At 39.7% G+C, this 51,170-nt stretch overlaps 3 protein-coding genes across 3 annotated transcripts; 1 reads left to right on the forward strand and 2 right to left on the reverse strand.

Annotated features, from left to right (window-relative positions):
* Nucleotides 1-10,018: 10,018 nt before the first annotated feature.
* Nucleotides 10,019-17,958, reverse strand: rab5ab (RAB5A, member RAS oncogene family, b). Its single transcript, XM_026185000.1, has 6 exons — nucleotides 17,766-17,958; nucleotides 15,708-15,924; nucleotides 14,723-14,874; nucleotides 12,698-12,820; nucleotides 12,360-12,453; nucleotides 10,019-10,436 (listed from the first exon to the last, which is right to left on the reverse strand). Exons 2-6 carry the CDS (start codon nucleotides 15,871-15,873, stop codon nucleotides 10,321-10,323), a joined length of 651 nt encoding a protein of 216 aa, XP_026040785.1. The 5' UTR covers nucleotides 15,874-15,924; nucleotides 17,766-17,958; the 3' UTR covers nucleotides 10,019-10,320.
* A 117-nt stretch (nucleotides 17,959-18,075) lies between these two features.
* efhb (EF-hand domain family, member B) lies at nucleotides 18,076-28,306 on the forward strand. Its single transcript, XM_026184999.1, has 13 exons — nucleotides 18,076-18,485; nucleotides 18,608-18,667; nucleotides 18,918-19,061; nucleotides 21,261-21,438; nucleotides 21,944-22,054; nucleotides 22,171-22,300; nucleotides 22,428-22,505; nucleotides 22,628-22,695; nucleotides 22,800-22,954; nucleotides 23,281-23,488; nucleotides 23,635-23,847; nucleotides 24,167-24,348; nucleotides 27,545-28,306. Exons 1-13 carry the CDS (start codon nucleotides 18,423-18,425, stop codon nucleotides 27,689-27,691), a joined length of 1,737 nt encoding a protein of 578 aa, XP_026040784.1. The 5' UTR covers nucleotides 18,076-18,422; the 3' UTR covers nucleotides 27,692-28,306.
* Nucleotides 28,307-30,904: 2,598 nt separating this feature from the next.
* Nucleotides 30,905-36,191, reverse strand: LOC113032775 (m-AAA protease-interacting protein 1, mitochondrial). The gene is made up of 5 exons (XM_026185872.1): nucleotides 35,680-36,191; nucleotides 34,883-34,954; nucleotides 34,558-34,684; nucleotides 34,329-34,473; nucleotides 30,905-31,788 (listed from the first exon to the last, which is right to left on the reverse strand). Exons 1-5 carry the CDS (start codon nucleotides 36,058-36,060, stop codon nucleotides 31,704-31,706), a joined length of 810 nt encoding a protein of 269 aa, XP_026041657.1. The 5' UTR covers nucleotides 36,061-36,191; the 3' UTR covers nucleotides 30,905-31,703.
* Nucleotides 36,192-51,170: the final 14,979 nt, after the last annotated feature.

The raw sequence follows: 51,170 nt of genomic DNA on the forward strand, positions 1-51,170 counted from the left end.
CCCTTCATGAAATGGCAAAGGTTCAGACTTCAGAGACGTCTAAGGGTGGGCCTTGTGCTCTAAATGTTAGACACCAAATAAAAAGCTTATATAGAAGCCGTTTGGTGTGGGGATCGATCTGTTTTTAAACCAGCAAGTTTTTTTTTAATACCGCATCCATCCTTCTGATACAAGATCGCTTGGCTTTTTTGCCTGTTTTATGTGACACTTCTGTTTAAATTTAACTGGTGATGTTTAACTGAGGAAAGTTAAACATTAAGATATTGTGGAGCAAGGTTTGCACTGATTATTGATCTTTTTTTTATTAAATGCATTTCTCAGAAAAAATCATTTTGCTGCTTTCCATTTCAAAGTCTAAAAATTTAATTGGTGAACAACGTAAAATTAGATGTGCATTTTTTTGTTTTCTTTAAAGACAAATTTTCTTTGTTGACATAGTTTATTGCACTTGTGAATTAAACGTTTACACTCAAATTGAGTTTGATTTCCAGTACCCATCACTCAATAAATAAGAAGAAGCTGTTTTCCCTTTTACTGAATGGAGCAGTAGTTTCCATTTCTACCTTGGGAGCAGCGCCAAAGAATATGACGGGCCAGATTTCTATCATTCGCAATCAGTTCACATTCTTACAGATAGCACTAAAAACTAGTACGTCTGTTGGGCCAGTGGAGTTACAGAGTCTTTAATACATGTTGTTTAGGTTTGTGGCCAAGATTTTACTTCTTCTTTATTTTCTGCTTTGGAAATCTGCAGATGGTCACATCCTGCATGGTTCACAAAGTGATTTTTGCTGCCGGGTAACTGTGGAAAGGTTGACAGCTAAATTCAGTTTTAAAAACTCTGGCATTAATCGAATCAATTCAGAGATTACAAATGCTATTGATCAGAAACAGTATGCAGCTGGAGTATTTCTGGATCTCATGAAAGCATTCGACACAATCAATCATGACATATTAATTAATAAACTGGAACGGTACGGGATCAGGGGGGTTGTACTGCAATGGGTGAAAAATTATTTAAGTGACAGGAAACAATTTGTGAAGCTGGTTGTCCATTCCTCATCATGCTTGGACATTGCTTGTGGTGTTCCACAAGGCTCTGTACTGGGTCCAAAATTATTTATTATTTATATAAATTATATTTGTAAGGCATCTGATATATTAAAATTTGTATTATTTGCAGATGACACAAATATTTTTTGTTTTGGGGGGAATCTAAAGGAGCTGCTGGATACAATTACTTCAGAAATGTGCAAAATTTAAAAAATGGTTTAACAGGAACAAACTATCGCTAAATCTAAGTAAAACAAAAAATAATCTTATTTGGGAATTCCCTTAGAAATGCACAAGTGCAGATTCATTTAGATGGTGTGGAAATTGAAAGAGTACTTGAACATAAGTTTCTTGGTGTGATTATAGATGATAAATTAAACTGGAAGTCTCATATAAATCATATACATAACAAAATTTCAAGAAGTGTCTCAATCTTGAGTAAAGTAAAACACATTCTGGACCACAAATCACTCCACATTCTCTATTGTTCCCTGATTGCACCGTATTTGAATTACTGTGCAGAGGTTTGGGGCAATACTTACAAATGTTCGCTATCATCAATCTTTATATTACAAAAAAGGGCCATAAGGATAATCCATAAAACTGGTTACAGAGATCATACAAATCCACTATTCTTAAAATCAAAAATTCTAAAATTCACAGATCTGGTTCATTTTCTCACAGCACAAATTATATATAAAGCAATAAATAACCTGCTTCCTGACAATATTCTAAAAATGTTTTCTAAAAGGGAACGGGGATACAATTTGAGGGGGGAATTAAATTTAAAACATCCTCGTATCCGTACAACATTAAAAAGTTTTTGCATCTCTGTGTGTGGAGTGAAGCTGTGGAACAGACTAAGTAAAGATATGAAGCAATGTCCAAGCATGGCGCAGTTTAAAAAGCGGTTTAAGGATATGGTTTTTACAGGGTACAGGGAAAAGGTAGAGATTTGATAGGGTGTTCTTGTCTAATATTTTTATGTGTGTGCGGGTGCACGGGTATGTTGGTATGGGTATATATATATATATATTTGTAGGTTGTGTATCCTTGAGGTGTTAATGGGGTTATTGAAAATGTGTATATGTGCGTATGTGTATATACGTATGTATGGATAGATAGAAACATACATGTATATATATATTAAAAAAAAAATACACATGACATATAATGTAATTGCAAGGAGGTATTTCTGTAGTCTATTGATACTAGATAGTGGGAAAGGGGTGGGATTAAATAAGCTTGTGCTTCTTCCTGCTCCTTTTTGAACATGAAAGTTATTTGGAGTTGTGGTTGCTCATTTTCCTTTTGTTTTGCTTTGTTCATTTGTCTCTTTTAATTTTATTTTGTTGTACTTTTTCAACATGTTCAAAATAAAGATTCAATCAATCAATCAATCAATCAAAAACTTTGGCGTCTTTAGGCAAAAAGAAATGTACCTCACTGAAGCCAGAGAAGTGAGCATTATATCTGTAGATACAAAAACCAGTCCCGACATCACCTTCACGTTTCATCTGCTACAATATTGATAGTGGTTCGTTTAAAAAAGTTGTTTTTGAAGGACTGATTTGCATGAAAATGTAACGATAACAATTGACATTTGAGCTTGTTCTGGATCTGAATGCACAAGTTTTGGAAGACTTCTTTATCAATACATGATACAAAACTTGATATTTTCTATCATATCTTCACAAATATACATGAAATAAAAATAAGTTCTTGAGAAAACATCACAGGCTAATATGGACTGGATCCAGGGAATCAAGTCAGGCATGACGTGGAGTGATTTTTCAGTATTTAGACAGGAATGCAGATTCAAAAAAGAACTTCTATGAGAATCTACGAGTTCCACATTTTGGCTGTCGCCATCTCTGTGTTTACAAACCTGATGTGAGGCGCGAGACATGGCTCTAACTCAGAAGACATCCGATGATCACCATCAATCACAAAGTAGCTGTCCCCTAAACCCTGCTGTTCTTTAGGGGAACGCCATGCTTGAAACTAACGACTGACACGATGTACTCATCATGAAAGTAAGTACTGAGAGTGAGTATAGACTTCTATACAACTAGAATTCTTTTTGTAGTTCATCCTGCTGCCCGTTGGTAACTAAAAAGGAAAGAACGTGTGCTTCTCTTCAAGTAGCCAAAACTCTTTTTGTAAGTCTTTAATCGTGTTGTTTAGAGTGAGCCTCACGTGGCCATTTGAGGTACTGCAGTTTTCTCTGTTGGCTTCATTTTTCAGCCCTGGGGGTTGCTGCTCAGCTTTTGAGTGAAAACTGCTGGTTTTTTAGACTGAAAACTGAAACCAAAACAACCCTTTGGTTCACTGAAGATGTAACACACTAAAGGAAGGCCCTCTGCTATGACGTCCATTCCAAGCGAAGTGACAGTATTAGTTCTGGACCAGTTTTTCAAAACTTCCTCTCCTAAGAAAACCACCAGAGAGATTCTGGCCCACTTAAAAAGGCCTGTTCAAAGGGAGAGCTCAGAGAACCAGTAACAAGTCCGTGTTAATTCGGTCAGAGAGGGAGAAACTTCCTTCCATAGGATGATTCAAGTTATTTCCCTGGACATAAATAAAATTTCCAGAATCATCTGGTGGGCTTGATTGACAGTGGAAGGTCAGGAGTGAGAATCTCCCAGTGGAAAGATTGCAATCACAAACTGTGGTCAATATTCATTTTATGTTTGAACTTTTTATCAAAGGGCTCGGCTTTAACTTTCTGGATGAAGTGTATCGACAGCTTTTCCAGTGAAGCAGAATGTGACATGGTGACTCACATTCTGGCCCAACATTTGTTTGAAGATTTTCTGGCAAAGCTCGAGGCTTCACTGCGACAAGAGCAGAATGCCACTCATCTTTGTCGGTAATGGTGTTTTTAAACATGACAAGAAACAGAAAACGTCAATAATTTCTAATGATGAGAATAACACTCAAAGATTATTAGAAGGTTAAGCTTTAAAATATAAGAAGCTTTAAAATATATGTGTTGTAAAAAAAAGTAATTTCTTAAATTGTATTTATCCATATCGACAGTTTTGTTCAAGTGAATTTGTGCCAGTGGAAACTGCAATTTCACTACCAAGTCCCTTCAATAGCAGTTATACAGACATTGATCGAATAAACAATCAGACTTCATCAGCAGACGGAGTTCCTCCAGTTGTCATAGATTTATAGACAACCACTTTCCGTTGGCTGATGAGGATGCAAAATTAAAAAATCATTTTTGTTTTCTTTTTCTAAATCAATACTTGAGTTGAAGCATTTCAGTGAGGTAAATAAGGTTTAGTGCCGCGCACTGACTCTAGAAATGAAGAGAAAGCCCAAAAGAAGCAGAAAAAAAGAACATAATTTTGTTTTTTTACGGATGCAGTTTTCAACTTATAACAACTATGAAATGTATTCTTGAATAAAAATATTTCACCGCATAAACGGATTTATTGATAGATGTAGACAATACGCCTGTTGCATGACCAGTCCAGTTTGTTGTCCACCCACAGCCCGTGGTACTCGTACGTGTTGACCACCTCCACCTCCTCTTCCTCTATCTGAACTGGCAGTGGACCTGCTCTGAACCTCCCGAAGTCCACAACCAGTTCCTTGGTCTTTGAGGTGTTGAGTTGCAGGTGGTTGGTGTGACTCCATGTGACAAAGTTCCTCACCAGACTCCTGTACTCCTCTTCTTGATCATCCCAGATACACCCCATGATGGCTGTGTCGTCTGCAAACTTCTGAATATGGCATAATTCAGAGTTGTAGCAGAAGTCAGAGGTGTACAGGGTGAAGAGGGGACAGCACAGTTCCCTGTGGTGCTCCTGTGCTGCTGACCACAGCCTGACGTACTGTGGTCTGTCGGTGAGGTAGTTTGAGATCCAAGCGACCAGGCAGGGGTCCACCTGCATCCTGTTTAGTTTTTCCCGAAGCAGACAGGGCCGGATGGTATTAAAGGCACTTGAAAATTCAAGAAACAGGATCCTGACTGTGCCTTTTCCCTTGTCCAGGTGTGAGTGGGCTCTATGTAGGAGGTACAGGATGGCATCCTCCACTTGTCTGCCTGCATGTCTTTTTTGTATTTGGGATTCTAGTCTATTCTTTAAGTTCTACTTTTCCACGCTGTTGGACTCAATTCTGCTGCCAACACTATGGACAAGTCACTTTCTTGCCCATCTTCTGAAAGCCAATTGAAAGATGAACCACCTCTTACTTATCTTATACATTAGTTGAGTAAATAATTTACTACATGAAGTAAAATACATAACTAGTGTATAATTAGTATGCTAGAAATGACATAAGTAGTGTGAATCATTTGGTTTATCCACATTTTTAACATGAGTTCAGACAGAGCACATCATAACAGCTTGGCACTATTTTGTACTTATGTATTTATCTATTATTCTTTTCTTTTCTTTTAATATCTGTTGATGCAACTGATTGTACAGTAAAATATTTTTAAATGACAATTTGCTTAAAATTCCTTCAGACACCTTTGAGGATATGCAAAAATGTGGCTGTGCTTTGTTCTACCTCCTGCAGGAGTATCTTAAAATATACATTGTTTCAAATTTTACTACAATTGGAGAAACAGTGCTTCTGAGAACGTCTGACAGTTCAGTGGACTGACAAGACTTTATAGAAATACTGTGAGAAGCAAAAGCAAACTCTTTCTCCATGATGTTGTAGTGAAAGTTGAAATCTTTAAATGACTGACTTTGTACCAATAGGGAATGATTTGTAATTTTGTTTTCTTATCACAGCGCTGTCAAGTTGAGGAGCATCATCAAGTTCTCCAAGAGGTTTTTTGCCACTTTAGCCTCCAATTTAATTGGATATTTATCCCTGTATTATACAGCCTTACCACTCTTCTCTCTATCTGCCGCTCCGTGCCTCTGCAGTGTGTGGGCAGAACTCGATGAACAAGCTGTTAATAAGGTTTTAAGAACTGTAATTTGAGTCCTATCCAAACGTGATCAGGCTGAGAGTTCACATGACTCATCTATGTGGACTTTAAGGATAGAGATTGTTGAAGTGTCAGGATGTCATCGAGCAAGATGCTGAGAGAAGAGGCTGAAGATGGGAATATATACTGAAGCACGGGCCTGGAAGTGACAAGAAGTGAGCTCAAGTGAGAAAATTCGGTTGGATGGTGGTGCGAATGGATGGGTGTAGACCAAAACTCAAAGCTCAAGTGTGACAAATTGGAGGTGTGAAATTTAATATGTGTGTACAAAACAAGCTGTTGACCTCAGTAGACTACATTTGAACTCACCGGTCACTTTAGTAGGTGCACCTGTTCAACAGCTTAGTGACGCAGATATCTAATCAGCCAATCACATGGCAGTAATTCAATACCTTTAGGCCTGTAGACTTGCTCAAGTTTAACCTAGGCATCAGATGGGGGTAGAAATGTGATTTAAGGGACTTTTAGAGTGGCATAGTTTCTGGTGCCAGACGGCTCATCTGAGGATTTCAGAAAATGTTGATCTACTGGGATTTTCCCATGCATACCATCTCTAGGGTTTACAGAAAATGGCCCAAAAAGGAGAAAATATTCAGTGTGCGTTAGTTCTCTGGGTGAAAATATCTTGTGGATGTCAGAGGTCAGACATGGACTTCTTCAACTGATAGCAAGTAACCTAAGGTATGTACATTTGGATGGTAGGATCAGAATTTGGTGTAAATATTGGGGATGCTCGTGTTGGGGATATTTTCTTGGCACACTTGGAACCCCTTAGTACCAAAAGAGCATCATTTCACCTACGTGAGTATTGTTGCTGACCATGTCTATGCCTTTATGAACACAGTGGTGGCTCATATCGTCCAAACCTTGGTGCTTGAACATGACAGTGAGTTCACTGTACTCAAATGGTTTCCACATTCAGCAGATCTCAGTCTAATAAGAGTACCGTTAGGATGTGGTGGAACAGGGGTTCATGGATGTGCAGCTGACAAATCTGCAACAACTGTATGATGATCTCATGTCAAGAAGGACCAAAATCTCCGAAGAATGTTTCCAACACTTTGCTGAATCTATGCTATAAAGAATTAAGGCAAACGAAGAACCAGCATGGCATTAGCAAAGTGTAGCTAATGAATGGACTGATGAGTGCATGAGCCCTTTTTCTTGGTAATATTAACCATATAGTAAAAGCCACATACACATAACCAGTCACTTTAAAGCTTTTTAAAGATGCAGCATTCACACAGCAATGACGCATCAAAATGTATCACTTTATCATTTTGACTTGCAGCCTGAAGAAGCTGCAAGTCATTCTGCCGCTAGATTGAAATTGCAATTAAACTTAACTAAGATCAGTTTAATAATTTGTGATTTTAATGACTGAGACTTTGATGCTGACCTGTACTACAGAATATATAAACCAGGATATCTCAGCATTATTTATTTATTTATTTTACCTTTTCTATGTCAAGTGATTTGTGGGTCACTGCAAAGAAGGAAGATGCACAGCTAAATTCACAGGAATTTTTAACTTATATAGTAAACATTTATATCCACTATACGGAATAATAATTATTGCATATTTAGAATAATTATATGAGTAATATGTACAGTATACAAGTGACTTCATACAAGCAGGAGCTTACTCACTTGATCCTGGGAGGAGATGCAAATTCCTTGGAAGGTGTGTCGGGAAGGCCATCAGGACTCTGCCACCTCAAATATGTCACTGCTTGCTGTGCTGACCTTGTGAATGAGGGAACAGCTGAAAGTACTTTTTAGTATATATGGTGTCTATAAGAAAAAATATGAATGTTAGTGTCAGTAATGTTTATATAGGTGTATTTTTACACATGTGCATGTTGTACTACAAAAACCAAACAAAGCTGATGGCATATGCAAACAAGGAGCCAAATGCTTTGGCCACAGAGGTGTGGACTTTAAATGGTTTAGATAATGCAGAACACTGGTCAGGTCTTCTGGCACATCAGACATTTGTGTCTCCATAACATCCAGCATTCAGTATTTTAATTTCACAAAATTACCTGCAAAGTTGATATTCTACCCATCATTTTAATCTTGACAGCTTGTGTTTAGTTTATTTGGCATGCTAGAAAACAATTACCTGGTAATTATACGCAACCTTAACTAACTCTTCTACAATGGGAGGGGTGTAATGTCAGTTCTGTTTGACATCAAGCTAAGATAGGCCAAAGAGGTTATTGTGATTGGTCTGATTTGCCTGTTTATTAGGATTACACAGACCGTTATGAGTTATTAAGTATTTTATATAGATCCAGTCATTTTTGTTGAGATTCCTTATGACTCAATGTGACATGTGGCCAAATTGGACATTTTGCATCATATACTCACGAGGATATGGGCCTGACATGCAGTGTCCGACTGCTCCGCATATCACAACATGTTCAGAGCAAAAAGCTGTACAACAGACCTCTTTATTGGATTTATTAAGTTGTATTCAGACACTCAAAATGATCAGCCCATCACTAGTAATGCTGTTTTTACATCATTAAAATTCATTGAGCTGTAAGAGAGACCACCAGTTAGGTTAATTATGCTACTTCCTTATAGCCATAAGGTTAGCAAGTCCAATACAGTCCATCATATAAAATCGAAGGGCAGTCATCAATAATTAAAACATGATCAACACTGTGCAATGCAATAAAAGTTCCTTTCAAACACGACCATGGACCATTTCTGAGAAAAGTAACAAGACACCAGAGAGGGATTTTGTTAATAACACTACATATACCTAAAAAGACCACCACTGCTTAACATTTGACCAGTTTGTGACAAGGTCTAGAATGTAAATAAAAGAAGAAAAAAAATGCAGACCTATACTGAACTGTACAATTGTTCGGCATCTCTAGATAAATTTCCTGGTGAGCTTGCGAGCTCTGCAAGCTGTACTAAAGGAAGAAGACAACATTGCGACATTGCACCCTATAACAACATTAGAGTTTTTCGTTTTTTCCCCCCCACAGACTCGTGACATGGGGTGATAGTCCAATTTTCTGTTTGTATGCTGTCTGAATTTTTAAAACCACGCCCCTCCGTTCATCTACATTACCCAAACTGATGCAGGTTGACTACTGGCCTGAATGGAAACAGAGCAGGTTAGATAAGCTGAAAGTTTAAACATATCGCTAGTCATACATTCAAGTCTTTGCAAAACAGAATGTTCGGCACTCTTACGGTTTCCTGTTGATTTCTCTCTCTATGTCACTCCAAGTTTTTACTATGACACTGTGATGACAACATAAGAGCCTTCTTTAGGTCAAATTTTAGGTCAAACTCCACATTTTCGGCACCACGAAGGCTTGTTGTTGGGTATGATGTACAGAAATCTGACAAGCGTTGCTCTATGCATGGTTGCACATACTCAGGAGTCACATGTTTATAAAGACAGTTTCTTTTTTCCTTCTTCTTCTTCATGCTAGAATTTATTCAAACACCAAACAGTACCCAAATTTATTTTCCACAGTCTCCCCTAAATGAAGTCCTGGAGGGATGCATCTTCTTGTGTAACAGATGTGAAGAGGGAGGGAAGGGTTGTTGGTTTGCACGATAATCATTTCCTGGCACCACTGAGACACCCAAGTGGCTCACAACAAACAGTCTGAGAATCCAGGCACCTCAAGATGGGGACAATTTGTTTTTTTCCAAATAGTGAGCACAGAAAAAAAAAAAAAAAAAAAAAACCCAACCAAAAAGAAAAGATTAACACACGCACGCGCGCACACACACACACACACACACACACACACACACACACACACACACACACACACACACACACACACACACACACACACACACAGGCAACAAGAAGCCGACCCTGCCAAGTGGCAACACCTTCTCATCAGAAACTCATACAAAACATAATCACACGCTCACGGGTTTTTCGCTCGCTCATCTTTCTTAACCAGGGTTAGTCTTCCAAGTGAATATGAGATAAAAATGTGTTTTTCTTTTTTTGTCTTTTTTTTTTTCCTTTAGGCGTTGTAGTGATACATGCATCCATTATACTGATATACACTTCTTAAAAAAAGTTTAAAAAAAAAAAGAAAAAAGAGAGAGAACATCAAAAAAAAAAAAAAAAAGTATTAGAAATGCAGCTATACAGAGTCTTTTAGCTATTCCAGGGGAGTGAGGTTGAAGTCAGGTCTGACGTCAGAAAGCCAAGAAGCCCGATGTCCAGATGTTGTTCAGGTGAGAAGGAAGGGAGGAGCCAGAAGGAGGAGAGTGCATTTGTGTGGGGAGCATGAGCAGGAAGAGCTGGGTTAGTTAGCGCAGCATGGGCGGCTGGTGGGCTGAGCAGTCTCTGTCAGGTCCACTCCCCGGTTCCGTCCGGTGCTGGCTCCGGTCACTTGAGGCTCATTCTTGGGTAGTTTCTTTGCTGCAGTGAGAAAGACAGCGGATCAGTAATGCACCTACAGAAATTTTAGACAAGCAAAGACCACAACCTGACAGGTGATTACATCAAAAATTATTTGAAGAGTAACTTCAAATAAGCCCATTATTTTTGATACATTTTAGATAATACCTAATAATTTTTTCCAGTTGTAATTTTAGCTTTCAGAGATATATTCGAGATAAAATGTCTTTCATGTTCGAGTCGGTTTTGCAATAATGCTGTCACGACCTCCCTCTCTGTTTTTGCCCCTCCACAAAAGTCCAAATTTCCTTCCCAAAGCAGCGTGTCAGGGTGAAGAACCATTATGAGAAGTCGCTTTGAGATATTAATTAACTTACTAAGCAAATAATATGAGCCCTAAAATGTATTTTTGAAAACCCCTGAAAAGTATCTAGCACTGATTTCTGGCACAGCCTATATGTCTGTGTGAACAGTCACACCCCAACTGTTGCAACAATGCTAATGTCAGGGCAGGAATGCAGCTAACAGCTCTTACCAGCCATGCAGACATGACTGGTATTGTTTTTACTCTGTGAGTCATTGTCTCATCATGGCCACATGTGAAAACCACCTTTGTGCTAGTTCTTACAATAGGTCTCTAAGTACTTTGGCGGGTGTTAATTTGTCCAGGGATAGATTTTGTCAACACGATGTCATAACTTGCCATGACCTAGTCATGACACTTTAGAGGAGTGTGGCTAGGATCAAAATGAAGGTTTAGTCGGAAGATAGGTGTGGCCCCACACCTCAGTGGCGCTCTCACAGCCAAATGGTTTCCATTTTTTCCCCCTCCCTTTTATAAAGACTGATCCGCTTATAGTCTTCTCAAATACTTTCTGATAATATATTATTTTGCCTATTAAATGTTTAGAATTTCTCACACAGTGTGTGTCCATCATCAGTTAAAACATCTGGATGAAAAAGCAAAAAGCACTTCCACAGAACTGAGAGCAACTAATCAAGACCTTTCGCGATTTAAAAATAACTTGACAGCGCTCTCTGGTGGACAAACTGTGTACTGCCTCAGTGATTACACCTCAAACTGCATTTTACAGTGCCAGCTGGCACACCACATTCTGCAAGACATTCCACCGAGTAGACTAAATAAATACAAAACTCAACTAAATATAGTTAAGCTTTCAGAAGCTGCATCACAGTCCCGACTGCATCTCTCAAACTTCCTTCAGCAACATGAAAGCTTAGCCGCGCGTCAACTCTCTGAGACCAAAACTAGATTCAGATTACAATATCTGTTCAAATGCAACATTACTCGAGGTTGCTGACAAAGTTTCAACAATCGGGGATAAAGATGGACGACTGAGTGAGCACTATACAACATATAATTTCAGAACCTGATGGATTAACTGCTATGGACCTAGTTGCAAACATCCCGCGTTACAAGTATCCACCATTTATCTGTGAATACACGAGTCATTTAGCAGCTGCTAACAAACCACACAGTTCACTTTAAAACCCGCCGGTTCTTGCTAACACTCTGCAGCGGCTTTTTTTCACTGATCCAGCTCATTAATGACAGATGATCACCTGCATATAAATACTGCACACACTCATTTAATATTTGCCAGGTTTATGGATTGAAGCCAACCGACTGCCCAGTAGTGCATTCCGGTAGCCTAATATTACACAACCTGCACTCAAATGCACACTTGGATGAAGGCAGTAAGAGCCTCTTGTGCACTTTATCATACAAATGCACACCCTGAGATGAATCCTACAATATTATATTTACACAACACGACAGGTGCACAGCCACTATCATTTCCTGTTAGTAAGGATACTTCAGAGACATTTCAGTGTGCTTAAATACTACAGCTAGTGACTGGCTCTGAAGGTCACGAGCAGTATTTCACTTCATATTTGAAGTCCTGCGGCGGAGACACTTACCAATGGCCATGAAAATCTCATTCACATTCATAGAGGTCTTCGCTGATGTTTCCATGAAAAGCAAGCTGTTGTCATCTGCGTATGACTGTGCATCCTGTGAAGGTTACACCAAAATTATTAGTTTTTCATAGTTTGAACTGACAAAGCAAGGAAGCAGCAGAGAAAGCCAAGTAGGCATGTTCCAAGCAGAGGATGTTTTTCTCTCGGCAGATTATTAACGACAATTATTCCAAGAATTATTTACTGTTAGCTTCAACAAATCCTGCCACAAAGTCTACTTTATTTGAAGATGACTTTGCGGCTCTGCGCACATCTTGAAGTTAATTAAGAAGACAAACCTGGAAGTCCAGTGCTCTCTTGTTTGCGAGATCAGCCTTGTTCCCAGCCAGGGCTATTACGATATTTGGACTGGCTTGTCTCTGAAGCTCTTTAACCCAATTCTTTGCCCGTACAAATGACTCCTGGAAAACAGATCAGGGAGGGGTAAGTGGAGGGGCTCAATTAGTGAAAATAGCAATAAGGCCTGTGTGATGGACGATAACAGGGAGACTTTCCCATGATGTCCGATTTGTCTATCTTTTAAAAAAAGTTCCAGGGGACACAATCATTATAGTGATGCTTTTGATGAGATATTACAGTAAACATCACAGTGTGCAGAGGCTGTACTACAATGACTTATGCAGCACAATAAACAAATGTTGCATTCAGCCTGATCTCTTTAAAACAGGGATGTCCAACTCCAGGCCTCAAGGGCCAGTGTCCTGCAGGTTTTAGATGTCACCCTGGGTCAACACACCTGAATCAAATGATTAGTTCATTACCAGGCCTCTGAAGAACTTCAAGACATGTTGAGGAGGTCATTTAACCATTTAAATCAGCTGTGTTGGATCAAGGACACATCTAAAACCTGCAGGACACCGGCCCTCGAGGCCTGGAGTTCGACACCTGTGCTTTAAAAGATTACCACCTTTAATAATAATAAAGAAATGTCAAAGCGCTTTATAGCTTTCTGTGCTTGCTTTTATTAAAAGATAAGGGGAACGACTACTGACTTTGTCACTAAAGTAAAACCTACAGGAGAGAATAATGCTGACTTTAAACTCTGCTCTGTTCTATATTCGATTTGACTTGTATTAGCTTTTACACAAGAATGACTCACACCTATCCACATACATACAGTAGATGAAAGGAAAAATAATCTCTCTACATCCACATTTTAGTCATGCAGGCCAGGAAGCAATGCAACTTTCAGGTAATATGATATGTACGATAAAACTAGATTAGCTGCTCTCTTACTGGCAGCTGTTTCATTTATTTATCAGTTTGTTTAAAATGCTATCTATCGTGCTTTTCCCTTTTTCTCTCATTGGATATTGTTATGCTGGATCTCCACAGTACACACAAAAATCGACATCGACATTTGTGAAAGTAATCCCTGTGAGCCCAAATCTCAGACTTCAGGCTACTCTCTTTCAGCCACTCTGTTCTACTCTTGGCCCTGTATGTTGTCAGTATTAATCAGCCTTATGGTCACATCAGGCCCACAGCTCTGACTGAACACAAACTCCACCCACCTGCTGTTAGAACGTTTTGTTTACAAGGACTGAGAATTGTTTGAGATTCATTTTTTAATTTTCTTCCATATTTTTTGTTAGAATTCTTCCATTTTTAAGGTTAACGTTTTCCACCTAATGTCCAACTTTCTGTTTGAATTTGGTATTCTGCTTTTGCTTGGCTGTCACAGCACTTTGTAAACTCTGCATTTACAGGTGCTACACAACTTAAGTTCTTATTGTTAAAGGGCGGAGGAAGCAAGTTAAAAGAGCTCGTCTCAGCTGAGACTAGACAAGAGCTGAGAGGTTACACCCACTAATGTCCAGCAGAAGGTAAACAAGGAGGATCTGGAACTATGAATCACACAAAGCTACTCTGAGTTAAGAATAGGAGCATGAAGCTGGAAATTAGCATAATAGGTTCCCTCTAGGGCTGTTGAAGCAGACAAACATTGGAAACAGGACAAATCGTTAACCTGCACACTGTCTACATATTAAACAGAGAATAATATGTTCTCTTTGTCATGAAAATATGCTGACATATAACGCGTCCCTGACAATGCCCCCGGGAGACATCTAAGGTCTAAGCACTGTCTGCAAAACATTGTCTGTTGAGTGATGAGTCATTTCTTAATGTGTCAGGATACCAAAATAAGGTTCTGTTTTTAGCTTAACCACTGCTTAGAAATATTAAGGTGGAAAGCCCCACTACTTCCTCATCTTCGACAACAAAGTTGTTTGAGCTAGCAAAGGTAAATGAAAACAGGTGTGCCAACAGCTACACAGACATAAGCCTGGAATCTGACCAACCTCATTTGTAATATCATAGACCACGATGGCTGCCTGTGCACCCCTGTAGTACATGGGAGCCAGACTGTGGTAGCGCTCCTGACCGGCCGTGTCCCAGATCTCAAACTTGACTGTTGTGTCGTCCAAACATACCGTCTGAGTCAGGAAGGCAGCTGCAGGGGTACAAAGCAGACGGACCAGTGACAAGTGGGTCTTTAAATACTGAGCTACACAAATGTGTTTCAGTCAAGGTGACATGGCCCAATGTTGGAAACCAAAGGAATGACTTTGGGGATGACATTAAACATCCAAAATCAAAATGGGTGTGATTTGCTCAAAGGCACTTTTAAACCACATGTTAAACCTTAGTTTGAAAACTATGCTCTGTTTTAACTGAAATGAGAACTGTGAATAACACTTAAATGTTGTTTTTACCCAATCAGCTAATGCCAGCAGACCACTGACTGTAAAGGACTTTTTTTTTTTTAATCTTAACACACAGCCTTGGACACAGACTAGTAGTGGTGGAATGGCAGGATGATTGGATTATTTTCAGTAGTGAGTACAGTAAAGGTGTCACCTGGCGCTGAGGGTGAGATTATCAAGATAACCAAAACGCAGTAACCTAATGGACCAAAATATTTGCATAGCTGCTTGTTCTAATAAGGCATTTTTATATTGACAATTCCTCACATTCCCCCTTTTCCCAACTGAATCTCATACTGGCTACATGCTCTTTTGAGGAGTTCCAGTTTCCCCTGGTGATACTTTCTCTGTTTTACTCCAACACACCTTGATGATTCTATAGCCTTACTTCTTAAATGAACTTTAGGCTCTGGGACTATGACTCTTAGTACAGCTATCTGCATGTAGCCGTTATGTTATCTAGCATAACATTTAGTAAATATTCCATTATGTGGTTTACTGGAAGTCTCAGAGATGGCCTGTTCACAGAGCAAAAACAAACACGCCAACACTGACTTATGATGACGTAAGGATTACGTACCTCCAATTGTGCTCTCTTGGAATTCATGAAACTGACCCTTAACGAAACGAAGTACAAGGCTTGACTTTCCCACCGCGGACTCTCCTAAAAGCACGAGTTTGAACTGGCAAATCTTGTTGCCTGCGTTTGGCCCATTGGGTCGCGTGGCTCCACCTCTACTTGCCATGTCACACTGTCTGGTCTTGTCCCCGGGATGTGAAAAACTGTAGAAAAACACCTGAGCAGGAGAAAGAAAATAAAGCAAGGTGTCATTATAAAAGAAGATCTTATTAACTGATACAAAAATGAAAGATAATAAGAATTTATGTGGTAATTTTGCCTTTGCAAAACATTTAGTCCCTGCAAAAACCAAAGTGCCAGTTCAGGGTTTTTCCTGTATTTAATACACTTTGGGGAGAGGACAAAATCTCTGGAAGCCACCAAAGTAAAATAAAAACAAAAAAAGAAAAAGAAAAAGAAAAAGGGAAATGCATCCCCCTGGTTAAGTAATGTAACATGCTCATTTTATCAATACACAGACCAACTGTCAACCCTAAAAGGCAGATTGTGAACCAGGACAAACCCTGCAATTGATCAGTGTTTTAAATTATTCAGCTTTAGCCTTTGGTTAATGACCCACACCACTATTCCTAAATCTAAAAATACCGCTTTTAGAACTCTTCATAAAAAGCTCCTGGAAACTACTTTTTTAAATGCATAGAGATGCGTATAGAGCTGCGTATCAGGGCAATTGATATTTGATCTGTTAAATTTTATAATGTTGTTTTAACTATATTTCTTTTAAAATAAGAAGTCCAAATCCAAAGGCAAAATGCCACGGCTAATCCCGTAAACATGAATGGAAACTTACTCTAGTTTGGTACAAATTGACACATTACACATAATTTCAAATTACCGGACTCTCATTCAGCTACAAACATTAGTTGGATGTCCGCTATAGTAACAAGCAGCAATACCAGATTTTAAAAGAGAGAGAGAGAGAGAGAGAGAGAGAGAGAGAGAGAAAACTTTGCCTGACAGCATGTTCAAAGTTTCGGAAACTGATGTCATACATATATTTATACTTGTGCCTCTAACGTTATTACCCTGTACCAGTTCAACAACAATTACAAATGGCAAGTTCAACAACTGTTCTGGCAGTGAAAACCCCAACACTCACACACAAACAACGTGTGTGTGTGTGTGTGTGTGTGTGGCTTCAACTACGTGAGGCAGACAGAAAGAGGACACATGTCCACCAGTCTGGACACATGTGTGGGAAAAAGTATTTGGGTCAATTTAGTGGTTTTGTTGTTTGTCTTTCATGATTTTGTAGTCAAACAAACAACAGCCACAACAACAGATTACCTCTGTAACCTAGACATTAACCATTTCCACCATCAAACTAAACACAGAACATCGCTCCAAAAATAATTGCTGTCAACTTCGAGCGTCGAAATCGCGTTACGACACAGAGATCACCACAAATAACTTGTTGTGTTGTTGCCGAGTGGATCGTTTTAGTTGGTAGCAACTGCTAGCGTTAGCAACATAGCTAGCTCATAAGTTCAAAATGCCTAGTCCAAAACCCAATCTGCGTTTGTTATAAAGCATGATTTCGCTTGATTAACGCTGGCGTGAGTGCGGGTAGCAGCATACCAATCAAGCTTATACGCACTAAATATGACACTTACATAAGTTCTGAAAATGCTCAAACTCAGATGATGGAGATTTGGGTGTGTACAGCTAGTGACAGCTAGCTAACGTTAGCTCCGTGACGGTGAATTAGTGAAGTAGCTTATCAAGCAGCGTTTGAAAGAGAACTGCAACTGTTTGTGAGAGTAAAAGTGGATTAATGCTAATGTGTGGGTGATCTAAACGTGATGATACCTTCAGATTTATCAGCAGAACAACGTTAACTAGGCTAAGTTGTACGGCCCTTCCAGTGTCGGCTAGCTAATGTTAGCTAGCCAAATAATAGGTACTGGGCAGGCTAACGTTGTTCAGCTGCGGCCGCATCGGGAGGAGCCCTCCAGATAGCCTACAGCTAGTCAGCTAAAGCTAATATTAGCTACTTACCTATCAAAAACAGGAGCGTAGTTAATGGTAAAGGTATCTCCAGGACAGTATTTGCAGTACTTCAACGTATGTTCACAGTGTGTCGAGTATCCAACCAGCTGCTGAAACGTTAGATTTCATAAGGCTCAGCGATCTCGCTCTCCCACTTCTTTCAACTTCCCTTTTCGCATTGTACGAAGGATGATGACAGATCGTATGACTGGAATTCACAATCCGCCTGCGTATCAGGGTGGCCAACCAATCACACGCCAGGATTCATACCAAATTTATTGAAATATGTCTGTCTCCAAAATAACAAAAGAGAGTATTTACATTTTTTTTTTTTATCTTTAAGCTAGTGAGCTAAAAGCAGGGATTGCGGTTCAAGGTTAATGCCACTGACTCAAAGCAATAAATACATTAGACAATGTGTTTTATTTTGGACAAGTTAGTCATTCACATGGTCTCCCCATTGGTTATCACAATCTTTGATTCGCTTGAAAGGTATTTTAAACCAAACTAGAGTATTAAGTTGAATTGCTGAACTATGTTGCTAGGCAACGGTACTTAAACAGGTGCACAGCTCTGCGTCCGAGCACGACAGAAACCCGTTTGGCCTTAAAAACTTCCCATACCTAGTTAGAGACAAACTTTACAAAGGCTCTATCTAAATTCATTATGACTGACATTAACACGTCTAGCGAAGTGAAATGTACTGACAGAATCCGAAATATACCGAAAGTAAGTCTATTTTAAGATAGCTTATCCTGTGCTATCGTACTGCTATTGTATTGTTTTAGTAAAATAGACCTTTATTTCTCTAATATTAACCATAGTGAACTTTTTTTTTTTCTTTAATGCAGGCCGGGAAATTAATACCTCCAGGAGACAGTGTCAAAATCTGCTTACGAGAAGTGGAAAGAGTGAGTTCATTTTTATGTGTTTAGACATGGCATTCAGAGCATCCGGAAGTGGGGATAATTGTTGGAAAGTATAACTTCCAAGTGAAACCCCCCCCCCCGAAAAATCACTTGAAGCTCTTTGGACGTCTCTATCTATTATCTCAGTTTAAAACAGTTGTTTTACATCTGTTGGGATTATTAATCAGATTTATTTATTTTTTTAGACAAAATGTGTGAAATTGTGGGTTAACTCTTTCCCTGTAAATTTCAGCCCACGACTCCACCGGTGGTGAGGAAATTCCGCAATAGCAACCAGCCCGGACCAGGAACTATCCGAGTCCACACAGGGAAGGCAAATGACCCAGATGTTGGCAGCACTCTTGTTCATGGTGTCATCACCAAAGCACCCCTCACTGTGAGTATGAGCTTCCTGTGATTGTTAAAGGGACAACAGGGAAGGTTTTTAACTAAACTGAAATTTGATAGGTTGATATTTTGTTTAGATCATGACCAATGACTCATGTATTGCTCTGCTTGGTAGTGGATTTAAGGCTCATATAACTTAAATGGAATTGACACAATAAATGAAATGGCATTTATACAGTGCAGAAAATTAAATATAATATAGTATATAAAATTTTCTGGACACACTGTATATTTTTTATTCCATATATATGGAATTTATTTATTTTGTTTTGTTTATACTGCTGTACATCTTTGATGTATGGTAGTACTACAATTTCCTTCACTATTTTACAAAGTATGACTGTGCAATCACAATAAAAAGTTACACTTGAACTAGCACTTAAACTAGCACTTGCTACAAATAATATCCTGTATGTAACTGTGTACAACTGTACTGTTGTTTAAGTTGGACTTTGACTTTGACTTTAGTGACTTAAGTATGGAAGGAAGGAAGTCTCACCACCTTACAGTTGATAAAGTAGTAATAGATTTCATTTCAAGATTTGGAGGATGCTCATATGTGAATTTTTACCTTTTGTACATCAATTTATGATAAAAAAAAAATGTCAAAAACATTGGCAAAAGTTCAAACTATCCTGGATTAAAATACAGTGAGGCTCTCACTTATTCTGTTTTTGTTATCCCTGTTAAGTTTGTGTTCAAATGTGTATGATTTACTTTTGTTTGTACTCTTCATGATTTATGACAAGCTTTAGAGTGCAGATATCAGATATAAGGCTACTTTTGTGCACATTCAAAACACACACATACAGTATACAGGACTGCGCTGTGCACATTGAAGAGAATGGCAACCTCAACATTGAAGTTTACCGGAAGCCCACGCACACGGACCAGTACCTCCTCTTTGATTCCCATCACCCTCTGGAACACAAACTTGGGGTAATTAGGACCCTACACCACCGGGCAGAACATGTTCCCTCTAAGCCTGAAGGGAAAAAGAAGGAACACACACATGTAAAGGAAGCACTTAAAACATGCGGTTATCTTAATTGGGCGTTCTCTTTCGAGGATGCCAACGTTCACATTTTGGACAGAGAGGACAGATGGTTTGAAAGAGGAGTGAAAGAAGCCATTTACGTCCCCTGTGAGCGACCATCTTTGAACAGAGGCGGTGGTTTACGACACCAACTCTCTGCCATCTATAATCCAGTTTTGAGATCCCTTCCCAGACGCCTTAACGCCCACTCACATCCTGGGCCATCTGACCTCAGGAAATCACATGATAGGGTGGGGCCAGGTTTCACAATGAGCTCACCCGAAACCCTGGCTGATTGTGACCCACACCCGCTTTCACACCTTGGCTCATGTGATTAGGTAGAGGATCATCAGGGGTCCTTTGTCCCTCTTTGGGGGGAAACTCCCACTGGGTTTAAATCTGGGACTCTCCACCATTTGACCCTTAGAACTGAAGAAGCTTCTCGGATGAGAGGTGAAACGTCTTCAAGCAACTTAAAGAAGTCCAGACCCTTTTCTTTCCAAGCTCCTTTGACTACAATGACCTGGATGACTGAGAACCTTCACAGACACACATACAGTATCTGTGTTTTGGGATGCTCTTTTGGACTTGAGCACATATCAACTGAGATTGATAATGATCAACAAATTATAAGGGATGGAAAATATTAATGTAGGATTACTTAGGAAATGATCAACAACACTTGAAAAAGCACTGGCTCACTACTTACTGGCTTTGTCGTAGAATGAAAAAGCCTAATATTGGACCTTCTCTTCCATTTTCCTTCTTTTCTGACCTGCCTGTGTGCACATGGCATTAGAGGCAAAGCGGTGCAAGAGGATGTATTTGTACGTTTGTATGTTGGAAGTAAAAACGATCTACCCCTGTCAGACGCATTTATTGTACTGCTGTATTATAGTGGTTTCCCTAAGTAAGTCATTTGCTTTTTTCATGATTTTATGTTACCCCTCAAATTGAATTTTCCTAAGAAGCAGACATTGATGATGGTTTTTCTATTTGCTTTCTGGAGTTTTCTCTGTATTCACATCTGTTTTGTGATGTCACCGTGTTTGGAAGCTGGTGCACAATGTTGCTTTGAGTAGAAAATTTAAAGTATACAATGACACATTTAGAATACTGACTGACAATAATCGTTTTACATCATTCCTACAGAGTGAAAGCTTGCTAAATCCATCCCCAAAGACCTTGTTCCAGCAGAAGTTACAAGAACTAAGTGAATCTGTATATGCCTCAAATAAGAAGGCTCCTCTAGGCAGATCATGTGTCCAACGTTCTGAACTCCCCCCATTGTGTAATGAGAAAACTACATTTGGCATAAAAACAGTAAAAGGTATGTATAACATTAAATAAGTCAAAAGCTAATAAAACAACAAGAAAGTTGGTTTAACCTCCTAAGACCGAAACTCATGGCATGCATTTTTAATTTCTCTTTGCTATTTGAGCTATTTGGGACCTGATGAATGTAAAAACAAAGGATTACGTGATTTTCTTTTATTTTTTTACCTGAGTTTTGTTTCTAAGAAAAATGTGATCCACATATGAGGACATTCACTTTAAATTTTGATAGAACAGTGGCAGTATAATGTCCTTGTAAGTGGATATCGGGCTCTTGTAGGGCAAAATTTAGTATTTTGGTCTAGACAACCCAAAATGTGATGTCCACATATGTGGACACCAGGTCCCAGGAGGCTAAGTTTGTAATGGTTGTGTGCTGTCATTGAAACATTTTAAAACTTTTACATTTTTTGTTTTACATTCTAAGTTTTCTTATATTTATATATTTTTCTTATATTTCTTTATATATTTTCTGACTATCTCCCGTTCCTTTCATCAAGGTTTGGGTGTGCGTGAGATTATTAACCCTGCAAAAACAGCACAGGAGGTAGAGAGGGAAGCTGAGGTGGCACATGATGCTTACATCCGTAGCCGTAATGCCTATTTTGTTGGTAAGAATGAAGAAAATCATACTATTGATGCTGTCTTTACTCTTTCCACTAACGGTCTATTTCTGGAATTCATTTCATCATTTTCACCACAGTGTGATGATCTTACTTTATTCCAGGTGAACAAATTAATAGAAATTATGACAGGACTCGTTACAGTAAAGACAGCAGGTTTGGGATCCTCACACCTCATTTCAACGATGGCCGTAATCTTGGCAAAACTCTTCATTGGCTGGGTGAATCACAGAAGTAAGCACCGAAATAAAGTGGCCATGCAGCAAATTCTTTTGTTTTTCCTTAACACTGCATATCTGCTCCTTGTCCTTCTAATTTAAAAAGTGAAAGCCAACTCGAATTGTTCATATTTTTTTCTTAGGTTTTACAATCCAGCTGCTTGGAAGAGATCTGGGAACAGAGAGAAGATAGCACAACAAATGGGCAAAACCATCGTCAAGTACTTTTTTTTTTTTTTTTTTTTTTTTTTTTTTTTAAACTGTCTGTAATGAAACATATGAGACCTGTAATTATCTCACTAAGATTTTATTAAATTTTCCCATTTCTTTTCATGTTCTTCAGGAGAGAAAAAACGTTGCCTGTTCTGCCTGATCACACGTTTGGAATGGTCTTACCACCGGATGATTTTGGTAAATTTTGTATAAAAATGTTCTCCCGCCTTACATACGGGAATATTTGGTGTGTCCTTAGAAAAAGCTTTTTCAGTTGAAGACAACAAATACTTCCTTTGCAGGCATTGGAGAGCTGATCTACTCCACAGGTCCACGGCAGTACACGAGAGGCCCAGACAGACAGCGCAGCCTGGTGAATGCAGTGAGGCATCACCTCAAGAAGGTCAACTTTGAAAACTTCCCCTCCTTGCTAAAGGCATTCAGACATTATGACAAGGTATGAATAGACTCACAACAGGTTGCCAACTTGTGTTTGATAAGTCAAAGTGCTGGTAGTAAGGAAGTCAAGCTGTTGGTTTTAAGATAAAGCCAGTGATGTGTGACTCTGTGGTAAGATGATTTTCAAAGTAATAGAGCTTTAATTCTCATTTTGCAGACTTGTGTCACACTTCTAAACACATACCAAAGTCTGTATGGGTTCAAAGGGTTGTTATTTATGAAACTAGAAACCAGTACCAAATATTTTGCCCATTGCCTACAGATTCTACATGTTCAAAATGTGTTTATAGGGATTATGAATCTGTTTTTTATGTTAATTACCAGAAAGGAAAGGGGATGATTGACAAAGAGGACCTGCGTGCAGTGTGTCATCAGTTCCAGCTGAACGTCAGTGAGTCGGTCCTGGATGACCTGATGGACTACTGTGACACAGACAAGGACGGGTTTATCAACTTTCTGGAGTTTGCCAACTTTCTCAACTGGAAAGACAAAATGCCCATCAACATTCGAGAGCAGTGCATTATTGCAAATGGTAAGAAGAAGGCAATTTAATCTATCGGTTGATTTTATGCTTCATCACAGAACTAAAACTGCACTGATACCACCGACAATATGGAATGCCAAAAGACGACAGATTTAAGTATTTTTTACATTTTGGTCTGATTAATTTATCTGCAGAGCGTCAAACCAGCTCAGCTCCAGGTGACATAGAAAGAGTGACAGCACAGCTTTATGCCTGTCGGTTGGTTGATCTTGAGGACTTGCAGCCTGTTGAGCCAGGCAGCTCACTGAAAACTCTTAGAAGCCTTAGGCAGACAAGGGCAGCCCCAGACCACTTCAGAACTACCTCCTCCCTCATCGGGGCTGCAGGCGCTGGTCGTTTCCCATCAGGTAAGTCAGGAGACTTTAAGCTGACAAATATGTTTTGCACTATTAAAGCTGCTTCTCGCTTTGGACAAGATTAAGGAAGGAATATACCAGGAATCCACTGTCATTCACTTCTTCTTAAACACAGATCTTCCTCATGACACAGTTCAAATCACTGTCGTACCAACTCATCAAAACCAGCCATTTTTAATAAAATCAAATACATGAGATATTTTAGATTGTGCATATTTGAAAACATCCTTTTGTATTTTAGAAATGTTTTACGTAGTTTGCTTACTTTTTACTCCCTTCCCTGTACATCATCTGGTCTCTCTTTAAATAGATGGACGTACATACGGGATCCCATCTGTGCGCTCAGATCTTCCAGCTCCTCGCATTAAAAGAGTCAGTGACAAAAACAATTATGGCGATACATCCACAGCTGGAGATCTTCTACATCCATCAGTTCATGCCCTGCAAGGTGTTTATGAGGAACATTTCTTCTGTCCTCGCAGCAAGGAGGAGGTACAGCCTATAGATGAGACTGGGGTGGCACTGTCTATCTTTCAAATCTCACCATCTTTTATTATTTGTATGAAAAAGAACATTATTGTTATTATTATTTGCCAACAGAAACAATTTTACATTTTTTTTCTGACACAGAGGAAAAAAGTTATTACAGCATTGTGCTTTTGAAGTTAGGATAAGTGAGATAAGCGTTTAAAAAGTTATTACACTATAGGTCAGTTGATGCACAACAATGGGGTCTGTTCCATAAAATAAACACCACTGATGTGGGTAATCTCATTTACTGCATCAAAGTCTGGCCCATATAATGTATCTGCCTAAGAAAGGCTTATGTCTGAGTTTTTCTTTTTTCTTTGTTTTTTAAAGATCAATTCAGAATCTTTGCTGGCAGTAAGTCAAACTCATTTCTCATGGATGCTGAACTCTGACCTCTGCCAGGGCTGCCTTTTGTCACTGATTCTGTTCAGTTTTTATGGACAGTTTTTGCTGGAGAGATTTCATGTCTTGGCTGGCTTAGGAATGACTTGGTGTCCCCCCACAATGGTGGAAGAATTACATGCATAAATACGTCTAAATGTGAAATTACTGAAGGCAGGGCTCTAGAGTGCGACCAGCAACCAAATTTTTCAATTTCGTGTGTACATTTGAAAGTACAGGTGGATAGAGAGAGGTGAGTAGCTGGAATAAAGCGATATCAATTCATTAAATCTTGAATCGAGTTTTAAATATAAATGTATTTTGCGGCAGAATCTCAGGTTAAAGCTCACAAAACTATTTGAACAACCACCAAACAGTAAATGAGAGCAGGTAAACGGATTCCACACAAAGATGTAAACACAGAGCTTGGACCCGACGCATCAGAATCAGCTTTCTCTTTCTCGGCTTTCTCACCTGACAGCATGGACATGCCGTCGGGGCTGAAAGCCGACAGCTCGCTGATTCTGAAGCATCGGTCTGCTTTGTGTTTACGTCTTTTTTGTGCTAGATTCTGAGCTGCAGGTTTTGTCTCTCTCCAACCAAATTTACTGAACCAGCAGCAAAACAAGACCCAAACTATGCTTCACATTTAATAAATGTCGTCATGAATTCCCTCTTACCTTTGCTGTTTTGCTTTCACCACGATAAAAATCACGCTGTTGTTTTTAGTTTGTTTGTTTGTTGTTGTTTTTTTGGGGTTTTTTTTACTTAGGCTTTCTCATCAGAGGTCATTTAATTTCTGCTGTTCAATACTGAAGAAATTTAAACTTTTTAAAATTATGCAAAATATGCATAATTACTACTGCAGTATATTTTCAAGGTTATCTGCTAGAATCAGAATCAGAATCAGAATGGGGTTTATTGCCAAATGTTGAGCAGGTTTACAACATTAGGAAATTGCTGCGGTGCTTCAGTGCAAACACAGTGTCATAAATAGCACTTAAATAGACATGGAAAAAAATAAAAGTAGGGATAAGAATTAAAAGTGCTACGTGGGAAGATATGTGCATGAGATATACATGAGATATATACATGAGAATAAGAATTAAGAGTGCTACGTTGAAAGATATAGCCAGATATAGCCAGATATAGCCAGGCCAGGAAAATCTCCTTCATGTTTTTCTGTGTTTTACTTTGATACAAAGGCATCTGCTGCTGTGATGCTACACCTCTGATAAAGCCTCACATGTATCAGTACTGATAAATGATCAGAATTATAATATTTCTGACTGTCTGGGTAAAAATTAATCGAATCGAATCGGGACCTTGTAATTCGGAATCGAATGGATTATAGAAATCAGTGACGATGCCCAGCCTTAGTGAGTAGCCTAGGCCTGACAGAAGTGGATGTAGGTGTGGGTAATAAAAAAAGATGAAAAGAACTATTGATAACTTTTTTGTTAAGTTAAGGCCTGATCCGCCTGAAATTCATAGCCAGTGCTCTGACACGGAGCCATCAATCTCTGAACGCTGAAAAAGCACAGTGTATCCAGAAAACACATTATATGCTGCGATAAATGCACTGTCCAAGTGTCCCCTCTCCCCACTGCCTTTCAGTGACAGGCAGCAGCAAACAGGTCGTCAAAGGAGGCCAATGTGATGATTAAGTTTAACATTGTCTACAATATTGCCAAAGCATTTTAAGCACAAGCACTTTTTCAGTAACTTATCTTCCTTGTAGAACTGTGCTCCAAATAAAGAACTTTGTGTTGACAAGATTGTTAGTTAATCATTTGCAAATCAATATTGTCTGTATGGACAGAAAATTTCCCCCCCAAAAAGTGCGAAGTATAAAACTGCGGTGTTAAGCGGTGCAGTTGAAAAATTTGGGTGCTCTTAAATTTTGTGCTGGTGCGCCTAAGAAAAGTCGCACCAGCACAACCGTGGCAACAAGTTAGTCTAGAGCCCTGGAAGATGTAGAAATACAGTATAAAATGCAAATGAAATGGTGAAAGTAATCAGGAGTCCTTCCAGAGAGCTGAAAAATAAAGTCAGAACAGAAGTACCAGAAAGTGCAGTTCCTCTAAGACCACTTAAGGCTGGCTTCAGAAGTGTGTCAGCTCCTCTAGAATCTCATGTTTAAAGTAGAGCAGATATAAACCATTTTGGTGTCCACAGCTAATTTCCCGCTTTATTAGAACATTTTTAAAAATAACTAGTTTAAACTGTAAACGCCAAATGTAGGAATAATTAAGCGCATGGCTGCTCTGAGTGTCACGTAGGTGCCAAGACACTCTTCTAACCTCAATTAATTCAAGTTACTGAACAAGACTGTCCAAGAGGTCTCCACTCATGAGTTTTCAGTTAAATTGAAGCAAGAATTTTTTATGTTAGCACTAATTAACAATCTGTGGATGCAGCTTACTAAGTCAGGTTGGTAGCCTTAGCTAATAGCGTAGCCCCCCCTCACTCTTGTCCATTTACGAGCCATAACCAAAGATTCAACAAACAAAATACCAACCCCAATCCGTCAAAGTTACCGTCTATAGTCCAGTCCAGTCTTTTATACATATTATGGTCTTTCTGTTATCAGCCTGCCAGATTTAAAAATATTTTACCATAGAGAGTTGGGGGCTGCCAGACTCCATTTATGAAAGAATAACAGAGCGATGACAGTGATGAGTAAGAAATGGCAGACAACAGTGTGCCTGAGCAGCTTCACTGCTTGACTTCATTGCTTGAATCTTTCTTACTGTTACTGACATATTTCTTACAGATTGCAACAATCTTCAGGAATGCTGGTGTGAATATTTCGGAGGAGACGTTTGAGGAAGCCTGGGAACTCGCGTCAATGAAGCAACCGACCAGGGAGGTTTGTGTGGAGAATTTCCGCAACGTTCTCAGGGAAATAAAAGCAATGTAATACCGAAGGGTTTTTTTTTTTTTTTAACACTAACAATTTTCCTCATCCATAGAAGTTTGTCCTTCTCACAAAAATTTGTTTTAGTTTGTTAGGAAAGCTTTTTTTAAACCACCATTCTCATAATTCTCACAGCTTATTGTCAGCTAAAGTCTTTTTTAAGAGCAGGAAAGAACGCTGTTTGCATTTCCTCTGTCTTTGCAACAGGGGAACTTGCAGTGCATAGGCTGTTTAAATGATTTCAGAGTCAGCTATGAAAGATCTGCATTGATATGAAAATATTCCAAAGAGACTGAGTTAAATTTGAATCCTTTCTGTGCTGCTACAGTCTTCAACAAAACAAAAACTACTGCTGAGGAAAATTGCATCTTCTACACAATCGCGTGTTATATATTTTATGGATAAAGATCTACTTACCTGAATTAAAATTAAAATGTAAAAATATATAAAAAGGACGCAAGAAATGAAACTGTTTTTAAAAATCTTGACCTATTTTTTGGATTAAGGCTTTGTAGGTTGCTGCCTTTTATGTTATTTAATGAATTTGCTGGAAGCCACTTAACAGTTTCTGGCAGAACACCCATTCAAAAAGGAGGTTATGTGAAGAGACATACTGCACTTGCTGTGGTATTTTATTTTTTTCACTATATGGAATTATTTCTTGCGTCATTGAATTGGTCGTATGCAATGTTACGCTGAAGACCTGAGATGTTCTTTGAAGCTCTATTTTCATCACTGGGAACAGCAACAAACAACTTATCTCCTTTATGCATCAGAGCAGATTTTACAGCTATTAAGCACATTTTTTACTTTAGGCACTCTTGAGATTTCCTCAGAGAGCACACACAGGTGTACTTTTTCATACCAAACATCACAGATTTTTGGGTCCCATTCAAAACTTGTTTTGATCTATAGTTTGTTTATCTTGCCTGAATATCGTGTCTGTATCAGTATAACAAAAGTGCACACACACAAATGAATATCAGAGAAATTGTGATGCTGAGTGGCATAAACAGTTTTAATCAAAAATACTTCATTGTTCAATTAATTTGTTTTGATTTTTGTTTTAAAAACACTGATCATGTTTTGGGCTTCGTATGAAGTTGATGTCACCCATCATTAATAGGAACAGCACATTTGCCACGTCAGCATTTCAGTATTATGTCAAAAGTTTGTAGTGATGTTTCTATCCACTGATCAGAGTGTTCAGGTGCTTCAGTATTTCAGTCCCTGGACCCTTCATGTGCTGACGTGACTACTACATTGCAACTTGCTCCTAGTAGTTGCCAACCCTCTCAAATGGCAGCAGTATATGAATAAGTGAATGAAAATCAAGTTTAGTGTTTTTAGGCGTGCTTTGTTTGAGCAAACATTTTCTGTTTATTGGAAACAACATGCCATCCTTTGTTGGCATATAATAAGCTGCTGTGAAGCAGTGTTCAGTTATGATTAAAATTCAGCTGTCAGTAAATACTAAGTATGTTCTCTGAATCTTATCTCTTTTTTTCTGTCTAGAAGTAGTATTAACTTTGATTTCCACACATATTTATCCCGTAATTCTATTAATCAACCTTATAATGAGACTCTGACAGAGACAGCACAATGAATCTGAAGCGTCCTGGAGCTGGGACACATGCAAACATACAAATACACATTAAAGAAAGCATGAGGAATTGTTTGCAATCTGCTTCGCTAACCAGATTAATGAACTAGTTGGCGTCTAGCCTGGACTGATTCACACGTCAGAACATACAAAAAAACAATAAAATAACTAATAAAAACATTAGCTTTTGTATATTCACCACTTGTTTATGTTTTCTTGTTAATTTCCATTAAAGTGAGTGATGCACAGGCATGTTAAATTGTTTAATGTACTCTCACCATATCCATGAGCATATTGACACGTACTAAGCTAACCACACTCATTTAATCCCATTATGACTCGGTGAGATGCTTGACTGGAACTATAAAAAAAAATAAAAAATCCCCCCCCCCACGCAAACTTCCGCAGACCCCGCGTATTACCATGCAGGAAAATTAGACTAATCCTCAGCGTGTTTCATTATGCATGAATTAGCGGACGCTAATGACAGAATCCTCTCTGTTTGTCAGATATGTTGTCAACATTAATAATACTGCAGCAAGCTTTAACAGAATTGGATGACACGCAACATTCACGAGCCTGTCAAATGTGATGTCTTCGACAAGTGACACATTGCTGGCAGTGACTGTGGGCACAAACACAAGCTAAGGTGGAGAATTTTATGGCAGAATTAGTCATTCTTGCTTGGAGCAAAACGATACTATTATAACTATTTTCATTTTGTACAAGATTTGTGTTATGCTCTCTTTGGCCCATCAAGAACTGGCTTCAACTTTGTCGCTGGCAGCCATCTACTAGAACATATGTCCCTTTCTGCTTGCTACAGAAAGTGGATTTTCTTCCCTGATGCTTTTTTTTTTATCACTAACAGAATTCCGGTATTAGTTGAATACCAGAATACAGATCTAATATTAACAAAGTTTTCTCTTGGCCTTTATAATAGTCACTTGTGGGAAAAACTATTCTGCAGTGCTCCACAAAGTACCAAAGTACTCCACAAATTTGGCACTGCATGTCTGCACAAGTATTCAAAACCTACTTTAGCAACAATTTAACCACTAACAGGTGGGATTTCAATGTGTTGTTCTAGTTGCTGATGAAGCTGCAAGCAGAAATGAATAAAGAAAAAGAAATGCTAAACTGAACTGCAGTGTGAAACCTGAGCTATTAGCTCACATGGATTACTTTTACATACACTGACTTTATTATTTTAAACTTTGGCCACTCTAGCAGTATATATAAGGCAGGAAGTAAGGAGCATAAGCCCTTAGGTTTTCTTTAAGGCTTTTTAATGTGGGGATAAGAAACTGCAGAGGCAACCATTGGTGTAGAGCAGGGGTGTCAAACTCCAGTGCTTGAGGGCCGATGTCATGTCAAACTTGTAAATGTGTCCCTGCTGCAAAACACCTGAAAAAAGGTAGCAGGTCTTTAGCAAGACTCTGTAGAACTTGAATGCATGCTGAGGTGGCAGCTCCTAATGTAAGTGTAAAAATGTACTTTTATTGCACCATGCTCATTCACTCATGAGCTGCTGCAACATGAATCAAATGACTGAATTGCCACCTCAGCATGCAGTCAAGTTCTGTAGTCTTGCTAATGACCTACTAATTTTATTCAGGTGTGTTGCAGCAGGGAGACATTTACAAGTTTCATGACATCAGCCCTGGAGGACTGGAGTTTGACACCTCTGGTGTAGAACAAATGGAATCTGTTGGGTCCTGATTTTCATCAGGGAAAGGACAGAAATTGGTGATGCAGTTTATAGATAGAACATACTGGTACTCAGACACCAATCAGATCATTATTACTTCTTAGTTTCTAGAAAAAATACCTGTGTATCTCCATCATAATTTGTAGTTTCTTTTTCAGATTTAATAAAAATAACTTTTGGAACGTGACAAAAGATATCATGGTTACAGCTGTAATACAATGACAAATGACCAAACTCAATTTAATAAAGCATGTACTTGACAGGTCCCAAAAAAATAAGCATGTACATGAAGTTGGTCAATGATCCAGAAAATAACTTCAATCTGTTCATATACTGTTTTTGTCTTTGGAGTGTCTATTAAAGGGATAACATTTTCAATAAGAAAACACAAACGAGATAGTCAACAGACCATAAGAACAGTAATGGTGAAGCATATACAGAATCTCATTTAAAAATGCCTGACGGGGGTTGACAGGTGAATCAGAGAGACTGTACAGTACCACTACTTCTAGTCTGACATGTAAGGCTTTAGGGGCATCAAAGAAAAACCATCAAGTAGTACTCAGTGTCTGCACAGCTCCAGCACTCTGGGTCCCATTTAATGTGATCCAAATGGAAAATGATCAGTACAGTTTCTCACTTTGAAGGTTGCCTTCCATGCGAAAGCAAAAAATGACAAATCTGAGCAAAGCTGAGTCCGATTATTCAGCTAGTTTCCAGTGCCAGTGCCAAACAGTGGTAACAGTCCAGTCAGAAGAGGCTCCCCTCGTTAGCTCTCGGTGGAATCTGCGACGACACGAAGCAAAGATGGTTAAAAACTTCCCACACTGTTAATCATGCACATCCTAGATTAGTAGTACAAGTTTATTGAAAGTGCTGAAAGAAAAGATGGACCGACTAACCCTGACATTCAAACTAAGTTTTGGTTCTTGTCTCACCTTGAAAATAATTGTATATAATTCTGAAAATGGCGCCTGTTTCATGCCAAACTGTCGGTTTCATGTGAGCCTTCAGGATAACATTTGAAGTGTAACAGGATTTCTCAGAGAGGATTTTAAGACCTGGAACAATAGGACAGAGAATCTGGCTAACTAGATAGGTGGGTATTAGGTAGAATAGCCACACACTGTGGTCCAACAACTGGATTACTGGCTGAGAACAGAAAGAGGCTTTGACTGTTAGCACTGTGTGGGTGTGGAATGATTTGTCTTTTTGTTTAACCAGCAAACTTTATTGAAGAATTTAACATACTCAGAGCTGGATTCCAAACTACAGGAAGTTAGCAGACCTTTGCAGTGAAGGAATTGCACTTATGCCAACGTTTCTTAACACTTTAAGGCAAAAAAAAGAAGCCACAATTCTTTGTTGATATTTGGTGAAATAATAGAAAATAAAGTTACAAGTTACTGCTTATCTTTTACAGTCAGTCAGTGATCAAGCACAGAATAACAAAGGTTTATGATGTGGCATCAGATTTCTGCACAGCCAGGTTGCTTTCAAAGAAAAAAAAAAGATTGATTTGCTTCATTTCAGGTATGTGACGGTAGTGGGTGTTGTTCTAAACACTGACCAACAGACACAACTGTGCCTGAATGCATCATATATCAACAGTGACAGAGGACTAAAAGTTGCTGCCTCTCAGTTTGTTTTTTCACACATCATCCCTGCACACATTGTGTGATAGCAGAACCAGTCACATGACCATTCAAGTACACTGAACATGCATCTGCCATCGTAAACAGGAAGCTGAAACTGTTTGATTTCTTGATGGGGAGGAAGAACCATGATGGTATAAATGAATTCCTTTGCCTAGATGCATGATTTTAAAGAATGGTTACATAAAGTGACTAGAAGCACGAGGAGATGATGACTGTGAAAAGAGCGTAATACACTGATAAGATTTTCAAACTCCAAGTAGCTTAGCAGCATTTCCAAAAGTCTCAGTTTTAAAGGTCCATAAGCACCGCAGTAGTGTGGCTGTTGGTCATAAACCAACCTGCAAATTCAGAGTCTAAAATGAATCAACACAGAAACTTAATAAACTTCAGGTCCTCACATGGCCACTGTGGCTGGCTCCAAAAGAACATGATATTTGACCCCAGGGATATTAGATTTCTGTCAGTGCGCCCCAGGGCGGCTGTGGCTACAATGTAGCTTGCCATCAACAGTGTGTGAATGGGTGTGTGAATGGGTGTGTGAATGGGTGGATGACTGGATGTGTAAAGCACTTTGGGGTCCTTAGGGACTAGTAAAGCGCTATACAAATACAGGCCATTTTTACCATTTCATATATCTCTGGATGCTGGTAAAGCTCAAATTTAACTGTGTGGGTGATTTGGGGCAGGTTTGATTTTAGTGTAGTGGTTAACACATTCACCTAATGAATGAAAGATCACACACAAATTCCTGGGAGGAAGCACACCTGGACATCCAGCCTAAAAAAATCAGCCAAATCAAACATTTAGATCCATTTGTTATGGCGATCATAAGGGAGCTACAAAAGAAGCTTCTATCTGTCAAATATTATTAACAACTATATTACATAAATATTCCTGCTAACCCAGCTAGTAAGCAAAATTCCACCTTCTCAATGAAATATGGTCACTTCTGGTTTAACCCCCCCCAAATGGTAACAAAAAGGCTTCAAAATATGTCAACCAACCCATGGGTGACATCCCAGTGAATATGTTCATCTGTTATATAGTCTTATTCCACAATTCTAAAAAGTTTTTAAAAACAAAAATGAAAAAGAGTTTTTAAAGCAAATTGAAAGCAGAAATAATTGTTTTACCCTTTTTTTCCTACCAGTACTATTTTTGTTTCTTACTTTCAAGTGACTGAAGTAGCAGTAGAAATATACATGTCACTTTTGCCACTTTCCTTAAGAGGGGCATTAAATACAACACAGACCCTCATCCATGGGATCCTTCTGAACATTTCACTGTTATTCTTTCTGCATTTACTTTAAAAACCTTCAACTCACCACCAGCAGCTCTGCTCCCCTCCCAACAAAAACAGACCTGCTGTATGCTGGAAGGCCTGCAGGTAGCTTTGAGCTTTTGCCAACATAAGATTATCTCTAAGCAAATATTTGTACACTTTAATTTTGCATCAGCATAGCCTATATGGAGAAGTAAAACAAACAAAGATTTGGGCAAATTTCAGCAAATTAATGATCAAAAGTTTTCTTTAAGCAAAGAAAGAGCAGACATAGCTTCAGCTCTGCTAACATGCCAGAGCTGAATGAGGAAATATTTGTTTCAAAGCCATGCTTCTGGATGATTGGCTTGTTTGTGATGTTGACAGATGACGAGATGAGTGCTTACTCATAAACAGCAGTTACAATTTTCTTCTGTGGGCCGCCGTCTTCACTGGATCCCACTTTGAAGATTTTTGTACCCTCAGGGTCATCGGGTCCTTCATGTGATGACAGGATCCAAAATCTCATGACGATATAGCAAAACTTCCTACCTGCAAGAAAAAAAGACAGAAATCAGAGTCCGTCCTGCTGTTCATATCACTTCCTCATCCCATGTTCTGATTTCACAAACTGACCATACTGATCAAAGACGACAGAGATGTCCTCTGGAAGCACAAATACAATATCATCCGTTTGGACACCGAGCTGCTTCCTCTGAGCATCAGTGAGAGACCCACACCTCTTCTCAACATATTCCAACATCTGGAAGGAAAAACAAGACGATCATTACTAAAAAAAAGACTGAAAGTGGGAAAAAAAAGTCTTAATTTGACATAAATACTAAATGTTAGATTTTTTTAACACTAACAGTTTGATACAGTCCTGTACTGTCTGTGTGAGACCGTCTCAACAAAGTCAGCTTTTTTTAAATACACCTTTGTTATGTCTTTGATGTGTTACCTCATTGGACACTATCCCCTTTAGCTCATGATATCTGCCGTTGGACATCTTGTTGGAGACATGAACCAAGGCCTGGAATGGATGAGGAACAAAAAGGTGGCTTATTCTCTTTAACCACAGTATTTAATAAAAAGCCGCGATTCCTGATGGTACAAGTGTGTGTTTGCATCTTTAAAACGGGTTTACAACCTGCCATGTTGCCTCAGGCTGGGTAATAACCAGAAAAATAAATAAATACACAATCTTAAAAGTCTCTAGTTGAAACTGTAACTGCTCTGCTGCTTTCAGTCGTGTTATGTGTTCTTCATTAGCACAATGAACCTGCCCAGTTTTCACCTTGGCAGGTTCATTCAGTAGGGGTGGTTGTAGCTCAGATAGAAGAGCAGGTCATCCACTAATCAGAAGGTTGGTGGTTCAATCCCTGGCTGTGTGTGCATTCACTGAAGGTGGAAAGCATTTGTTTATGGGGGGAATGCTTTTTTTGGGGGGGGGGACAAGCACATGTGGGACAACACTGCTATTAAAAAAGTAAAGCTGAAGATAAACAGGCGGATGAAGGTCACGTGATGTGATGCAAACTTTAGCACAGAGCAAAATGTTATTTAGCGAGGTATAGTTTAATGTGGTGTTGTCCCACCTACGTTATCCAATCCATGACCTCTTGATGTATCAGATGTAAACGTGTATTTACTACTAAAGGTAACTCTTTCAAACAATGGTCCATATGAAGCATGAAAAATTTGCTTTTTATTATTGACAGTACTGATGAAAAAGTAAAACGGCCTGTCGGTATTTACCTGCTTCACACCTCTTTCAAACTCCTCAGAGTTGACGTCTAACTCAAAGTACAGATCAAGTGCAAACATGATGACCTTACACCTGATCCATGTGATCGGGTCTGGAATGCCGACCACGGAGATAGCGGGCCGGCGGCCGGAGCTCTCCTTGGGCCCGTCAGCTCCATGCTGCGAGCAGAACAGTCTGTGTTTCACACCGGCGAACACGAGCCTCCGGCCCGGCGCCACGGTGTAAAGACGCACGGAACGCACAACCGGACCGTCCCACTGCCGGTGCGCAGCCGGCTGCTTGCAGCTGTTCTTGCGGGCACAGACCCCCGCTGTACAGGCCACGAGGCCGCCGAACTCCCGGCATGCGGCGAGGCTGCTGATCCGCTGCATCAGAGCGGGAAGGACACAGCGTTAAGGCTCCGTGTCCACCACAGACCGGGGCGACAGCCTCCATCCACACTGCAGCCTCTTCTAACCTTATGCAACTCACCCCATATTGTACCCATAATGCCTATGGTGAAAACGACGTACACATAACAGTGCTGCTTTCAAGAACTGTTGGAAATTTTAACAATCGGAGCAGTTAGGCCCAATGACTGTGTGTGTTTGGCCTTGCCTGTGCTGGGGTTCGTCTTCGCTTTCACAGAACTCTAGCACTCGGTCTGCTGCTGTTTACTTTGAACAATCACTACAGTATTGTTACATTTTTATAAATATGTTTTTATTGCTTTGAAGTCTTAGACTCTTGAACTATGCTATCCTACAAGTTAGTATGCTAAACAGTACATATAATGATCATATTCAACTTCTGCAACATTTTCAATAACGATCTGCTACATTTTATTTCCTGTTTTTTTATATAATATTCATTACCGATTTGAGCACAGACAGATAATGCTCAGTATTTTCTGGCAAAATGTGTGACTACATATTTATACCGTATTTTACACAGTCGGTCCTTCAGATTGAATTCAGATTGTTTTTGAAAGACTAGACTGGATCTGCGTAAGAGTTCTATGCGTGAATGGCACTCATTGGGGGTATTTAAAGGCAGCAAAGTGGTTTTACTGATAGGATCCAGTAGAGGGAGATAAATACTCATTTATCGTGTGTGTGTGTGTGTGTGTGTGTGTGTGTGTGTGTGTGTGTGTGTGTGTGTGTGTGTGTGTGTGTCGAATAAGGGAACTAGAAAACAAACTTTACGTGTGTCTCTGCCCGCATGTAGTCTATTATAAAAACAATAAAAGAGAACATGTAAAAGAAAAAAGCAGCAGCAACACACACACACGCACGCACGCACATGCACACACACACACACACACACACACACACACACACACACACACACACACACACACACACACACACACTGAGTTGTTCACACGGGCCAGCAGTTTTAGCCAGGCTTTTGTTTTCTGAGCAGGTGCCCAAAATGATTGTGCGAAAATGTGAAATTTGATCAGCAGACCAAAACATCATTAAGTCCCCGCTGTTCTCGGTGATTGCAGGTCAGCTCCGCTGTATCGTCGCGCTCTCCCTCCTCTGTGCACACACGCGCTCGCACGCATTCAGCAGACACCTGCGCGCGGCCCCGCCCACCTGAAGTTCTCCCAACTAATTTTATTTATCAATAATTAGCCGCGCAGCACTTGGTTATTTGAAATTGCGCTCAGACACGGAAACCTTTCCGGGATTTATCATAGTAATTATATGTGTCAGTTGAGAATGCTTTTTACATCTGCCAGTGGAGTGGAGCAGAATATTAACGACTCCTCGCTGGGTGGGATTAATTGTTGGAGAATCTGCAGTTTAATACACAAGCGAGGAAGAGTTAGAGTCCGGGTTGCTGTTTATTGCACCATTGGTAAATTAAACATACACAGTCTGAACTGACACAGGGAAGGTCCCCAAGACAGGGCCACGCTGTGCACTAACAATGCAGGGCACGATCAGAGACATTATCAGAGCAAGTTGTGGAATTCAATGAATCCTGGACTTGAAATCTGTGGGAGAAGTAGCAAAGACTGGAGTGGAAGTATTATTCAGATGGGCAAATTTCGCCTTATTTGAGGGCAAATTCAGGGTTCATTAAGTTTGAAAGATTTTCATCAGATTTAGAACAGATTCTATACCTGCACTTGTACACAGCAAAATCTCCAGTGTTAAATTAACACTAGAGAGTGTCTATATGGGTCCACTCCTCTGGGTGTTAAATACAACACTGTTGAGTGTTAAATTAACACTTCTGACAGTGTTATATGTTTAAAAGTAACCTAGTCAGTTTTGAAGATTAACAATGGCTAACACTGAGCAGTGCTGATTTTCTAACACTGGAAAATAACTCAGAATGTTAGAAATATTCCAGTGTTAGAAAATCAGCACTGCTCAGTGTTAGTCTTTGTTAATCTTCAAAACTGACTAAGTTACTTTTAAACATATAACACTGTCAAAAGTGTTAATTTAACACTCAACAGTGTTGTATTTAACACTCAGAGGAGTGGACCCATATAGACACTCTCTAGTGTTAATTTAACACTGGAGATTTTGATGGTAAAAATGTTATTTTAGATAAATCTGTAAGCTTTGCAGGGTTGTAGAAGGACTTTGGTGTTATTTAGCTGAAAATAACAAATCTGAAGCTGCTCAAATTCTTGTAAAGTTCACATTAGTGAAACTTTTAGGTCCCCAGGTCTCTCCTCATGTTGTTGTATTGCAAGTGTAAGTAATTGTGATGTTGTTTAAAGGTGATCACATACAGCCATATCAAAGTCTTGTGTATCGTTTGGGGTCATTTGAAGAGCTGAACTTGACTTAAAGGTAGTGTACCTTCTTCAGTTGAGGTTGGTTTTGAGATTTTCGGGCGTCAGTATCTTCAAATGGGACTGTAAATGAGTCATAATTACTAAATTAATAAATGAAGGTAATTTCCCTCCAAAATATTTGGCAGATTTATAGCCTTCGAGGCCGAGCAGTATTTCTGCTCTTTCTGAATTCATTCAATCTAATTTCCTGTTAGTCTTATAATGTTGTAGTGTCGGACCCTCAGGGTGTTATTATTGTCACTCAGTATCACAGCGTGTGAGCTGTAACACTGCAGCCTGCGTCTTCGCTGGGTCCGTTCCTCTGTTGTGCCACTGAAAGGCACTGTTGTCCACGGCTGAGCTCCACGCTGGTGTAACGTGCTCTAACAGAGATGAACATATCGTGCTGAACAAACCCTCCAGAGTGCATGAGGCAGGTCACTGAGAGTAAATATGGACACTGGTTCATCAGAGGCAATGAGACAACTCCATCAATAAACAACATGTGGATATAAAATATAAGGGCACGCTGTCTGGGTGGAATCACAACTATAGCACATCTTAGACGTCACAAAATGAATGTAAATGGCACTTTAGCTTTGCTGTTCACGTGGGAGGACGAGGTGAAATGTCTCACTTTAACTCAGTGGTTTCTAACCTGGGGATTAAAACAAATAATGACAAGAAAGCAGAGACATTTCTCAGCTCAAGAAAATGATGACGCTATCCAAATAAGTACCTGTTAACTGCTGCCTATAACGCACAATATATACTGTAATTATTTTTTTTGAGCTGGTATTTACAGTGCTTCTATAGCCCTACTGACCACACACAGTGATATACTGTACAAGCCAAATTTATCAGTTTCTTTATATGTTCTTTATTTTTCTGGCATTCACACCCACAGCCATGCATGCCAGTGAACTTTATCTGTATACCGAGTGAAATTTAAATATGCAGTCCCTCAAAATTGTTTCAGTGAAACAAAACGAAACAAAAGTCATAGAAGCTGAAATTACAGTCAAAATGGTAATGACTTATAAGTGTGTCACATTATCGCCTAATATTTGTAAAGCTGAGGTGTTTGGATGTATCCTTTTTTTAATCTTTGCCATTTAAAATGCAATCAGTAAACCAAAAAAACCAGATACAACCTGTACCATTGTGCCACAAGAAGAGGTTGCGTTGGCTCATATAAAACCGATTCATATATATATTTATATCTACATTTTCTTTTTTTTACAAAAGTGGTATTTTGCAATTTTATTTTTTACATTTCTTCATAATCCGGTTTTTAGAACTACTTGGTCAACTTTGTGTTGGAAAGGATAGCGTGTTAAATCTGAAAATATGTTGTTTTTGTAAATTTGAATTTAATCTGGGCCACAGGTATTGGATTTTGTGTGAGCTGGCAGGGAGCCACACACAATAGCAGGCACAGGTGTTGACCAGGAAAAAAAAGAGACAGAGTGAAAGAGAAAGAAAGAAAAGGTAGAGGTGGTAAGTGATTTGAATTATCATTGCAGAATACATTTGGCATGGCTGCAGCGGAAAAAGCTTTAAATAGAGTCGTAAAGTTTTTATTTAAAACGGACGCACGGGCATTTCCAAAATTCACATTTCCGCACCTCTTTTGTGTCTTTTTTTCTGCCGGAGTGAACCGTCAATTTCCAAATGCAGAACTCGTTGATCAAGAGAGCAGATATCTTTAACTTAAACGTCGGGTAATGAGAGAAATTAGCACAAATGCTCTTAGTAATAGTTTCTGATTTATTTTTTTTTCACTCACAAATTATTTTTCAACTTGTTTTTGTATCTGCGCATAAATTAAAAAAATCGGCTGAAATTTATTATTCATCTGAGATGTGATTAATATGCAAAATTATGCAAATTAAGATGCAATTAGGCTCCAATTCTCTAGTGGAATTTTCCATTATAATTTAATACAAAGTAACAGAGTAATTGGTGTCACGTGTAATTACGGTTACTCAAGTGCACTTTCAGGCATGCAAATGATTCGCTATATGTTGGTTATCCTATGCAAATGTACCATGTGGTGTTTTAACAAGTTGAGGAAAACACAATGGGCGCGTGGTTACCCAGTGGGGTTGGAACAAGGTAAGTGTATTTAGCTGGAAAACTTTCAGTGCTCAGATTATCACCAGTTAAGACTTCCAGTTACTTCTTCTTTTTTCTTTTTTTGAATTTATGATGAATGCTGGAGAGGCACACACTTTCATCCGCCACCAATCGATTAATGAGGGAAAAGTGGTTTTGGATGTGACGGTTCGAGGGAAAGGAGGTGGTTTCCAACATGAAACTGTTGCTTCAGTTGACATAGTTCACGAGAAGCATAAGACACCACCCGACCCCACCCCTCCACCCCACTTCCTCGCTTCAGTCAGAGCTTTTCTGCATCTTCATTAGAACTGTGCCCTGTTTGATCAATGACATTGCAAATGTCACAAGCAATCACAAAACATTACGACTTGAGGGGCAATTACACCGCAGCTCGGTGTGACAAACTTTGCAGCCGGCGGCCGGGCAGAGGGAAGAAAAGCGATTATGTAATTGATATCTATTTAGATAGAATGAAAGTCCTGTAGAACGCTCGGAGGGAAAAACTGTTCGCAGAGCAATTCCTTCTTGGGAGGCAAATTGATTTTAAATTGTTACATGGCTGGTTACATGTCCTGACATCTTGCTTTGCTCTCTCTGACACACACACACACGCACATAAACACGCTCTCTCTCTGGCATTTAAACACACACAGATACGCTCACTTACATGCACACACTCCTGCAGACACACACCCTCCGCTATCTGTCTTGTTCATGATCAACGCTCTGAACAAAGACATCCTCCCTCCCTCATGCCCCCTCCCTGCCTCACCCATTTCTCTCTCTCTCTCCCTCTCCGCCTCCACTCTGTGTGCCTGCCTGCTTGCACAACTCTCTCAAAGAACATAATCCCTCAACAAAATGGAAACACAAAGGAAACTTGAGCTCAATCCTATAAACGCACGGACACAGCAGACAATGCCTCCTCCCACCCGTTTCCCCCTATCCCCGTCCCCCTGCCTCCCCAACAGCCATAAATGCCCCGTGGCACAGATCAGGCTTTATCAATCCTCCCTCCCTCTCTTCCCCCTCATCCTCCTCCTACATCCATCCCTCCTTCCCTCCCTGATTTCCACCCCACCGCCACCACCTCTACTTTCCTCCCGTCTCCCATACCTCCACACAGGCTGTTCTCGTGCAGCAGCCGAGCTGAAAGTCGCTTTGCGATTTGGCTCGCAAATTTACTCGCTTCTTACGAGTCTTTGATTTGAGCAGTAGTGGTAACGTCGCAGGGGCTGACGTGGAGGTAGACGTTGGAGTTGTTCAAAACTTCAAGGTGCAGCAGCCCGACTACTACGATTTTAACTCAGCGTCTTGATTTTGCAAGAAGTTCCCATCGCCTCGTCTGTTTCTTTGGTTCTGCCATGGCACCAACCAAACATGAATCAGACGACTCTGTCCAACACTTCTACATCTTTTTCCTTAGATTTCTTTTTCGTTGTTGTTGTCGATGATGACATTCAAATCTCTGTAGGTGGTGCTCGGGCGCAGTCATTAGCAAGTTTCTGTATCTCATCCCAAACAAACACTGATGTTGCTGTGTGACAGGTTTCTTTGGCAAGACCTATCACACATATGTTTTCAGAACCACAGCCTTAAAAGTAAAAATTTTCACTACTGTCCAAAAGAAGTTTTCTATATTCATCAATCCTCCTTATCGTCCTTTCTTAAAAGCAGGTCTAAATCAATTTGTCTGGGCTTCAAAACCAATGAAAAGAAAGTAGTTTGCAAGTTACCATGTTTTCTGGTTAAGTTTATAATATTTAGGTTGTGCTGTGGGTTGATATGACTGCTTCAAATGGTTAAACTTTTACAGTAATAAACCCTCGGTTACGGTTAAGGAATCATGTTGGTCATCTTTTAAAAACAAAACAACAGCGACTGCCGAACAGCGGTTTCCTTGTTGTTCACGCGACTTCCTTGAACGTAAACATAAGCCCGTATGGGGGATTTCTCTTACAGCTCATCATAACTTCTTGTTTTTACTCAAACAAAAGTTTCTGTTCAGATTTATGACACAGTCAAGATGTTGATTTGTTCTAATTTGCCCGGAAATTGGCTCATATTGTATGAAACGCAATATAAGCCGAAGGTTGCGTGACACGAGATACTAAGGAAACTTTGATTTACAGTCGATGTCTTTACTTTAAGGTGAGAAATATTCACCGTCGGAATTTATTACCCAGGATCCTACAATGAAGTGTCTGTGTGACTTTAGTATGAAATAACAATGTTGCGTGCAGCAAACTGAAGATGTTTTGTGGCTTTCCATTATGTAGGTCAGTGTCAGTTTCCAACTTTGACTAAACTGTTTTGCACCAGTTTGTTATTAAAGTTTAACCAAACCCTGCACCTGAGCTCCCACCGATGCCTCATGTTCCCCTCCTGAAAGCGATTCCTGCTCCGAGCCCCAACCGTGCCCAAGAAAGAGCCCCCTGGAGGTGGAGGTGAGGCGGGTGAGGTTTGAACTGCTCTAATCTGATTGTGGGTGGGAGGAGCAGATGATAGGGAGGAGGGTGGATGTTTGGCACCGGTACTGGGACTCTGTGACTGTGTGGTCTTCGGAGAACCACTTAGCGCCCACGTGCTCTCCTCCATTTCCAGGCTTTGGGAAAGGTGAGGTAGGCCGTCTTCCTCCTTTACCACCCGCTCCGACCTGCTGATTAAATCAACCCTAAGCAGGGCAAAGCGAGATAACAGAGGCAAAGTAGGCCGCCTTTGCTCGCTGTCACAGGAAGAGGAAGTGCCCTAGTGTACCTTCACCTGTGCTCGATGCCTCGCTGGTGCTGCTGCTGCTACAACCCGTTGCACAGCTGGAGACGAGAAGGCAAGCGTGTTAGATCAGAGAGCAGCGAAGCTCACATGTTGCGTTTCCTGCTACCGCGACGGTGTCGAGTGACCGTCTGAGGCCTCAGAACAAAAGACTCACAGAGATTGCGGCTCTTTTCTGGCATAACTGAAATTAGCAACCGCTCTTTGAGAGTGTCAGTATGTGCTCATTAGGCTGAAATGAAAATAAAATGAGGGCTTTGCACATTTAACTGAAAATATTCTCAGTGTTTAGACTAATCCCATGAAAAGTCAGGTGAGATGTTTGAAAATGTGTTCAAACATCTCAATAATTAAACCCTAATCAGTTTGGAAATGTAGCAACTAAAGTAGTGGATAGAAAACATGTTTTGGATTATTATATATATATTCTCCTACGTTTAACATGCCAGTGAGTAAATCCCACAAACATCAGAGATCTGGGATGGCGAGTCCTTCTCTATAAATTCTATAAATGTCTGGTCTCTTTTCATGGATTACTGTCATTTGCCATCCACTATTGTGAGCGCCTGCCAGGCTGGCTTGCCATTTCTGGGCCTGTGTTTCCAACCTTGATATATTTGCCAAATGAATATTTGAAGCTGTAATTAAATTTATCCCACCTCTACACCTTCTGTAAGACGGCCACCTTGCACATTTCTCACACGCCATATTTCAGCTATTTTTTGTGTGGAGAAAAAAACACAGCTCGTTGCCATTTTTTAATGATTTGGAATGAGGATATTTTTACTCGAATAAACCTGATTTCAGGACATTCATAATGGTCGTGCTTACGTATTCAGACATAAATACACTCGGTGCGATGACACCGGCTGCATCTGACTTTGTAAACAAACTTTATAACATGTCAGTAAACATGGGAAAAGAGATTAGGAAAAGACTGAAATTTTAGCATTTTTAAAAAATACAAATCAGGTGCTGCTGATGACAAAATAAGCCTAGATGATGGTGGATAAATAAGAAAGTCTGTTATGCAGCTTTGTCTCGTTTTCACATTTCAAAAGTAAATGCAAAAAGTAGATGTGAGATTAAGACTGGAGGAAAGGTCATGTTTTATTAAAAGCCAACATGCATGAGGACGCAAGGCTCCGCATGCAAGGAACAAACAACGCATTAAATAATTCATGATGAGCATCAACTCAGCACTGTATTTGCTTTTCGGGCTTTTCCTTCAGTTGGTGAGGATGACTTTTTCACCTCAAACACATTCATGAATAAACTAAATAAAAAACATTTGGCAGTTAATTTATAAAAGGCTGCATGATTTTATTTAAATTACAGAAGAATCAGCAAGTTGTTGTTTTTTTTTAATTTAAACTTTAAAAAAAAAAATCAAATTTTTTTGGGACCCACTTGTCTCGTCCGTCCTCTTTTTTTGTAACCAAAGTGCTTCGGAGTGATTTGTCCCATCATCTCCCTCCTTCTGAATCCTGTTAGTTACACTTTGAAGGAGCTTCCTGCTGATAATTAAAATCTCCAAGAGTCCCAATAATTACCACTGGTTCGCACTGCACTTTTCAATTGCACTTGTGGTGACATAATTCATTAGTGTTTGTCCAAAGAAGTGATTTAGAGTCTTTAAAGTGCTCCTCCATGCAGAATAACTATTAAAGCAGCCATATGCACATATGCTTGGAGCGTTAAACGGTTTGTTGAAGTCAGTCGGGGTACAAGGGATGATAAACATAAATTATGACTAATACACTGCACCAGTGGCTTTTTGGAAAATAAAAAATTACTGACACAGGGAAACCACTTTGGATCCACTACTGCAGCGCTGTGCCCCCTCCCCCCATCATCTGTGTGTGCTGAAGCGAAGATGTAGGAAGTACAACACAAATGGCTCGGGCATCACCTTGAATATTCAGATGGGTAAGCTAATTGTTTATGCCTGGATAACCCGTTGTCATTACCTGGCTTCACTTCAGAGCTCTCTCAAGGCGATGCAGAGTGCCTTTTGTTTCCATGCGCTTCCATTAAAAAGTTTCAGAGCGCAAAATGAGACTTTATTACTGAAGTTCACGGCATGAATTCAGAGCAATAAATGACTTTTTTTTCCTTTTGCATTAGCAACCCGTGATTACTGTGCGAACAAGTCTTCATTTTTGTTTTGATTCTTGACTTTTTTTTGTGGCAAACACCCTAAATGAGGGGTGTGCCTTAAAAGATTGATTTTACCACCTAACAGCTGGTGCAAATTAGCAAAATTTCTGAGACTTTTACACCAATTTTATCACTTGGTTCTTGTTACTCATACATAGTGTTTGATTTATGGATGACTTTATTTAAAAAAAAAACACACACACACACACATTACTTTTCATAAATATTTTTATCTGTGATTTTCAAATTTTATTTCATTAGCTGCAGCTCTGCAGAGCTCTTTGTTTTGCCAATTTCCGGCTCAAATTAGCCAGTTAATGCATTAATTGATCAACAGAAAATGAGCAAGTGTTTGATGATGTTTTGCCAAATCTTCTTATTCAGTGTAAAAAGGATTTTGGAAGGAGTTAAATACAACCCATGCAAATCATTTAAACTTTAACGGAATATATTAGTTTGAAAGCAAAATATAAAATAATGTGTAAATTCTGCTGCCTACTTTTCAAACACATCCTGTTTCTGACTTTAGATTTCCGAGTAAACCTTTCCAGAATAACTACAAGTTAATCACCAATACTGATTAAATCTGGTGAACAGTTATTGTCGTGGCTTATTCCAGATGAGTGGGAAGTTCTGAGATTATGACTGCAGAGCCGGGGTGTCAGACTCATTTTAGTCTATCTCAAGTGCACTGGACCAGTAAAACAGTTGCATAATGAGCTACCTGTTTTACTGGAAAGTATTGCACACACACACACACACACACACACACACACACACACACACACACACACACAAATTTAATGTACATTCCATTTATAGAATACTCTGAAATTCATTAAATAACATACAGTTTCAACACTACATTGTTACATATGCTTCACAATTCACAGTAAATGTACAAAGTGGCTCTGTTGTTATAGAGGTTAGCTGTGTCAGTTATCATACCCGGTAGTTTTTACTAACCTACATTAACTTGGGTAAAGCAGGCACACAAATGTCACCAGCACTGATTGTGCGCCTCACTTCTTGGCCAGCATGTCTGCTTTTTGATCTCACGTTTCCTGTCTCCCTTATTCTGTCTAATAAAGGCAAAATGGCCAAATAATAATATTAATACTAAAGAAGCTATATCACTGATTTGAATTAAGAGTGGACAATATTGTAATTGTATTATCATTATTGCTAGGGATGGAAAATACAAAGGTGCTGGATGTTGTTAGGGACATTTCCCCACTATACTCTCCTGCAAACACCTGTAAAGTAATTGTTTGTATAATGTTTTGAGAAATTTGGGGTAGATTTCCTGTGATTGCCTTTAGGCTGCTAAAGCACGCTCAAACATAGCACAGAATATACACAAATAAACTAAGATTTTAACACAAATTTTTGAGTAGGTTCAAAACTTTTTTCCCTTATGAATGAAATTTAACCGGATATTTAGGGTTGTGGACTCTTGGCCAAACAAAGCAAGTGTGTGTGAGTTAGACACAACTGACTGCTGCTACAGTTCGAGACAGATTGATTATGAAAAGAAGATTTACTCTCAGCCTTTGTAGATTATGACACTTTTTTGCTTATGCAGAGTTGCTTTCTATCATTTTCAGCACTTGCTTCAAGTGCATCAAAGTGCTGCTTAATATCTTTTTAATCTTTGCTTTTGTTGACCCATGTTAATGGCCTTTCCTCTTACTCAAAGCTTCCAGCTCATTGAGAACACCTCCTGATATATTAAGCTACAGCTTGCATTCATCACTTTGTTTCCCCTTTGTGTTTCTTCTTCTTTTTTTAAGGGAACTGCAGGAATTATTAGGGGCTTAACCGCAAGAGGCCTCTAAGTAGATCTCAGGGTGTAAGCCTCTCTCCCAAGTCAAGGCCAACAGCACTCTGAGCCCTCAGTCCCATTCAGTGATAATGTACATGTCAGCAGGGACATGCAATGATCCCTCACTTCTCCATGCTAAATAATCATTTTCCTTTCTTACACTCTTTCTTTCATTCACGTAAATCCACTCCCCTAAAAAGAAATTCCCAGAAAATATTAACACGCTGTCAAACAATAGTCCTCAGAAAGCATGAATCAGCAGATGATTCCCAATTCCATGCACACAACAGGGGATTGTATTTAGTCAATGTGTGTGTATGCGTGTGTGTTTGGGTGGGTGGATGGGAGCCTCTGTTAGCAGACACTCCCATCCAGAAAAATTCCAAACCCCCAGCATCAGTACAGAGCTTATGATCTGTGGGAAAGCCAAGGCGAGTTGCAGAGCGGCAGAGCACCTCGCCCGAGTCTCCAGACGGCCTGATTTGGGAACGCCGTGAAATCCATGGCACCTCTCCTGGCTTCCTGGCTGAACGGTTGCCATATCTTGTGATGGACTGAGGCAGGAGAGAGCGAAGCAGCCAGGGATGAATACGGCTTAATCTTTACCCAGGCCACATGTGTGTGCATGATAACATGGTTGCTTTCTTCCTGTGCTGGGTTATTCTCCGCCAGCTGCCAGGTTAGCTGCCTCGCACAGCCATGTTTCGCTGCGATATTTGCCCGCTGTAAAAAGAACTATTGCACCTAAGGTGGGGGCTAATGCATGTTTTTGGAATTGGTGGTAATTCCTGACACATTTCGAGAGACAGATAGGGTGTCTTATAGCAAATGACAATATATGTAAAGACACCTAGCTTTCTCCCCCCTTTTAGTTCCTAATATTTTATTTGTGAGGAGCCTCCTTGCACCAAGGATAGGGGTTATTTTTATAATTAAATGGAGGCATTGTGATCAAGAGCAACTAGACATGTAGCAAACACCTAAGCGCACATTTTAAGTGTGACTCTCGGCCTGCAACCATACGGAAAATGCTATTTTAGCAACATAACACTCAAATGTGCCTCCAGTGAAAGATTCAAATTTTACAATTTTATTTTGCTAAATTTACACACAATAAAACACCTTAAAATAGCTTTATCCCCATTCTTCACCAGTCAAATCCTTGAGTGTACAGATGATTTGTATGTGTGTGTGTGTGCCGTGAGATGCAAGCAAGTGCTCGTTACGACATAGATTTTCTTCATCATCCACAAAAGCTTACTAGAGTCAATTTCCCTCCTTTCTCTCCATCTTGCATAAACTTTGTCCTCCGACACTCATCTGCCCGGCTGCACACAGCCCATTTATTATGACTGCATTACCATAAATGATTTTATAACATCTGCTTGTCAATAATTATCGTACAAATTCCCGTGCCCTCTGACCTGTGCTCTGAATGAACCCCAGGTGTAAGGCACTGTCTGGCTAATGAGTAGCTCTCCGTTAGCACATTGTCCTCACATCAGCGCACACAGCCACTTCAATTAGAGCCTGGCGCACTCCTTAATATTAGCTGAAAATTGAGGAATCGTGCACTGATTGAAAATACTGTATTCAAAGAGAGAGTGGCTGTAAGCAAATGGTGAAGCATATTTGATCTAATATCAAGAAGGATACGATAATCACTTATTCTCATATTAATATGTGCTGTAGTCTTTTAATTCTCCTTGAAAACCTGCTTTTCTGTGTGGATATTAAGTGGCAATAATGTGAACAAAGACACTTTCAGATCCTCAAAATTATTTGGACAAGTTGAGGCCTGTTCACTTAATGTGTTTAACTTATATTTTCCACTGTAGTGTTAAATACACGGCTCAAAGAGATGTCAGTGGAAATGAGGGCCTATCAGGTCAGAGAGAAAGTAAACACTGTAGGAGTGGCAAAATCAACAAATCAGCAATGAAAAGAATGGATGCAATGGCCAGCTCAGCAACACCCAAAGGGTCTGAAAAACCACAGAAGACAACAAAAGTGCACGATGACAGAATTATTTCCATGGCAAAGAAAAACAGCTTCACAACATTTAACCGAGTCTTTAACGCTTTCGAGGGGGTAGGCGTATCATCGTCAAGGTCTAAAATCAACAGCCGCCTTTGTGAATGGAAACAACAAGGTGTAAACCGCTGGTTTCACTTAACAACAAGAAGGCCAGATTCAGAACTGCGCATAAGAGCCTGCACAGTTCTGAAAAAAGAAATATTTGGACAGATGAAACCAAGATGAACGTGCACCAAAATGACAGGGAGAGAAAAGGATGGAGAAGCAGCGAAACAGCTCATGATTCGAAGCACACATTATCTGTCAAACATGTTGGAGGCAGTATTATGGCTTCAGCATGTGTGGCTGCCATTAGGGATGGGTACCGGTATCCGGCACCGGTTCTGACATAAGCGGTAGTAACCAGACCGAAAAGCAGCGCACATTTCGGTGCTTTATTTCAGTGCTTTTTTTCCTGAGATGTCATACACTTTGGATTCTAGCCAATCATTTTACCTTTCCGAGGATAGTAGGCGGGCCCAGGTACGTACGTTCTTTTAGAGCAGAGCTACAGATTAAAAACGCCCAAGGCGAAGCGGTCAAAAGTCTGGCTGTACTTCACAGCAAAAGATGTAAACTCAGCAGCCTGCAACAAGTGCTTTAAGGTGATACTGTGCAAAGGAAGTAACTCCTCGAATCTGATGAAACACCTGGCGACGCATAGCGTTTTTTTAAAAGCCGAGAAATGCACCGTATTTGATAGCTTGCTGCGAGACCTCACATCGAGCACATCTACTGCAGGTGTGGTGCCTGTTATCAGACCCGGAGTTAGCAACATCCCCCAAAAACCTGAAGAGTAGAGTCCTGGCCCCTAGCCCTGCCAGTGTAGCAGAAATGATGATGGATGATGGCAGCAGCAGCAGCCGTTCTTCTCTGGGTCAGTAGCTTAATGTTGTTCATGTATAATTTACGTTGAGTAGGCTAACCACGTTATTAAATTAATGCATGTAAGGTGAACTAGCAAACACCGTCGTAGTTACATGCGGCTGTCTTCTTGTTTGATGGCAGATACTCCCTTCACCCTGGCCAAAAAGGCTAAAATGACCAAAGAAAAAGTGGGAAACAGCTAAACATGAGAGGTTTTTGGACAAAGTTTGGATTTTTTTTCCCCATTGTTTAAGCACTGCTTCCAGCCAAGAGTGATACCATAAATCCCCTATAGCTGCAGAAAAGGCTAATATTGTTATCATTTTACAAAAAAACCAGCTGAACATGAGAGGTTTTTGGACAAAGTTTGTGTTCTTCATTCTTTAAGCACTGGTTCGAGCACCGTTTAAGCACCGACACCATTTCAAAAGTACCGGTTTGGTACTGGTATCGGATAAAACCTAAACGATACCCATCCCTAGGTGCCATCCACCATGACGGAAAGCAATCCAAGAGTTTCGCAAGGCAAAGAAATAGGAAATGCTTCAATGGCAAAGTCAGTCACCTGATGTCAACCCAATAGAACATGCTTTTCAGTTACTGAAGACAAAGCTGAAGGCAGAGAGACACAAAACAAGCAGCAGCTGCAGTAAGGAGCTGGCAGAGCATCTCAAAGGAGGAAACACGTGTCCATGGGCTCTAGACTTCAGGCAGTCATCGACTGCAAAGGATTTTCAATACAATTTCATTTAAATAGCTCTGTATCACAATATGGGATGGAGCCCAGAGCAGGTTTTAAGCCTAATCTTAAACTAACTAAGTAAGTAAAGAGGTCAATTTGCCCCCTTGAACCCAAACTGGGACACGAGGGGACTAAC

The sequence above is a fragment of the Astatotilapia calliptera genome, chromosome 11 (genome assembly GCF_900246225.1).
Source record: "Astatotilapia calliptera chromosome 11, fAstCal1.2, whole genome shotgun sequence".
Taxonomy (NCBI): Eukaryota; Metazoa; Chordata; class Actinopteri; order Cichliformes; family Cichlidae; genus Astatotilapia; species Astatotilapia calliptera.

Coding starts and splice junctions, on each gene's coding strand:
- LOC113032775 (XM_026185872.1), bottom strand. CDS start 36,060: ATGCAGCGGATCAGCAGCCTCGCCGCATGCCGGGAGTTCGGCGGCCTC. Junction 34,685..34,882: donor AGGGGATAGTGTCCAATGAG/GTAACACATCAA, acceptor TTTTCCTTCCAG/ATGTTGGAATATGTTGAGAA. Junction 31,789..34,328: donor ATTGTAACTGCTGTTTATGA/GTAAGCACTCAT, acceptor GTGTCGTCGCAG/ATTCCACCGAGAGCTAACGA.
- efhb (XM_026184999.1), top strand. CDS start 18,423: ATGACTGACATTAACACGTCTAGCGAAGTGAAATGTACTGACAGAATC. Junction 19,062..21,260: donor TCACCAAAGCACCCCTCACT/GTGAGTATGAGC, acceptor TCATTCCTACAG/AGTGAAAGCTTGCTAAATCC. Junction 21,439..21,943: donor TGGCATAAAAACAGTAAAAG/GTATGTATAACA, acceptor CCTTTCATCAAG/GTTTGGGTGTGCGTGAGATT.
- rab5ab (XM_026185000.1), bottom strand. CDS start 15,873: ATGGCAAGTAGAGGTGGAGCCACGCGACCCAATGGGCCAAACGCAGGC. Junction 14,875..15,707: donor CCAAGAGAGCACAATTGGAG/GTACGTAATCCT, acceptor GTACCCCTGCAG/CTGCCTTCCTGACTCAGACG. Junction 12,821..14,722: donor TCTATGATATTACAAATGAG/GTTGGTCAGATT, acceptor TCTGTTTTCCAG/GAGTCATTTGTACGGGCAAA.